A 69,931-nucleotide genomic window follows, 5' to 3' on the forward strand; every position below is an offset into this window, starting at 1 on the left:
TCTCCATTTCTGGGAGACATTGGTTGTTTCAATATCCATTCCCCCTTCTTTTAGGAAAAGTACTTTAATTTCCTTTTCATGGAACCACCCCACCTTCCTCTTCTCCATGTGATTCTATCCCCAGCATCAGAAGTAAATAAGTGACCTCAGGCCTGGCCAATCAGGGCACTGAATCCTGGTCAAATCAGAGTGAGTTCTGGGTCATTTGTAAACTACAAGGAAAGAGCTTGCTTTGTTTTCTGTTAAAGACCTAAAGCTAAGCAGTTCTCTTACCACCATTAGGGAAAGGCCTGACAGATGGAGCCAACATCCAGGGGTGGAGCTGGAAGAGAGTGAAGAGAACCAGATAGCATCTTGGGAGGCTCTGAATTCACTTCAGAATTTAACTTATCTAGGCTGGGCGTGGTGGCTGTAATCCTAGCTCTCTGGGAGGCCGAGAAGGGCGGATTGCTCGAGGTCAGGAGTTCGAAACCAGGCTGAGCAAGAGCAAGACCCCGTCTCTACTATAAATAGAAACAAATTAATTGGCCAACTAATATATATAGGACAAATTAGCTGGGCATGGCAGCGCATGCCTGTAGTAGTCCCAGCTACTTGGGAGGCTGAGGCAGTAGGATCGCTTGAGCCCAGGAGATTGAGGTTGCTGTGAGCTTTGCTGATGCCACAGCACTCACTCTAGCACTCTAGCCTGGACAACAAAGTGAGACTCTGTCTCAAAAAAAAAAAAAAAAAAAGAATTTAACTTATCTGGTACTTAGCCAATAAATCCCTTTCTTGCATGACCAATTTGAGTTGAGATTTTATTTATTTTGCAATTAAAAGTGTAATGACTAATATACTCTTAGGTAAGATCAGAGTAAGAGTTTCCAACGTCTGTATCCTTCACTATGAAATTTGGTAAGGGTATCCAAGTTCTATTTTTTTTTTTAAAGCATTCTTCTGCAATGGAAAGTATCAAGTCATACTTTTCCATTTCTCCAAAATGTTTTAAATGTATATCTGTTGGGCACAAACTTATCTCTGAACGCCCCCTGCCACAGTCACTCTATGTCCACCTTGATAAGATCTGGGTTACTAGAATATAAAGGAATTCTTTACAAGTCAAAAAGACAAATAACTCAATTTAAAACTAGGCAAAGGACTTCAGTAGACATTTCTCCAAAGAAGATATACAAATTACCAACAAAACATGAAAGGATCCCTGACATTATTAGTCATCCAAGAAATGCAAATCAAAACCATGAGATACCACCTCATACCCATTAGTATGACTAGAATAAAAAAGACAGGCAGGGCCGGGCACAGTGGCTCATGCTTGTTATCCTAACACTCTGGGAGGCTGAGGCAGGTGGATCATTTGAGCTCAGGAGTTCAAGACCAGCCTGAGCAAGAGCAAGACCCCATCTCTACTAAAAATAGAAAGAAATTAGCTGGACAACTAAAAATATATAGAAAAAATTAGCCAGGCATAGTGGCACATGCCTGTAGTCCCAGCTACTCGGGCAGCTGAGGCAGGAGGACTGCTACAACCCAGGAGTTGAGGTTGCTGTGAGCTAGGCTAACACCGTGGCGCTGTAGCCAGGGCAACAGAGTGAGACTTTGTCTCAAAAAAAAAAAAAGACAGACAATGACAAGTGTTGGCAAAGATGTGAAGCAACACTCATATGTTGCTTGTGGGCATGTAAAATGGCGCAGCTGCTTTGGACAACAGTCTGGTAGTTCCTCAAACTATAGAGTTTGAGAGTTACCATGACCTAGCAATTGCACTCCTAGATATACTTGAGAGAAATGAAAACATATGTCCACATAAAAACTTGTACATGAATGTTCATAGCAGCATTATTCATAGAAGAAACAACCCAAATGTCAATCATTTGATGAATGGATAAACAAAATGTGATCTATCCATACAAGGGAGTATGTTATTCAGCCATAAAAAGAAATGAAGTACTGATACATGCTACAATATAGGTAAAACTTGAAAACATAACACTAAGTGAAAGAAGCCAGACGCAAAAGGCCATATTGTATGACTTCATTAATATGAAATGTCCAGAATAGGCAGACCCAAAGAGACAGTACGAAGATGGATAGTTCCCAGGTGCTGAAAGAAAGTAGGAATGGGGGAGTGATTGCTGATGTGTATAGGTTTCTTTTGAGGGTGATGAAAATGTTCTAGAATTAGATAGCAGCGGTGAATGCACAACCTTGTGAATATGCTAAAAACCACTGAATTATACTTTACAGACTGAATTTCATGTTATGTAAAATATCTTATTAAGAACAAATGGCAAAAATGTTAACAATTGGTAAGTCTAGCTAAAAGGTATACAGGAACTTGTCCTCTTCTTGCAATTTTTCAGCAAGTATAAAATTTTTTCAAAACAAAGGTTGTTTTTTTTTTATCTTAAATTCAAATTGACTCCTTTATTTTTTCCAGGTTTTTAAGATTTTCTTTTATATTCCTGAATTTATAAAGCGGCAATTACTATAGCAAGAAGAAACTCCAGTATCCAGCCCAAACTGTTAGGTGGGTTTCTCGATTCATCTTTCAGGTTTTAGATGAAGAGATGCACAGGGCATGGTATGGAGGAAGAGGTGTAGAGCTTCTATACCCTATCTGGGTGCATGACCCTCCAGTAACCTCCCTCCACACGTTCAGCTGTCCAGAGGCTCCTCAGTCCTTTTCAAACTTTAAAAAAATGTTTTCTTTATTTAAAAAAAATATTTTTTTCAGAAATGAGTCTTTTTTTGAGACAGTCTCACTTTGTTGCCCAGTCTAGAGTGAGTGCCATGGCGTCAGCCTAGCTCACAGCAACCTCCAACTCCTGGGCTCAAGCAATTCTCCTGCCTCAGCCTCCCAAGTAGCTGGGACTACAGGCATGCGCCACCATGCCTGGCTAATTTTTTCTATAGATTCTTAGTTGGCCAATTAATTTCTTTCTATTTATAGTAGAGACGGGGGTCTTGCTCTTGCTCAGGTTGGTTTCGAACTCCTGATCTCGAGCAATCCACCCGCCTTGGCCTCCCAGAGTTAGGATTACAGGCGTGAGCTACCTCGCCTGGCCAAGAAATGGGGTCTTCCTATGTTGTCTAGGGTGGTCTTGAATTCCTGGGTTCAAGGGATCCTCCTGCCTCAGCCTCCCAAATAGCTGAGACTTCAGGTGTGAGCCACTCCACCTGGTTCCTCAGTCCTTCTTGATCTACCACAGTGTATATGGAGGGTGGCACCCCCCTCTCTGGAAGTCATAGATCTTCAGGGCTGCCAGGAACTTTAAAGTCACTCAGTTCATTTACATATGAGGAAACTGAGTCATAAAGAGGAGTGTTTTTTTAGGTCACACATCTGAGCAAGTAATTAACCTCCTCACACATGTAATATTGCTATTCCATCCTTTTCTCTGGAGTTGTTTACTTTTTTTAACCTTTTATCCACTTAGAATTCTCACCTAGACATGTTCCAATTTCTCAACATCTTTCTAAAGTAAGTAGGTCCAAGGCTGGGGGAAAAAATTCACTGTAGAGATATTTGTTAAATACTAAGCATGTGTTAAAGAAGGAACCTGTGATAGCTAATTTTATGTGTCAACTTGACCACAGAGTGCCCAGACATTTGGCCAAATATTATTCTGGATATTTCTGTGAGGGTGTTTCTGGATGAGATTAACATTTAAATTGGTGGACTGAGTTAAGCAGGCTCTAAAGTACATGGGCCTCACAACCAGTTATAGGCTTGAGTAGAACAAAAAGGCTGAGTAAGAGGGAACTCGTCCTGCAAGGCTGTCTTTGCGCTGTGACTTCAGCTTTCTTCCTGCCTTTGGACTTGATCTGAAACCTCAGCTCTTCTTGGCTCTCAAGCCTGCCAGCCTTCAGACTTAGAAGTGCACCGTTGGCTCTCCTGGGTCTCCAGCTTGCCGACTCTCCCTGCAGATCTTGGGACTTGTCAGCCTCTATAATTTCATGAACCAATTCCTTATAAGTTTCTTTCTGTATATATATATATATATATATATATATATATATATATATATATATATATTCACATCCTAATGGTTCTGTTTCTCTGGAGAACCCTGAATAATACTGCATTATTTCAAGATCAGCAGAAAATTTAAGAGTTCCAAAGAATTACCTCAAAAATGTACCCGAATAATGGCCAGGCATCAGCCCCATTGCCTTCTTGCCTTCTGTCGTCTGCTGCAGCCTGCTCACTCCCCACCCGTCGGGCTGACATTGGGATGGAGATGTGTGGGTGGCACTGGGCTTGGGTGGGTGGTTACCCAGAACAGCCAGGATGTGTCCAAGCTGTGTCTTCAGGAGTGCCAAACACTACTCAAGCAAAGCGTTGAGCTCAGAGTGGAAAAGAAAAACAGGAAAGTCAGAAGCGAGGTAGGCACTGGAAGGGAGCAGGAAGAAAGGGGCAAGGGTAGGGGAGAAGCAAAAGAAACAATTCCTGAGGCAGGGCCAGTGGAATCCAGGCTGTTTGCCCACTGTTTCAGAGTGGGCGAGCCTGACTTCAAGGCCCAGCTCTGTTCAAAGATAGGACACACAAAACAGGTGTAGAGCTGGTCAGTGGGCTCATGTCTTATCATCACAGTAAGAGAGGGCTGAGGGAAAGGCAACGGGAGGCTCACGCCAGCAAGGACCTCTGATTGGAACAGGCCTTGCCCAGGTGCTCACACCTCCTAACTACTGTCAGTGGTGCCAGTGCCATCTCTGAATCCAAGATGCCACATGAACCGTCCTCATCCTGGGCCATGGGACGAAGCTCCAGGCCCTTAGCCGCAGTTCAGGAAAGGGGTATGACCTAGTTATCTAGTTAAAGAGTTTAATGTGAGCCTGGGACTGCCAGTGGCCATCTTCACCACTTTGAGGGGGACTGCCTGAGCAAACAGAGTAAAGAGACATAGAGAAACCATGTATTCATGTCATTGTTTGAGCCCCTGACCTGGCCAAGTCTTCTGGACTATCCTGAACTTTTCAGTTATGGGAACTAATAACTTCCATTTATTAATAATTAAGATAGTTTGAGTTCTGTGTCTTGAAGCCATTAACGTAAGTGTTCTGGCAGTAACTTTGGTCCCAGGCCCTTGTGAGCTGGGTCTGTCCACAATGGCTTGGCAGTCTCCTCCAGTGGGGATCATCACTGCTCAGAATACCAACTCAGCGTTCCCCAAGGTTGCCATTCCCCTTTCCTGCTTTCACGCCATGGATGACATGGTTCTCTGGTGAAGGCTTACCCATTCTTAAGTCCCAGATTAAGTCTTTCCTTCAGGAAGTCTTGACTAACTGTCTGGTTTCAGCCTTGTCAGATTTCCTCTTTCCTGGCAGCTGGATTGGAAGGCCCTCGAAGGCAAAGATCAGATGGGTTAGTATCTCTGTATCCTCCACAAAGCACATTGTGTTCAGTGTATTTGGTGAATAAATGTTACATAAAAAAAGCATGACCCCCTTGCCTAATGAATTTATAAGGTAAACAAGAAAGACATAGGGCTGCCAATATTATGGAAATTGAGTGTGTTAGCCGGGCAAAGTGGCTCACGCCTATAATCCTAGCACTCTGGGAGGCCGAGGTGGGCGGATTGCTCGAGGTCAGGAGTTTAAAACCAGCCTAAGCAAGAGAGAGACCCCATCTCTACTATAAATAGAAAGAAATTAATTGGGCAACTGATATATATAGAAAAAATTAGCCGGGCATGATGGTGAATGCCTGTAGTCCAGCTACTCGGGAGGCTGAGGCAGGAGGATTGCTTGAGCCCAGGAGTTTGAGGTTGCTGTGAGCTAGGCTGACACCACAGCACTCACTTCTAGCCTGGGCAACAAAGTGAGACTCTGTCTCAAAAAAAAGAAATTGAGTGTGTTGTGTGTGTGTATGCAAATTTCTCACACCCCTCTGTTTGAAGACAAGGAGGCAAACAAGTGAGAAAGAATGAATAAGGGATATCCTCCCCTTATTAAAACAAAACCCATCCACCATTCCAAGGTTATTCCAGAGGGAAAGCCTCCACCAATAGTGGTGGTACTAGATATCTACGTAAGAGACCCCCAGGGGGAAGGCGAAACCAAGGGCTACATGGTCCGCCTCATCACAAAGGGAAGGTCCTTTACAGGGCTAGTTGCCATTTTCTATAGAGACAGAAGTAAGGACTGGAACCTTCCAAACAGGCTGCCTGCAGGCTCTGCACCCTTCAGACCCCATTCTCAGAGACCCAGACAAGATAGAACCACAGTATTCTTTGAAGGTTCTTCATGACCTGACTCCTTAGACACATGGTTAGATGAGGGGCTTCTACTGCTCCTATAACATCTTATGAAGTCCCTCACCACCCATGTGTCGTGTCCCTCTCAGCTGACTGGGTTGGCCAGTCCAACATAAATCCTTCAGCTCTGAGACCAGTAAAATTTTTCCTGAGGAAACTGTCCCCTTCCCCAGCAACAAAGCCAAGCATTTTCCCCAAAGCTTATAGTGAGGAACTGATCTCTTAATTCTCAAACCTGTGTCCCTAATAGTGTCTTCATTTCACGTGGACTCATTCAAAAAGACATTTTCTCTCCTCCATGTACCTCCCAACCCACAAAGCGCTACTCCCTCAAAAACTGCAGAGCAAGAGCAAAGATTGTAGGCTATTTTAAAACAGGGACCATAAAGTTTGTTTCTTTGTGTCTCTCCACAGAGCCTGTGTCCCATTAATATAGTGGTTGAGAGCGTGGACATCTGTGGATGAGATGCCAGAAGATTCTCTAGTTATCTAGTGAAAACTGCCCTCTCCCAGATACACTACCTCTTCCTGTGCCCCAAAGCCCTCTCCTTGTGGCCCTTCACATCCCACAGCTGCTCGTGCATGAGCCTACTTGGCCTGCACGTTGACTCTACCTTCCAACAGCCAGGGGACAGGCGGGCAGAAACCGTGGCTCCTGTCTTCCCTACCCCAGCAGCTGGCGGAGACATTGGACCCTGGGGGCCAACTGTGACTACTCTCTTCCCCTTTTGCCAGGTCCCAGGTCCTTAACACCATGTCCCACCTGTCCCCCACTTCCACACCCTCAGACACTTTCCCTTAACACCAGGCAGACCCTCCTTCTCACCCACACCAGTCATTAAAATAAAGCTGTGTCCCTCCCCTCCCTTCTCAAAATCCTTCCAGGGCTCTCTATGGCTTTCAGTGCCTTAGATGGGCTCCTCTCACCTTTCTAACCTCTGCTGTCACTACACCCTGGCCACCAACGTGCTTTTTGTTCTTACCATTTCCTCAGCAGGAATGCCTCCTTTCAATACCCTCCCATGGCAAGCCTGGCTCAAGCTGCCTCTTCTAGGAAGACTTTGTAATCATTCAGGTCAGAATCAGCCTCCCCCCGGGCACAGCACTTTTCCCGGCTGGCCACTCACTTCACCCTGCCTTTCTGTGCACAAGTCCATCTCCTGAATGAGAGGACTTGGAGACAGAGCCCCCACCCCCACCCCATCACTCTCGTGGTTCCTAACAGTGCTTTTAGCACAACCCAAAAGGCCTTTCATAAATGTCTAAATGACATGAAAATGGAAAGACGTGCCTTCCTCCCAGTGAAAAAAAAAGAACCCCTAAATGGGCTGCTACCCAAAAGGAGCCCTAAACTCTTTTACCATGATACACACTTGGGGCCTGGTGTGTGGGCTGAATGCAGAGAATGTGGCACTGCCCCTGCAGAGCCTTCCTACAGGCCACACGCCCGAACTGTCTCTGCTCCTATGCCTCTCCCAGTGTCATTCCCTATGGTTTCAAAGAAAGTAGTTTCTTCTGCAAGCCCCAATCCAAAGACATCTCTCTTCTGCAGCCAACCAGGGGATGCAGCAAGAAGAGCTCAGGGTTTGAAGATGAGGACTTGAACAGGAGTCACCTATTGTTTCTAGCTATGGGACCTAGAAATTTCCTGCGTGGAAGTTGTCAGGATGAGGAGGCTCTGGAGGTGATAATGCCATGCATGGAGCAGGCACGTGCCAAGTCCCTTCTAACTGTCTCTTAATTACAGCTTCATCAATGTCTCCTGCTTTTCCAAGAGGAAGAGAACAAACCAAATCAGGAAAATTGCAACAGACAAATGACAGGCAGCCATTGGCATTTACATTCTTATTTGTGGTTTCTGGGTTTTTCATTTTGTTTTGCTTTTTAATTTTTTTCCTAGAAAAAAAAACACAACCAGGGGAATTTATATGACAAACTATCAGTGGCAGGATGGCAGGGGAAAAGAGAAAGACCAGAGGCATGGGAAGCTAATAAAAAGTGGGTTCCGAATCACATGGAACAGTCCACAGGGTCATGTCCAGGTCCGAATGAGATGACCAGTCACTTTGGCATGTGTGTTCAGTGCCCGGTCTTCTGGTCTGCCCACTCGGACACTCATGGTCAGAGAGCTAGCCACACCTCAGAAATCTGCCGATGACAAACTCAGGACTTTACAGAAAGACAGACTTAATTCAGCTCCTTGGCTTTGTGCTCAGGTATCATACAGCAGGCAGCCTTTCTTGCCTAAGAGTCTGGAAGGGTGGAAGAGTCACCTTGGGACCCACTTTGGCATCAAAGTAGTGAATTCCAAGCAGCTGCCCCAACTCATGTGCAGACGTGGTCTTCACCATTCATGCTGGCATCTATCCAGACATCCCCAGCCAATCTGGTTAAAGGACAGGGACATGACAGTCCCTTTCTAGCCACAGCTCAACAGTAGTGTCCATTCTCCAGTCTTGCTGGAACTGTCTATCGCTTTAAGGGTGGGAGGAGATTGGAATCCGTCTCCTTTTCAGCTCAGCACTGGATGCCGATTCCAAAGAAGCTAGTAATTTAATGAGGACAGAGCGGCCATCTGGATCTGCATTGAAGATCTTTCAACTTTTGCCCACTTTATGCCCCATATCTCAGGGCAGAAAATTCTGCAAGACCCAGAACAAAAAGGGTAGCCAGAGTGATGGCTGGGCAAGAAAGAGCCAATAGCACACTGTAAGATCAGAGTACATTCAAGAAGGGGAGGGGGCATGCAGTAAGCTGTAGCCCCAATTCACAGTCTAGGGGACATGCGGAGCCTGAAGGATACAGCCAGGCCTGCTACTGTGGTCTGGCACCTCACATGATGGGGCCCCACTGGTTGTGGTTCCTTTTTTTTTTTTTTTTTTTTTTTTTTTTTTCCACTTCTATGGTTCTGGATGGTTGTGGTTCCTATGCAATGAGTTCCTGCCCTGTTGTGGCCCCTGTTCCTGAACTGAGGCCAGGTTTCATCTCAGTGCCGCAGTCCTGAGGAGCACCACGCTGGCCGGCCAGCCAGGCCACAGTCCTCAGCGCCTCTGGGTTCCACAGGAAGGCCCCAGTGAGCCACCGTCATTGGGAGGGAAGAGCAAGGGAAGAGAGGCTGCATTGTGCGGGAGAGACTCGGGGAGGAACTACCATAGGCTTGGAAGGAGCTTTGGCCCAAAATATTGCGGTGCCAAAAGGAATAGAATGTGTTTCTGAAAAACAACAACAGATTTGTCCTTATTTTAAAAAGAGAAATTGTTGCTGCTGCTTGGTTTTTTCTTTTTAAGACAACTCACATTTAAAAGGTGAAGGGGCTGGGGAGATCTAGTCCCCCTCTGATCCTTGACAGGCACCAGGAGGCCTCAGTCTCACACCAGCTTCTGCTCTAGTGGCCTGGGATCCAGCCACACGAAGCAAGGGCAGGGCGGGGAGAGCAACTGCTCTGCTTTTCCCACACCGGTTTCTCCCCACAAACCAGAACACATGTGAAGAGAAGTCCAAAGACTAAAGTGCAGAGAACTCCACGGAGTGGGCAGCCTGGTTTTAGAGCACTCCGAGAAGGCATGAGGGCCAGGAGTTGGGGAGCGGCCAGCCCAGAGCTACAGCTGTGGAACAATCGTTGATCCCTGTGAAGTGAGCCTGCAGGGCATAGTCTCCTTCCCCTTGGACCCCATTGACACTTCTATCTGGGACTGTCTGCTATCAGCAGCCCTCTAAGGAAAAGTCCCAATCCCAAAGATATGGTCCGTGAGGGGAGAAAACTTGTATGACATCCCTGGTTGGTAATGACTAGTGAACGGGAAGGGAACAGAAGGTGGCAGGAGGGGAAACAGTGCATTATATAAAATCAATGAACCTCAGGTTTCGAGAGCAGGGATACATGGACAACCCTAAAGGCAGAGTCTCTCCTGGGAAGTTTTGGTGATGATGGTCAGGATCCTACCAGTGAGGTCTGCTGGGGAAAGGGGCTCCTCTGGGTGTGAGAGGAGCAGCAGAGTCGGGGAGGGCTGCCGAGGAAGAAAGCCCATGGTGGGCACTAGGGCGTGTAAGCCGGGGGCGGCTGGAATTGGTTGATGACCTCATACTCTGCTGGGTAGGGCTCATTCTCCTCCATCTCGGAGAGTAGCTCCAGCGCCTGCTCCTCTTCCTCTGTCGGGTAGTGGCGCAGAAGGTTGGCTGCTGTGGCCAGGATTGAGGCCCCACCGGCTCCTGCCACCAGATAGAAGCTAACAGCAAAGGTGACATAGACCTGGGAGCCATGGTACTTCTTATGTTGCTGTTGCTGGGCCAGGATGAGTTCAGAAGCCCAGTAAGAGAAGCCGATGACGGTAGCACACTGTAGGACTAGGGGACAGAGGACAGCACAGAAGGTGGATTAGCAGGTACCCTGCAGTGAGGATGCTTTAGAAACCAATTACAGCCTGTCTACCCCAAACCCCAGACCCTGCAAGGAGGAGCTCCCTTGGCCAGGGATTCTTGGCCTGGGATCCCATCTAGATCATAGTCTCTCTGTCTTAAGTACTTGCAATTGGGATACTAAAACCACTGGATGTTTTGGGTACTTAAAAGGAATAGATAAGGCCGGGCGTGGTGGCTCACACCTGTAATCCTAGCACTCTGGGAGGCCGAGGCAGGCGGGTTGCTCGAGGTCAAGAGTTCGAAACCAGCCTGAGCAAGAGCGAGACCCCGTCTCTACTATAAATAGAAAGAAATTAATTGGCCAACTAACATATATATAGAAAAACTTAGCCGGGCATGGTGGTGCATGCCTGTAGTCCCAGCTACTTGGGAGGCTGAGGCAGTAGGATTGCCTGAGCCCAGGAGTTTGAGGTTGCTGTGAGCTAGGCTGACGCCACGGCACTCACTCTAGCCTGCGCAACAAAATGAAACTGTCTCAAAAAAAAAAAAAAAGAAATAGATAAGGTCATGCAGTTTGGGAGCTGGAGTTTGCACCACCACAAATCAAACTGACACACCAGCCTGGTCATGAGGGAGGCATGCAGCCACATACAAGCAGGGAAGGCTGGTCTGCAGGGAGGCAGGAAGGTGGCGTGGAGAGAATCCCACCATGAACTACAGGAGACACGGGGAGACAGCCTGGTTTCTTCCTTGCTCATTCCAGGCACTGAGCTTGGCTGGCCTTCAAATGCTACTTTTAGAGAGCCTTGAGATTTCTTGTGGAATTCTAAGAACATTCCTTCTCTACAGCTGAGCTGAGTGCACTTGTGATCTTGCCAAGGGTACATGCAAGTGACTAAAGCAAGGTGCTAACACACCCTAATGCTCTGTGAAAGGCTAGAGCTTTTTACATGAGCACCTGGAACATTGTCTGCTCATAGAAATCCGAGTCCCCACCTGCAACTCCAGACGGTGTGCACCGCCCAGTGGCAGTTCCTCCCCCACTACGAGCAGGCCCTGGGCTTACCAGTTAGGATATGCGCAAAGGCGTAGCGACGGGTGATCTTCAGGGCTGGATGCTTGGGCCCAAAGACATCCAGAAGGAACGCAGAGAGACTACACAGGATGCCAAGGAAGCAGAAGGCAGCGATGACCCGCAGGAGCAGCACTGTCTGGGGATTCATGCAGAAATCTGTGGAGGGAGAACCAAACTTTCAGGGTCCCAAGTAACACCCTGGTGCATGAAGTCCCCACCCAGGAAGGAGCTCAATCCCCCTCCACCACAGTCCGGGGAGCCAGGTGAGTACCAGAGGATCCCGTCTTAGCTCCTGCTCCTAGCTGGTCTGCAAAGGAGCTGGAACAACCTCCACATTAGGAGACAAGAACCCTGGATCACTGCTCCCCTGTACCTCAAGTCCTTCTCTTTCAAACAAGACTAGTCTAAGTGCAGGATTCCACTTTGTTGTACTTGCCATGCTCTTCCATTTTTAAAGATTCTGACAATCTGTCATGTTAACCCATTCTGCTAACAGATGCTTTGGGCTGGCAGGAAAAGCCTGACTTCTAAGCTGAGACAGCCAGAAAGGCTAAGGCCAGAGATCAATTAATGCTGATTCCCCATTTACTCACTCATTCATTCTCTTTTGTTCCAAAAAGTAGTTCAATTTGAAGACATTAAGCTAAGTAAAATAAGCCAAACATACAAAGACAAATATTGTATGATTACTCTCATATAAGATACCTAGAATAGTCAAATCCATAGAGACAGAAAGTAAAGTGGTGGTTGCCAAGGGCTGGGAAAACAATTTTTCCAGGGATGGGGGCACAGAGCTTAGGTGGGGATATGCAGCCTGGTTCCTAACAGGTTGTGGCCTGGAGTTTGGGACCGCAGATTTAATGTGTACAGAGATTCAGTCTGGGATGATGAGAAAGTTCTAGAAATGGACAGCGGTGGTGCTTGTACAACAATGTGAACAAACTTAATGTCATTGAACAGTACATTTAAAAATGGTTAAAATGCTCATTTTTATTTTATCACAATAATTAAATAAAATAAAGAGGAAAAAAGAAGTTGAGGCAATTCAGAGAAGTACATAACTACAAGAATGTATTAAATAAATTAGGAAAGATAGAGCACTGTGCCGTCACATTTATTTTTGCTCCCTCCCTGAACCCTACCAGAAAGAAAGAAAATAATTTTTTTTTTTTTTGAGACAGAGTCTCGCTTGTTGCCCAGGCTAGAGTGAGTGCCGTGGCATCAGCCTAGCTCACAGCAACCTCAAACTCCTGGGCTCAAGCAATCCTGCTGCCTCAGCCTACCGAGTAGCTGGGACTACAGGCATGCGCCACCATGCCCGGCTAATTTTATATATATATTAGTTGGCCAATTAATTTCTTTCTATTTATAGTAGAGACGGCGTCTTGCTCTTGCTCAGGCTGGTTTCGAACTCTTGACCTCGAGCAATCCGCCCGCCTCAGCCTCCCAGAGTGCTAGGATTACAGGTGTGAGCCACCGCACCCGGCTAGAAAATAATTTTTTTAAAAGGCATAAACCCACACAAGAGAAAGGGAGGTGCGAAACAGAATTCTGAAAACTGGGAGGTAAAGGGACTTAGTGCTACCTAGGACGACTGAGCAGACTCAACAGAGCTGAGGGTAAACCAGCAGTGGGAAAAGCTAAGCAGCAACTAGATGTACACCACAAAATCCCCAAAAGGTTAAGAAATTAACAGCACCAAAGGGTGCACATGCTACCAAAATAAGAGAGTAAATCAAAGAAAAGGAAGATGCTAAAACAGGAGACAACATTCAAGGAGTCCCTAGGGTCACGGTAAAGGGAGATTCCTGGATGACAACCATGCACCAGACACACAGAGAAACTTGTATTTCCTTCCAGTACTTTAATATAGTATTTTAAAACAATTTCAATTAGACAACACTGTCAATCTCCTTTGATAGTATGCAAACTGCCATAGCTTCCAGAAGTATACAATAAAGGCTGATCCAAAAAGAAACCAGGCTATGATTAAGTATTCCAAGTCTTAATAAAAGTAGGAAATGGGCCTTCCTCTTCCTCCCCTTTTCTTGCCATTGGCAAGTTCTTCTTTCATTTAGGCCATGAGTTACAAAGTGATTTAGGAAAATCTGGAAAGGGCTCAGGCTATAGACTCCTTTCCTAAAGTTGATCCCAGGCTGTGTAAGGTGGTGATCAACCTCTAGCACACATCCAAACCACTAGGATGCTAAATGAAAGCATGTTCTTAGGCCCCCAGAGAGTCTGAGTGCTAATCCTAACCACTAGACCACTAGGGAGAATACTTTAATTTTTTTATTAGGTTGTTAACTATGAAATGTCCGATTTCCTTAAGTACTAAGTTTGATATATCTGACATTTTACTTTGACACTTCTCGTTTTATTTTTATTGTGAAGGTACATCCTCAGTCTTGCAAATGCACATTTTGGCTTGTGATTATCTTTCAAATTTTTGGGGGGAGGAAATTTTTGTGAAACCATAGATAAGTCAAAAATTCGTGTTATTTTCTAATGAGTTCCATCATGGAACCAATGCAATGCAGACAGCTCAAAACATCAACAAAGTGTTTGGGAAAGATGTAGCTAATGAACACAAAATACATTGATGCTTTGAGAAGTTCTGTTCCGGTGATTTTAATCTTGAAATGAGTCACATGGGCGACCTGAGACCAAGGTGGATAATGATGAGCTGAAAGCTGTAGTGGAAGCAAATCCATTTCAACCTACACATGAATAAGCAGCACGGTTTGATGTTACTATTCCAACAATATTGGACTATTTGAAACAAATGGGCAAGGTAAAGAAGCTGGATAGATGCGTTCTGCGTGAATTAAACGAGCATCAGCAGAGAAATCATCTTGAAGCTTGCCTTTGCTGTCACCACATAAAGGTGAACCATTTCTACGTTGTATTGTTAGGTGTGATGAAAAATGGATTCTTTTTGACAATCACAGCATTCAGCACACTGGTTGGATAAAGAGGAAGTGCCAAAACACAGTCCAAAACCAAATATTCATCACAAAAAGCCAATGGTGTCTGGTGGTCCAGTGCTGGTATTATCTACTACAGCTTCACGAAACCTGGCCAATTAATTACAGTGGATGTCTACTGCAACCAACTGGATAAAATGATGAGGATGCTTGTGATTAAGCAGCCAAGACTGGTCAACAGAGACAGACCAATCCACTTGCAAGACCACATGTCGCAAAAACAATGCTGATCAAACTACAAGAAGCTGGACTTGGAAATTCTCTGTCCTCCTCCATATTCACCAGACCTTGCAACAACTGACTACCACTTCTTGGAGGCTTTGGACCATTTCTTGCAAGGAAAAATATTCAATTCTCAACAAGCTGTGGAAAATGCCTTTGGCAATTTCATTGCCACTCATTCTCCAGGCTTCTTTGCTGCTGGCATAAACAAGCTACTGTTAAGATGGCAAAACTGTGTCCATAGTTAGGCACATACTTTGATTAATTGTACTGCTTCTTGTTTGAGATATAGTAAACTACGCTTTTGATTCGAAATTGGACATTTCATATTTAATGACCTAATTGTTTTAGTGTTTTGGGTTTTTTTGGTAGAGATGAGGTCTGGCTATGTTGCGCAGGCTGGTATCGAACTCCTGGCCTCAACTGATCCTCCCGTCTTAGCCTCTCAAAACTCTGGGATTATAGGCGAGCTACCTAGCCTGGTGAGTCTGAGTTCTAGGTCTGGAGCAGAGCCTAGGAATCTGAATTTTTAACAAGCAGCCCAGGTAACCCCCATGCAGGTGGTCCAAGCCCTACACTTCAAGAAACACTGGTCCCAGACCTCAGAGAAAGGTGGACCAAGGAAGGAAAGTCCAAGAACCTGGGGAAGGGACCCAATCTCAATAAAGCTTATTCAAGCCAGCAAATGCTGGCATCATGGGGTCAGAGGGTGGCCCTGGGCCTTTGTGGCTGAGCATGCATACCCTGTGTCAGGCTCAGAATGCACCAAGCAGATGTTGGCTGGGCCCAGATGGAGGCTCATATGCCCCCATCTGGGCTTTGAGTCACCCACCAAGCCACCCTCAGAGCTATCTGTCATGATCTCTTGTCTGCTGACCATCTGTTTTGGGCCCAAGCATCCAGCCTGAGTTACTGCCTACTGCCAGGAAGGTTGCCTGTGTGTGAGCTCTGCCAGCAACCGAGACCAGCCTTCATTTAATCCAGCCCACATAGCTGTAGCCAGCACACAGGGCCTCACTGAAAGAAAAGCTCTAGGAGACAGAGGCTCCTGGCTTTATTTTGAATATTATTTTATTTTATTTTTTTGAGACAGAGTCTCGCTTTGTTGCCAAGGCTAGAGTGAGTGCCGTGGTATCAGCCAAGCTCACAGCAACTTCAAACTCCTGGGCTCAAGCAATCCTGCTGCCTCAGCCTCCCGAGTAGTTGGGACTACAGGCATGTGCCACCATGCCTGGCTAATTTTTTTTCTATATATATTAGTTAGCCAATGAATTTCTTTCTATTTATACTAGAGCCTGGGTCTTGCTCAGGCTGGTTTCGAACTCCTGACCTTGAGCAATCCACCCACCTCGGCCTCCCAGAGTGCTAGGATTACAGGCGTGAGCCACCACGCCTGACCTTAAATATTGTTAAAAGCTCTCTGAGATGGTTCTTCTTGGGGTCCACATGGCATGTGGCAGTGATGGGTCAGGACGAAAGTGTTTTTCTAGTCCTTCCAAGAATAACCTGGCAGAGGTCACATGCCGCTCTGCAGCAAGCTGTGTCAGATTCCACTTGCATTACTTAATGCAGCCAGGCACTCAGAGTGAAACCAGTAATACGTGGGGGCTTCAAAGAGACTATTCTCTTTCTCTGGATGGCAAACATAAGAATGTTCATTGTATTATCCTTAAAAATGTAAATCCATTATATACACTACTCTATGTTTTATGTTTCATAATACATTTAATAAGGAAGACATGCACATGATAAAAGGTTTCAGAAAGGATATCCCTTCCTTTCCAGATGTCCATCTGCCTCTCCTCAGAGGCAAACATTGTTGGAGGTGACTTGCATACTCCTCCAGGAATGGCCTGCACACACAGATAGGTCAAATGTTATCTCAGTTAATCCTCACTGCCACTGTGGGGGATTCATCACACAGCTCGGATGAGGAATCAGAGCCTCCGGGAGGTAAAGTGACTTCCTTCAGGCCACACACTGCAGAGCTAGATTCCAAATCCGGGTCAGGCTCCCCTGCACTGTGCTGCCTGGAATCACTAAGTGCCAGAGTTAGCCACTTCATGTTTCCCTGGAGACAGTCAATCAAATCCTAAAGCCTTGTATGTGAATGAAGGGTCAAAAGCCAATATGAATGCTGTCAGAGCCATCCTCTGAGCCAGCAGCTGCTGAGCTCCCTAGAAGAATTGCTCGAAGCAAAAAAATCTCACAAAAAAGCAAAAAAGGAAAGTCCAAGAACCTGGGAAGAGGTCTTGCTATTTCATTAAATGATGAAAAGTGCTCATATAAAGAATTATTGGGGCCGGGCGAGGTGGCTCACGCCTGTAATCCTAGCACTCTGGGAGGCCGAGGCGGGCGGATTGCTCAAGGTCAGGAGTTCAAAACCAGCCTGAGCGAGACCCCGTCTCTACCATAAAAATAGAAAGAAATTAATTGGCCAACTAATATATATAATATAAAAATCAGCTGGGCATGGTGGCTCGTGCCTGTAGTCCCAGCTACTCGGGAGGCTGAGGCAGGAGGATTGCTTGAGCCCAGGAGTTTGAGGTTGCTGTGAGCTAGGCTGACGCCACGGCACTCACTCTAGCCTAGGCAAGAAAGTGAGACTCTGTCTCAAAAAAAAAAAAAAAAAAAAAAAAAAAAGAATTATTGGGCAAAACCTGCTTGGTAGGGTATCTAAGCTTCTACAGCACTATAGCCATCAGAGACTAGCTCTTGGAAGTGGTTGGGACACCAGAAAGGCTCTGGACCTGGTGCCAAATCCTATGTCTACTACAGACTACGTGTTACCTTGAGCCAGTCACTTGACTGCCCTAGACCTCTGCCTCTCATCGATCAAATGAAAGCAGTAATGTCCACCCCTCCCACCACACGTAGGCTGGGAGCTGACACCATGCCTGTGAAAGAGCAGCCACCTGTACTGTTACTGTCCCACTAACCAGGGCCACAGTGGCATCACCCTGGCATGTCTATCTCTCTTATGAGACTTCCTTGACCACACTCATCAGCCAATGGGGGCCAAAGGAGCCTACTAAAGCCAGACTAAGGGTCTGCCCCGACAGAGTGATGATGTGGTACAGAGAATTAGCTTTTGGCCCAAAACTCAAACAGGTTTTCTTTCATCGAAACTGCCTTTCTCCACTCCAAAGCTGTGAGCAAACCCTCAGGACGGGTGGGAAAGTCAAATGTGAATTCCCTTTGGCTGATGCTAATGGATATCCTGGGAGCTGGTCCTGTATCGCAGGTGCTCTTTCATCAGAGGGTCTCAGAACACACAGGAAGAACAGGCGTAGTTGTCCCAGACACACTCAGAACCTAGCTCAGGGACTCTCCTGGGGGTCAATATCTCAACATCTTTCTCTCCTCCTTTCCTAGACATTATATGACAGGGAAGGTCACTGGCTCTTTCTTTTTTTTTGAGACAGAGTCTTACTCTGTTGCCTTGACTAGAGTGCCGTGACATCAGTCTAGCTCACAGCAACCTCAAAGTCCTGGGCTGGAACGATCCTCCTGCCTCAGCCTCCCTACTAACTGGGACTACAGGCATGCACCACCATGCTCAGCTAATTTTTTCTATATATTTTCAGTTGGCCAATTAATTTCTATTTTTAGTAGAGACGGGGTCTTGCTCTTGCTCAGGCTGGTTTCGAACTCCTGACCTTGAGCGATCCACCAGCCTCAGCCTCCCAGAGTGCTAGAATTATAGGCATGAGCCACCGCGGCGCCCAGCCCAGACCTGTTTATTTTGGTAAACACTGCTTGACCATGCTCTCTAGTCATCAGGGAAGAAGGCAGCTGCTATGTAATAGGATCCCAAGGAACTGACTTTGCTCAAGGTCACTGGTGAGTCACTGGGCTGGATTTGTGTTAAAGGCCCCAGCTCTTCCTGTCTACCTGCCCATTGCTCTAACCTTTCCTGACCCAAACAGGCTGCAGGAAGGAAGGCTAAAGTGGCTTTTGACCAGCTCCCTGATTCTGTCTCGTCTCCCTCCCTCCTCACTGGAGTTAGAAGCACTTTCCCTAATCCCTCTCTGCATGCATCCATCCACCTGCTCTGCCTCTGCCACTGTGACTCTTCTAACTTCCAGATAGGCCTCTGACAGGGCCCTCTAGTAACTGGCTGGGTCATCTCACAGATACTAATGGTCCTAATAGAGTTGCCTCTGAGGAGGACAGGCCCCGCAGGATTTGGCAATGCCAGCTGCATCAGTCACTACCCCTCAGGTGCATGGGCCCTCCCTGGAAGGCCCGTGATCTTCCAGTGGCTGTTGTCAATTGTGATTCACTTCACTTCTAATCCAAACTTCCTCTTTCTCAAAAGACACTTCTTGGGGCTGTTGCCAGCACTGCCCTTTGCTGGTCACAGTTGGGAGGCAGCAGGGGTCTGGGGCTCCCTCCTCAGAGCCACTAGAGGTCTGAGTATATCTCTGGACACAGGCCCAGGTTGAACAGCTGTGTGAGAAGCAGGCACCCCCTGGTGAGGCTGAGGGGAGAAACCAGGAGGAGACTTTTGGAGCCAGCTGGCATTGGCTAAAGCAGGCGTCCTCAAACTACAGCCCGCGGGCCACATGTGAGTGTTTTTGTCTGTTTTTTTACTTGAAAATAAGATATGTGCAGTGTGCATAGGAATTTGTTTATAGTTTTTTTTAAACTATAGTCCGGCCCTCCAATGGTCTGAGGGACAGTGAACTGGCCCCCTGTTTAAAAAGTTTGAGGACCCCTGGGCTCACGCCTCTGAAGTTCTGTGAATGACAGTGGGAGGGTGAGTAGCTTTGCCTCAGGTTCATCAACTTGAGCCCCAACACTGAGATGACAAGGTTATGGTAAAAAGCACAGCTTAGGCTGATCTTGTGATAAAACTCAACTAAAATAGGGAAGTGATAAGCCTTGAGCAACTCAGATGGGAAAAAAAGGAAACTTGGTGTGCACTGAGGCGTTGTGGCAAGAGTATGGACTTTGGAGTCAATGCCACTTGGATTAGCTGTGTGTTCCTGAGCAAATTACCTAACCTCACTGACTGGAGACCTTTGTGGAGTGGGGCTGATGACAGTACCCACCAAATAAAGATGCTGTCTAGAAGAAACTAAAAGCAGGCATGGAGTGTGCCATACTAACATGTGGCACTCAGGCAGGGGTGAGAAATGGTAAGGGCTCTGAGCCTGGGGCCTGCCCACTCCTCTCACCTGCAGAGAACTGGCAAGGGCTGTTCTCCCTCTGAAAGTATACATATGCACCACATCTGTGCACGATGGCTCTGCTCCCTCCTGAGATGGGGAATAAATACCCTAGGCTTCCAGGGCCTCTGTGAGGCCCTGAGGATCAGCACAGTCACACAAGATACCGTATGTCTGAGGGCCCACTGAGTACTAAAAAAGCAACAGGTACAGGGAGAAGGGACAGGAGACAAAGTCAGTGACCTTCTGATTCGTCACCTTCTTCTGTGGTGCCCTCAACTCTCCCATTGATGGGCACAAAGTATTCCTAGCTTGCAACGGCCAAGGAGATGGCCACAGGTGAGCAGGTAGAAATCATAGATGGGTTAAAATCTCTAAACATGTGAGCCAATATACCAATAAAGGTTAAGGAAACATGCTTTGCCAAAGACCAAATTTGGTCTGAATAATTTCTTAGAAAGGGTACATACATATGTGAACAAAGGAAAACTTGCACCAAAAATTTATTTTTATTTTTAACATGCTTTTGACAAGGATGCACACCAAGTGGAATGATTGTGAGATCATTCCTTATGATAGCTGAAGTAGAACAAAGGATAAAAATCATAAATGAGACAGCACCATTGTATACTGGCATCAAGAAATGTGAGGTAGTCTCAGCTATGCCACCCCCAACTGAGTAGCCTTGAGGAGATCATTTCACTTTTCTGGGCCACAGCTTCCTAGACCTCTGAAATAAGAATGTGGGATCACATAATGGAAGGAGAGATTGCCTTTTCCTGCATTACGTGAATTTTATGAGCCCCTTCCCCACTGCCAGGGATGATCTGCAAAGGGAAGCATTGGGAACTCACTCCCAATGGGTTTGTGGGTGACAGTGAATTCTTGAAACACTAAAACACCACGGGATCAACCTCAAAAGCCTGCATGAAGCAGAGGGAACGTGGCACCTATGCTTCAAAGAAGGCAAGTCTAAGGCAATGTGCTGAGGGGAAAACCATCCTGACTCACTCGAACTTCATGCCCATTGCGCCATCAGTTACGTGCTTAAGAAAAGGCTACATATCACAAGGCCTCCATCACGTGTGTAACTTTGGTTTTAATGAGCCCTTCCAGCAAAGGACATCATCACTGTGCAAGCTAGAAACAAACCAGAAGCCTCCAACCTGTTCCCTACAAAACCATTCTAAAGCCTCTAAAATGCAAGAGAGATGCAATTCAGTAAGGGAACACTCAGAGAAAGAAAGACCTTAGGCCACAAGGATGAGGTTTTTCAGCCTTGACCTGCAGAAGCAGTATATGATCCCATACACAGAGGGGAACTTGGCCCTTTTCACCAAATCCAGTGTGCAAATATCTAACAGGAAGTATTCTGATATGTGGGCAGTAAACATCTGGAATGTGTCACAGCCAGCGAATAGAAAGGGAGGAAATATGAAGACCTTCAGGATGGTTCAAAAGACCTTGGGGGTGATGAACAGTGTTGTTACTAAGGACTGTTTGGGGCCCACTGACTGACCTTTTTTAGGGTAAAAACCAGGTGGTGCAATCCTGCCCTCACACCACAGAGCATTTACCCCACTTCTGGAGACAGAACTGGTGGGGATGAACTATGGGACTCCTTGGAACCCTCCTATAGGCTTTAGCTGTCTACCTGGGTTGGGAAGCATGACAATGAACAAAGCAACCTTACCTCAGTCAGGCACACTTATAATGGTCCAACTGTTTTACTGAGAGTGGCAATGGAACTGATTTCTGATTACCTAAAATGTCATAGACCCCCTTTTTCTCTAATAAAAATACAATTACGGCCGGGCGTGGTGGCTCACGCCTGTAATCCTAGCACTTTGGGAGGCCGAGGCGGGTGGATTGCTTGAGGTCAGGCGTTGGAAACCAGCCTGAGCGAGACCCCGTCTCTACCAAAAATAGAAATAAATTAATTGACCAACTAAAAATATATATACAAAAAATTAGCCGGGCATGGTGGCGCATGCCTGTAGTCCCAGCTACTCGGGAGGCTGAGGCAGTAGGATCGCTGAGCCCCGGAGATTGAGGTTGCTGTGAGCCAGGCTGACGCCACGGCACTCACTCTAGCCTGGGCAACAAAGTGAGACTATGTCTCAAAAAAAAAAAAAAAAAAAAAAGAAGATAAAAAAAAATAATAAAAATACAATTACCATAGAACACTAAACTATCTTTTAAAACTTAGTCATATTAAAAGTTCCTATTCCTCCACTAACCAGTTTACAGCAAAGAAACTTTCTCGTATCCCACAGCTTCCTTAGAAGGGGACAACTAATTGTGACACCTAGCACCTTTATCTTTTCTCAATATACAGCGCCCTTCCTCCGGCAGAATCTTAAAATAGCAGCAGTCTGGATTAGCAGGGCTGTGAGGAGTAGGTGCTTAGCTGAATAACATCAGAATTAATGAGCGGGCCGGACCCCAAACAGAGCCACCTGGTGGGCATGAACACCAGGCAGGATGTTTCCTTCAACCAAGTGCTTGCCCCTAGCTATCTTAGCTTCAGCCCACACCACATTTTGGCCCCCACCGAGACCCAGAGGGGCGGCGCGCAGTGCTCTCACCTTTCAGCAGGTCCGGGTGCACGTACCCCAGCACGTCTGAGACCCCCAGCTCTTGGCGGGAACAGGTGCCTCCGTGGATGTGCAACCAGGCAGGCTCGGCGAGGGCAGTGCACAGCGCCGTGATGGACAGGGCGCCAGGCAGGGCCGAGGCCAGGCTACGCTCTGGCTGCTTGGGCAGAGTGCTGCCTCCCGGGCTTCTCCGTCGGCGCCCGCCGGGCAGCCCTGCGCCTCCAGGGGCGTACATGTCCCGGGCCGCCCGCCGTCGCTCCGCGGTCGCTGCTGGTCGCCGCCGACCTCTGCGGGGCGCGCAGAACCTGCCTGTCCCGGGGAAAAGAGCGATGCTCTGGGCTCGCGGCAGGTGAGGCCAGCGCGGGGCTGTCAGGGCCAACACCGGAGAACAGGGTGGTGGGACGTAGGGCTGAGAGGAAACGGGAGGGCTGCGGCGATGGGGGGCGGGGATGGGGGACTTTGGAATGGGGCTGCAGGACGAGAACACGGAAAGGGCCGCGGGCCAGATGGGGTTTGGACAAATCCGGGTGGGGGCGGAGGTACTGGAGATCGGCTGCTGGTGGCGAAGATACCCGCTTCGGGGTCTCGGCCAGAGGGTGCTGAGGGGCGGAGGACCCGGCTGGGCCGCGGGGATTGGGGACGGGTGATAAGGGACCGGCGCTTTGGGGTGCGACCTGTGCGGAGAAAGGGCACCGCCCACACCGCCCGCCGTTCCTCACCGGTCAGCAGTCCTCAGGGCTGGGATGGCGCCGCTCTGCCCTGTCACGGGCTTCCCAGCTGCCGGGGGCCGAGCGATTCCAGGCCCCAATCCCGCAACGCCCGGACCGACCCGGACCCTATGCACTTCCGGCTTCCTCCTGCTCTGCCTCCGCCTCCGCCTCCGCCTCCCGGGTCCCCGCCTCCTCCCCGTCGCGTCATAGCCTGGGTGGTGCCGCCGGCTCTGCGCAAGGCCTCACGGGACTAATAGTTCAAGGCGGTGCCGCTATACTTTCTGCCGGGGGGGGGTGAGGGGAGCGACTACAACTCCCAGGGGGCTACGCGGCTGTAGCCGCGGGCACTTTAGTTCCCAGGACAACCCGGGCCCTCGGGCGGAAGCCGGAGCCTCTGACGGCCGCTTGAGTCCGGGGTGGGCGTCGCGGAGACGTACGCTGTGAGACCCGCAGTTGGCGCGCCTGACCCTGCCCATCTCCTCCTCACCCTGCGCTGGGCCGCCATGAAGGACTCGCTGGTGCTTCTGAGCCGTGTCCCGGCGCACCCAGACTCTCGCTGCTGGTTCCTGGCCTGGAACCCCGCGGGGACCCTGCTGGCTTCCTGCGGTGGCGACCGGACAATCCGCATCTGGGGCACCGAGGGTAAGGCCCGGCCTGGCTGCGCGAGCCCCGGCGCGCGTAGTGTGTGAGTGCGCAGCCTGCCCGGGAGGTCGACCCTGCACGGGTTTACCGGCCGAGGGAGGAGAGGCGACCTTCGAGTCACGTTAGACAATCTGAGAAAGAATTTTCAGGCGAAGAAGATGGCAAGTACTGGAAGGGAAGCAAAAACATCGATAGGCTGAAACTGTTGAAGGAATTGTGATGGTTGCTGAGGCAGGAAAATGGAGAGAGAAATGTGGTAGGAAAGTAGGCTACAAAGTAACTTGCAACTGGACAGTGAGGTTCAAATTTTATCCCGAGGACATTTTAGGAGTCATTGGCAGTTTAGAAGGGTGCCTCCAGAAGTAGAGTTAGTTACATCTTTGTTGTTTAAAAACATGTTAAATACACCAGTTCAGCTTTAGCGCCCAGCTTGGCTCCGATATTACCACCCACCCCCAGCTCAACCCCACTCTCACCCCTATCCCCATCCCCATTATTGAACAGCTCGTTGGTCCTTTGCACCTTCTTGCACACCCAGCTCCAGAGCCTGTCCTGTCCTCTGCTTTTAGGTGATAGCTGGATCTGCAAGTCTGTCCTTTCTGAAGGCCATCAGCGCACCGTACGGAAGGTGGCCTGGTCTCCCTGTGGTAATTACCTGGCTTCTGCCAGCTTTGATGCTACCACTTGTATTTGGAAGAAGAACCAGGATGACTTTGAGGTAACCAGGCTGGATGGGACCAGGATTGTTGCCTATTTGCTCCTCTGGGCTGGCTCCGGAACCTGAGCCATCCTGGGCCAGTTGGGCTATACCCATGAGGACCCCAGGGGTCTTAGCTGCCTTTAATTCTCATCCCTCTTCCCTTTTCACAGTGTGTAACCACTCTTGAGGGCCATGAAAATGAGGTCAAGTCAGTGGCTTGGGCCCCATCTGGCAACCTCTTGGCCACCTGCAGCCGAGATAAGAGTGTGTGGGTCTGGGAAGGTGAGTCCAGGTGGAATTGGGAATCTCCTGACAGATATCCCCTTCTGTGTAGTTAACAGGGTTGACTCTTGGGTTCCTTTCTTTTGCTCTTCTACAGTTGATGAAGAGGATGAGTATGAATGTGTCAGTGTCCTCAACTCCCATACACAGGATGTCAAGCATGTGGTTTGGCACCCAAGCCAGGAGGTAAGAGTCAGGCAAGATCTCTTAGTGGGAAGGAATTTTGATGTGGAGGCTTGTGCCCAGGCCTCTTCTGCTTTTCAGCCTTGACCTGACTCATAGGGATCTCTGTGACCAAAAAAAAAAAATTAGTCTCTATAAAAACAGATCCCTATCCTGGTAGGGGGAGGTATTAGCACTTCCTGGGCCATACAGGCAAGTGCTGGGTCTCCTTTTCCCTTCCCTCAGCTATTAGCCTCTGCCAGCTATGATGACACAGTGAAGCTGTACCGAGAGGAAGAGGATGATTGGGTATGCTGTGCTACTCTTGAGGGCCATGAATCCACTGTGTGGAGCTTGGCCTTTGACCCCAGTGGCCAGCGCCTGGCGTCTTGCAGTGATGACCGGACTGTGCGCATCTGGCGCCAGTATCTACCAGGCAATGAACAAGGTGAGGGTCCAGTAGTGGAGCTCCAGAGGTTCAGTCTGCTAAGGGACATTCATGAATCATAGTAAATTGGGGTAAAAAGATGTGCCACAAGAGAGCACCAGATTGAGTCCTGGAAGAACCAGGAAAGCTTTGTGGACAGAGCCATTTCATCCAAATTTAAAAGAACACGTAGGAATTTAACATGAGCTTTTTACACAAGAATTCCAGGTGAAAACCCAACAGTGAGTAAAGGCATTGGTGGTGAGAATGTCTAGACTTACTTGAGGATTGGTGATTCATTTAGATGGGACGTAGTATATAAAGGGTTTGAGAAGGAATAAAGTAGTTGGGTTGGCTGATGGGTGGCCTTCAAAGGTAGAATAACTAACTAGCTATAGTCTGCAGCAGAACAGGAACATTTTCTTCTCCGAATTCTGCTTTAGAAAGGCCAGTCTGGCCAGTGTGTAAGTGACATCAACAAGGATGGGGACAGAGGAATGGAGACATGGACTCATAATTAATTGAAGGTGGGGGTGAGGGAGGGCTCACTCTGCAATGGTTCAGTTACTCCCCTAAGATGCCTGGGACATGGAAACATCTTAAGCTTAAGAGAAGTCTGTCCTGCAGGGGTGGCATGCAGCAGCTCTGACCCAAGCTGGAAATGCATCTGCACTTTGTCAGGCTTCCACTCCAGGACCATTTATGATGTTGCTTGGTAAGTCGTCCACCCCTATCCTGCCTCCCACCCCATAGCAGGGATTTTAGAGAAGTCATGGCCTATGCTGCACTCTGCCACGTTGAAGGAGTGCACTGGAATTAGGAGCAGCCACCCCATTTCTTCAGATTGGGCCTGACTCTACTGTGCTGGCTTAGAGCTGCCTGGCCTGGGATGCACAGGATCAGGGAACAGACTTAAACCCAAGTTTGCACCTGGGTTAAGATCCCAGGCTGTAAGGGCATCATACTATTCAGAAATGACTGAATTTTTGGATTCGTGGCTGGGGTATGTATGGTTTGCTGTCACTGACTCTGCCCTTATGCAGGCCAGAAAAGCTGCACCATTTATATAGGAGAGTATTTCAAAGGGCAGTTCCAGCCCTTAGAATTGATCCCTAGGAAATAATCTGAAACTAGGAAATGATCTCAAACAATGAAAACACTGATGTGTGCCCAAGCTTGCTTTATATTAGCAAACATGTGGAAACAACCTATTTACTCAATAAAAGTGAACTTAAATAAATGAGGTAAAACTCAATAGCCTATTAGGTCACTGTTGGAAGAAAATACTTCATGACATGGGAAATCCTTCATGACATGGGAAACTGCTTATGCTAAGAGAGAAAAGTGCAGTTCAGAACTGTATATCATTTTTTAGGGTAAGTGTATGGGGGGGACTAGATAGATGCACCCAAAGCCTTACGTGGGTGATGTTTGTGGCTCTGTATTTGTCAGGGAAACTCAGTAAGAGACTTTTAGCTGAGGCATGAAGTTTGGGAAGAGAGCAGGCTGGGAAATGTAGAACAAATCTTTCCTACCTAATTAGCCAGGTTGGGTAGGGAGGAGATACCTACATTACCCACTGATGTGCATCTTCCTCCCAGGTGTCAGCTGACAGGGGCCCTGGCTACAGCTTGTGGGGATGACGCCATCCGAGTGTTTGAGGAGGATCCTGGCTCAGATCCACAGCAGCCCACTTTCTCCCTGACAGCCCACTTGCGTCAGGCTCATTCCCAGGATGTCAATTGTGTGGCCTGGAACCCCAAGGAGCAGGGGCTCCTGGCCTCCTGCAGTGATGATGGGGAAGTGGCCTTCTGGAAGTATCAGCGGCCTGAAGGCCTCTGAGCTATCTTGACTTTGGACAGAGTAATGGTTCCTCAGAAAATGTTGTAAGACTTCCCCAGGCCTTGAGAGTACCTGGAGGAGCATCCTTGACCTTCTGTTTGACTGGCTTCTATTCTGACTTGGGTAGAGATGTGGACCACAGAACTTTCCCCTCCTTAGACCCAAGGGCCTTAGTAAAGGGCTATAGAACATCAGTATATTGTTACTGTGCCACAGATTTTGCTTTAGGTCACAGTGTTAAATTTGGGAGGAGGGATGAATATACTATTTGTAATCACTATATATAAAATGGGGCATATGTGTCTCAGATCTTTCTGAAGTTGTAAGCTTTATAAAAATAATCCACCTGAGTCTCAAGTCCTATTTTATAAGGCATTCACAATTTAAAGTATTTCCATGGTGAATTTTTATCTGAAATAGGTCCTACCTTCCCAATTTCTGGGTAAGTTCCTGCATTTAAAATACCCAATCAATATTGAAGGAAATTTTTTTCTTAATGTCGGTTTGTTGAGAGTGAGACACCTCTACTTTCTCTTAGAAACCCTCACGTACCTCCTTGTGCCATTATGCTGTGATGGCAGCTGGGAATACAAAAAAAAAAATGGGCAAATCCTAAAGGGAGTTAGTACTGGATGCAGGCTGTACATTCTTAACAGGGATGCAAACTGGTTCTTCATTGGGGGAGGGGAAAATATCTTAGAGCAAATAGCTTGTGGCCCTCTAATAGCCCACAGCACATAAAGATAGCATATCTGTGGTATTACATTTTTTTTGGTGGGAGTGTTTAGGATGAAGACATCTACTAAGGCTCTTTAGGGGAGTGATAATGAAGAAAAGTTGAGAAACCCTGCCATAGGCAATCAGTTCTTCAGTCTCAGGTTGTCTCTGACCATCACTTCCAATTGGGTTTTTTTTGAGACAAGAGTCTCACTTTGTTGCCCAGGCTAGAGTGAGTGCCGTGACCTCAGCCTAGCTCATAGCAACCTCAAATTCCTGGGTTCAAGCAATCCTCCTCTCTGAGCCTCCCGAGTAGCTGGGACTACAGGCATGTGCCACCATGCCCGGCTAATTTTTTCTATATATTTTTAGTTGACCAATTAATTTCTTTCTATTTATAGTAGAGACGGGGTCTCTCTCTTGCTCAGGCTGGTTTCGAACTCCTGACCTTGAGCAATCCACCTGCCTCGGCCTCCCAGAGTGCTAGGATTACAGGCATGAGCCACCGAGCCCGGCCCCAATTGGGTTTTGATGCGAGGATGGTCCTCGAAGCCATATAGCCTTAAGTTTTTTTTTTTTTTTTACACTATAAAAGTCATGTATCTAAAGACTTCAGATTTCAGAACAACTGGGACAGTACCTAGAGCAGTGGTCTTCAAAATGTGGTGTGCAGATCCCTGGGAGTCCCTAGACTCTTTTGAAGGGGGGAAGGTCTGTAAGTTCACCTGTTGGCACTGTAGCATGAATAAAGCTGGTGGCAACAAACTACTAATCATAGTCTCACTGCCTTGTACTCGAGTAAAAATATTGCCAACTTCACTTAGAAATGCTCTTGATCGAACTAGTAAAGATGATTAATTGTATTAAATGTTGACCCTAGAGAATACTTCTAATCTTCTGAGAAAATGGGAAGCATACATAAAGCACTTCTGCTGCACACTGAAGTATGGCGGCCTTGAGGAAAAGCAGTTGTGCAACTGAGCTGCAAGCTGAATTAGCTGTTCTTCATGGCATACCATTTTTACTTGAAGGAACTAGCAAATTATGGTATTTGGACTTGGCTATTTGGCTGACATTTTGGTAATGAAATGCATAGACATTAGAAGAATTTTCCAAATGATCAATGCATGTTACAAAATCATTCATGGGTAAGATTCACTCAAAGTGTAAGACCAGTGGGTTTTAAATGTAACAGAGTACAATAATGCACTGATAAGGTTTCAGATTCCACATTGCCTTTAAGAGACTGCCACTTGTGGAGTCTTGGTATAGCATCAAAGAACAGCCACAATTACCTGAAGAGGCTTCAACACAAATGACATTAAATATTGGATGTAGAAACATGTATAAGAATCCAGCTGTCTTTTATGAAGCCAGACATTAAAGAGATTTATAAAATTATAAAATGCTACCCTTCTCTCTGGATTTATTTTGTTTTAGGAGTTATTTTAAAATAGTTTTAATTTTTAATATAGTAAATACCAATGGATATAACCTAGATAATAAAAGCTCTTTGGGCTAGTCTCCAGAACTGAGAAGTTCCTGTGATTAAAAAAACAAGAACATACACACATACATCAACCTCTTTTGGGTTCTTAATTTTCTATAGTGTAAAGGGGTCCTGAGAGCAAATCATTTGGAAACTGCTGACCTAGGAAAACTGCCCTTCAGAATCATCTTTTGGTTTTGTGCACATCCCTAAAGAACAACAGAAAGCAAGAATTCAAATAAAAATCTGAAGATCGTGATTACAAAATCAGTTTACCAAGACTGGGTCACATCCCTGTGGAACATTTTAACGCCCCTGCTGGTTGGTGCTGCCTCCTTCTGGGGACACTGCAGAATTGTAGAAAACGGATCCTGAGAAACCTCTAATTTGTGATCTATCCACCAAGGTTCAGTGTTGGCTGCTGTGGTAGTGCTGGTGTGTGGCTAACATTGAGGAGGGGATTCAGGGTCATGCGCCTGACTAAGGAGAAGCTGCCCACCAGCGTTCCCTCCTCCAGACTGACTGAAATGGCTACAGGTAACAGCACAACTAAAGAGCAGGCTTGTCTTCCAGAAGTAATTGTTATAAGCAAGTTCCAGCTAAAACCTCAAATCTTTGTGGCCAAGCCCTTAGACTCAAGCAACAACTTTTCATTTGGAATCATTGCAAAGACAAATGGTTTCAACAAGTTATTTTATTAGAATGTCTGACTCAAAAGGAAGTACCAGGAACATGCCTTAAAAATGCCATATTATGGTTTATGTTTGACATGGCACCTGCAGACAATGGATCCAGAGTTTGCCACAGCAAGGGGGCAAAAGGGAAAAGTAAGTGGAGGTGGGCTGGGACAGCACCGGCCCTGACTGGCCAGCCAGGCTGATGAGACTGGTCTCCACAACCAAGATCCTTATAACTGTACATGTTTCTAATTCTGGCTCAACTCTACCCAAGAGTAAATGCCTCAGGACTCAATCTGAGTCACTGTCCGTCTCAGCTTCTTTCACATCCACACTGAATTTGTACTCCTGGTCACATCCCATGTAAGCGTCACTCATGAAGTACAGAGTATAGTTGTGGGCACCAGTGGCTGGGGCCACAAAGTCCAGTTTCACCTATGGAAAACAGAAATCATGAGCATGGACATGAGTAGAGTTCTCACCCTGCCCCACCTCCAGAACAAATGCTAGGGCCAGTGGACACACTCACCTTGGCCTTCTGCTGCAGGGTGAGCCTCTTGATGGAGATGAGGCTATTGGACTTTGCATCTCCAATCACCACCCACCAGCCCTCTTCACGTTTCTGCAGTGACCAAAAACCAATCATTTCAGCACAAAAAATTTGAGAATGGTTACAAAGAACAGAATAAAAAAAATATGAAGGCCTTCCAAAGTCCTTTCCAAAATATAATCTAATGTAACTAAGATTCTGAAACTGTCAAAAGATGTCTCAAATGGACTTAACAGTGGGGGGCAAGCTTACTGTTGTTTAACCACTTCAGTACGAGCGTCGACTATAGTTGATAGCCACAGATGAATGCGCACAGCCGAGTGTTGACTATAGTCAATAGCCGCCCAAGCTTTGACTTTAGCCAATAGCCGTGATACGACTTTTCTAATTTTTCATTTACTAAAATAAAATTGTAAACATTTAAAAATAACATAATAGGCCGGGCGCAGTGGCTCACACCTGTAATCCTAGCACTCTGGGAGGCCGAGGCAGGATTGCTCAAGGTCAGGAGTTCGAAACAAGCCTGAGCAAGAGCAAGACCCCATCTCTACTATAAATAGAAAGAAATTAATTGGACAACTAAAAATATATACAAAAAATTAGCCAGGCATGGTGGCACATGCCTGTAGTCCCAGCTACTTGGGAGGCTGAGGCAGGAGGATCGCTTGAGCCCAGGAGTTTGAGGTTGCTGTGAGCTAGGCTGACACCACGGCACTCACTCTAGTCTGGGCAACAAAGCGAGACTCTGTCTCAAAATAAATAAATAAATAACATAATAAAAACATATACATATATGTTACCTATTCTGATTTACATTACAAGTAAAGTTGCCTGTAAAGTAAAACAAGCTTTCAGTGCTTTAAAGCTTTCTTCATCACACAAGAGCAAAACAGATTCGTCGTCAATGCACAGCACAAACTATCGTGCGGACTATGAGTGCGGGCTGTGGGCAAGGTTTCGCAGCCGGTGAGCACCATACTGAAGTGGTTAAGTCCTGACTCATTCCTTGTATCTTCTCCCACTTAGTGCTTGCCACTGAAGCCAAGGTGGTACTACTCATAGAGATCTAGTCTTTGGAGCCTGGCAGCTTTGAGTTCCTCAGTACCCCTTTCAGTACAAAGCACATATACCAGCTGAGAAAAATCTTAACATGGAGCTGAACCTGCAGCAGAAGAAGATCCAAAGCAGGCCCTGTGGAAGTCCTCTTCTGAAGCCTAGCCTCTTCTATTAAGCCCTCTTTGTTGGCCCCTCCACTGTCATAAAGCCCCAACATCCCAGTTTAAAGCACTCTTTCTTCGTAGCCTGCTGAAAAGCTAGTTAACAGTATCAAATGACAGTTTAATTGAAAGTTTATAGCAGAAACCAGATAGTCTCCCATATAAAGAAAATAAGATTTTCTTTCTGTGGGTAAAGAACTGAACAACTAGAAGCACAGTAAGTGGCAACAGAAAGAAGAAACATCAACTAGAAAAGCCCAGTGTCCTGACAATGGCTCCTTGTACTCAGGATCTAGCTAGTGAATAAGGTGAATTGACACCTGGTAAAGGCAGCTCCCAGAACATACCTGTGGGAAAAGAGGTGCAATAACAGGGCCTGTGACTTCCTCTTCTCGCTCCAGCTGCACCAGCACCACAACTGGGCCACCACTGCAGGGGGAAAAGCAGAGCAGCACATCAGTACAGTAGCATGTTCACAGCATGTCATCAAGGTACCCCCAGCAGGGACCCTCTCTGGCTTACCTGCGGATGCTATCCTTATCCACCACTTCGTAAGACAGTTCAATATTAGGGTAGCGGTTACAGAAGCGGGCCACATCTGCGATCTGACTGTCAGTCAGCTGAAGCAATGCATTCCGTTCCTCATCCTCCATCTCCATGATATCGAAAACACTCTCTACCCCCTGCAATGGGTATTCAGAAGTCAGGGAAGAGGAGAGAACACAGATTAGCAGCAAATGACACTGGCTCCAAATCTCCTACACTGTCAAATCATCTAAAGACATACCTCCAAAAAACATGGCCCATAGCTGGCAGCCTCTCTGGCATCTCAATATGGAACAGCTTCAGAGGAACCAGAACTAAAAGTTTCCCCAACTGAGCACTCACCTCCCACAACCCATCTCTGGTCTGGGGCACTCATCTCTCAGGCTCAGTCACCTAATACCCCAGGCCAACCCAGCTCACCTTGTCTGTGCAACGTTTGATATGCTCTGAGGTGAAGTGTGGCAGCTGTTTCAGGTATGAATCCTTGGACCACATGGCTTGGGTGACCATCTGGGCCAGTTCCATGGCTGCCAGAGCAGGGCTAAGCCACCCATTGCTGGAGAGGACATCCACACAGGCCTGGATGAGCCGGATTGCCTGAAAAGGAAAAGAGTACAAGAGCAGGCAGAGTTGGAACCAAGACTTCCTAGGCCACCAGTGGTCCCTCCACCCCATCCCACATCTACATCCACACTCTACCTTACTAAGGATTTCCTCTGTATCTGACTGCAGCTCAGCACTCAGCTGCATGCGGGACAGGTGAGCCTGCAGAAGCAGGTTGGTCTTGACGTGCGGATCATTGAACTTAGGGTTATTCAGCTTGTGGGGGACCTTCTGAGCCAACTAGAAAGTGGAAGAAAAATAGCTGGTGATGAACAAGTGTCCCTACCTGAGACCAGCTCAGGCCAAAAACACCAGTGGCCCGGGCTCACAACCCTTCAATACCTAGAGGAGTGGGTGTGGTGGAGGAATGGAGATGTGTGTGAGGGTGGTATAGAGGATGGAGGGTGGGGGGTGTATACGAGATGTTGGGCACACAGGCCAAGTTTCAACTCTAAGGATGTTCTCCTGAAGCCGATGTCCTCACCTGCCGCAAGAGGTTGTCTTCATGGTGCCGGATGGGAATATTCTCATACTCTGCGGCATTGGAGATGATCTCGATAAGCCCTCGCACCTTGGTCTTGGCATTCAGGGACATGCTGAAGAGCTCTGACAGAAAAAGAGAAAACTTGAGAGGAACCAAAAGCAGGCAGAAAAGGAGCAGGAGCTACCCTGCTCTCTCCTGCAATGCCATCCCTCTGACAAACACATGGGCACTTGCCACCCTGTCATCTCTCATCCCAGTAGGTTCCAGACCCCTGCGTAAAAGAAGGCTCCCCACAGACAGAGACACAAGCTGCTGCCAGCCCCTCACCAATGGTGGTGTAGTTGATGTAATAGTAGGCCGCGATCATGCCCAGGTTCAGAGGCGCCACGTCCATCTCATCCTCAATGCTGATACACTTAGACTGCTCCAGGTCACTCAGGGTCTGCTCCACCAGCTCTGACAAGTGGTCAGACAAGTGACGATGGGAAATACCTGTGGAGGTGAGAGGTTAAGTGGGGAGTCAGGGAGATGCCCAGCAAAGGCTGTGAAAACCATCGAAGGATAATGTGTGCTCCAGAGTCCACTGACCCTGCAGGTTGTAATAATTGGGGTTCTGTGTCATACGGCGGTACAGAAAGGTCCAGGTGAGGTAGTCCACAGCATCCTGCTTATTCTCAATGGTCTTGGTGACAATCTCAGCATTGAAGTGGTCATGCATACAGTGGTCCAGGTGAGACTCTACTGGCAATGGCTCATATAAGAACTTTTTGAAGAAATCCTGTGGATTAGGGGAGGGGCAGTAGTAAGACACCATCGTCACAAAAGAGGGCCAAGGGCAAATCAATGGTAATGGCCCCTGTGTAACAGACACAACTAATCCCCAAATGAAAAAATCCACACATTTAGAAAGTGGCATCTCTGGTTACAACACACAGTGGGAACAGGGATATGCCAAGTCACCAAGGCAGAGCAGTCAGCAGTGCATGAGGAACGTGGAACCAACCAGAGGACAAAGACAAAAACCTCAACACATGGAGTTAGCCCAGCAGTAGCAAAATTCCACGCAGCTGACAGGCTTAGGACAAAAGCCATGTGAAAACAAAAAGCAGAAGGTGACAGACTAAAAAAGCTACTAAAGACATCTATCAAAAGAAAGAATAAAGAATTTGTTCCGAGGCTCAGGATCTCAAGATGTCGCACAAATCCAGGACTTGCCTTTTTGGAGCCCTGACACATGATAACACAGCGCCCCTCATCGTCCTGCAGGGGGCGGTTGGCATGGCCCACCATCTGAAGCACATCATAGATGGGATAATCCACATAGCTGGTGACAGAAGAGAGGAAAGGAGGAAAAGGTACATCAACACAGAAACCATACTAAGGAGGCCTAACTCCTTGTAATATCAAAGTAAGAGTAAAATGCAAATATGGGGAGATATGGTCAAATTACAGCAAAACTGTGTTTGTGGGCCGGGCACGGTGGCTCACTCCTGTAATCCTAGCATTCTGGGAGGCCGAGGCGGGTGGATTGCTCAAGGTCAGGAGTTCAAAACCAGCCTGAGCAAGAGCGAGACCCCGCCTCTACCAAAAATAGAAAGAAACTAATTGACCAACTAAAAATAATATAGAAAAAATTAGCCAGGCATGGTAGCGCATGCCTATAGTCCCAGCTGCTCAGGAGGCAGAGGGAGTAGGATCGCTTGAGCCCAGGAGATTGCGGTTGCTGTGAGCTAGGCTGATGCCACGGCACTCTAACCTGAGTGACAAAGTGAGACTCTTGTCTCAAAAAAAAAAAAACAAAAAAAAAACAACTGTGTTTATGACCTTTTGTGCTTAGGAACTAGTTTCACTCATATCATCTCACTTCACATCATTTAGTTTTCAAGTGTAAGGGTCACAAATTTATTGCTCAAGGTCCATGAACCAAAGCTAAAAACCCATCTAATGCCAAAAGCCAACCAAATAATTCCCTATTAAAGGATCAAATGTGTAAGTCAAGCTTTCCAAACTTAATAGCGGTATATTTCATGACTTATCAAGTCACCTTACTTTAATTCATATCTAGAAGCAGTTTCAAATGCTAAAAATGAACCCATAAATAAAACTCATTTCAAAATAATCTGTATGTTGGGAAAAAACTGAGTTAAATTATTCAGGTTTTTCTGAGAAAGACTGTTCTAACTTCTTGTCACTACCATAGGTGTGTGACCTTGAGCAAGTTACTTTTCCTAATCTATAAAACAAACATTAACAACATAACAACATGTTATGGTTGTGTTATGGTTAACATGTTATGGTTAACAACATAATCTCAAATATTTCTCCTGGATCTAACATCTTACTTCTCCAACCTACTACAATACAGAAAGACAATGACTAAAAAGCAAATGTGACCGTAAGTTCTAAGACTACAAATTCTCTCAAATACCTGGCTCTGGTGGAATCTCGGCTGTACGTTTATTTCCCTAACACCTCTTCTTCATAACAGCTTAATTTTTATATTTGCAGATTTACGTTCATTTGAAGGGGGGTGGTTCGCATTAACATGGAGCACCAACTATACTCACGCGTGGATCTTGCCATTGTAGTACTGGGTGTCCATGATGATCACTAGGTGAGCAGCCACGTTCATGCCCCAGCAAAGACTCCGAGAAGCCACCACCACCTGGATAGCACCTGAGCAGCAAAGGGGAAAGGAGGACTGAGGGTAGGGCTTCCTGGGCAAAGCAGGTTCACTGCCTCCTGGGCAGGTAGTGGCTTACCTCATACTGCATTTCACAACTCAGAGACAAGGCTGGCTGGGAACAAGGTCTTACGTGACTGAGAGAGCTAACACAACCCTGTGAGAGGTAGCTCCATGCTGCTGGTGCCTTGCTCTGGGGACTATCCTAGAGGAAACAAGTAATCCTAGAACAGAACCCAAAGCCCCGGAAAGCAAGGCTTACACTACTGATGAGGGACTGGGCCTCAGACTGGAACGTGCTAACAGCCGCTCAGCCACAGGCTGGCCCAGCACCTGGCAGCAAAATCAAGATCTCTGAGCATGGCCCAAACCATGCAGATCCAAGGGTCCAAGAGTGATAATTAAATGTTTAGTCAGGAGGATCTGCACTGAGGCTCCAACGAGCAGTCTCCAATGGTAAAACTACTCTGCGTGAAATAGAGTTTCACTATTTCTATTTATCTCTACTAAAAAGAGTTTCACTGTTTTTGTTGCTATAGGTCATCAAGGGACAGTGGTCAGCAGGAGACTAGCCAAGGGAGAACCAGAGCTCTGCCGTGTGCTACATCTCTCAATCCAACAACCTCAGGAAGCCCGGCATCCTTGGAGAACCAGGTCTAGGGACGAAGGTCCTGGACTCTAGAAAACCAGGTTCTGAAGTTACATAACCTTATGTGCCTGCCTGTTTCCTCGTGTGGCAAATAGGGACAGTGTTTTCTTGGGAGGACCAAATGAGATAACAAATAAAATAATCCTAACAGTATTTTGAAAATGTCGAGTATGCTGTAGAGAAATATTACTACACACACCCTGGAAAGTTTAATACGTGCTATTTGGTGTTAGGCCTGGACGTAATCTCTGTGCCATGGGGTTTTCTTACCTGAGCTGAAGAGCTGTTCCACCAGGCGTCGCTCCATGGGGCTGAGCCCTTCATGCAGGTAGCCCACCCCATTTAACAGTGTTTCCTTGAGCGTGCTGTCACTTAGCTTCTCCAGGTACGGGATCAGATCCTTCTCCGTACAGTGCAAGAACCTGTGCAGCACAAGCACTGGTTCAGCTCAGTGGTTCTCATCCCTAGCAGACACCTTGCCACCTGTGCATACCCTAACCTACCCTCATGAACAGAACATCCTCCAGGGTAAGCCAACTTCACTTCACTGAACCCCCACGCCCCCTATCCCCAGAGGCCAAGCACTGCCCCACCTCTGCCGCTGGATGTCAGCCGCACACGTGGTGAGGATGTCAATGGCAGTGAGGCGGGTCTGCTTGCGAGACGGGACAAAGACAATGACAGGCTTCTTGGGAGAGTGCTTGGTGATAGCATGGTATACAGGCTTAGCCATGGAGAGCAGGCGAGTTTGTGTATGGCTAATGTTGAAGCCCTGGAGACCAAGAGAGAAGAAAAGATGTGAAGATTACCAGACCTAGGTAACTCAAGATGTATCTGAGGCCATGGAGGGGGATGGGAAGAGGGGGTTCTACCTGGATGTGCAGCTCCAAGGGAACAGGGCGCACATTAGGGTGGAAGTTGAAAGTGGAGGTGGCACTGCAACCCAGCCAGTGGGCCACATCCTTAGCATTTGAGAGCGAGGAGCTAAGTGCCACAATGCGGATGGGCCGCTCAATCTGGGAGGAGATGTAGCGCATCCGGGAGCATATCACTTCTAACACAGGCTGGGAAAGAGGGGAGGAGGGAGTCACTGCAGGCCCCAGCTCTCCACCCTCTGCCCAGAGGTCCCCTATGTGAACAGCTGAACAACCTCAAAATGATCTCCTAATTCTTCCTTCTTTTTTTTTTTTTTGAGACAGAGTGTCGCTTTGTTGCCCAGGCTAGAGTGAGTGCCGTGGCGTCAGCCTAGCTCACAGCAACCTCAAACTCCTGGGCTCAAGCAATCCTCCTGCCTCAGCCTCCCAAGTAGCTGGGACTACAGGCATGTGCCACCATGCCCGGCTAATTTTTTCTATATATATTAGTTGGCCAATTAATTTCTTTCTATTTATAGTAGAGACAGGGTCTCGCTCTTGCTCAGGCTGGTTTCGAACTCCTGACCTCGAGCAATCCGCCCGCCTCGGCCTCCCAGAGTACTAGGATTACAGGCGTGAGCCACCGCGCCCGGCCTAATTCTTCCTTCTAATTAAAGGCTCTCCCGTCTTTGGTTCCACCTCCTCCATGGCACCCAACTTCTAATAAGCAATGCTAAAAGTACTTCATAAAAATCCCACATCATCCTTTTTGAATAAAGTGGCAGGCAGAATCCTCTAGTCTCGGGCCTCAGATCCAAACATAAGGCCCAATGCCAAGGTCACTTGGTTAGTCCCAGCCCCTCGTCTGTGCTGCAAGGTCAATGCATACCCCATTCTCGCCCCCAATAAGGTGGACCTCATCCACCACAAAAAGGTTGATGTTCTGGACATTCTTGCGCTGCTTCCACCGCCGGGAAAGTATGTCCCATTTCTCAGGGGTGCTGATGATAATGTTGCCTTTGCCCAGCAGCTTCAGGTCCGTGCTGGTCTCCCCCGTCAGGAGCACCACCTTCTTGTTGAGCCTGTCCTGGAACTTCTCATACCAGTCCATGTATACCTGGTGGGCAGCAAGAGGGAGAGCAGAAGAACATCAGGCCATGCCAGGCATCTTTCACTTATTATGATACACCAGAGAAAGACCTGTTGATCCGCAGACCTCAAGCTACTTTCTAATCCCACACCAGGCTGTACATGATGCAGAAGCTTTTCTTTAGTACACAAACTGAGGAAATGACCCTGTAAATTTCAGGGCTTAAAAACCCTTTATCTGGAATCACAGATGAAATGGCTCCTGGGGAAATTCATATGATACAGCATGACATCACACCTGCTCGGCAAGGGCCTCCATGGGGGTAATGTAGACACAGCGCCCCTCTGAGTTCTGCAACAACATCCGCAGGATGGCAAATTCTGCACAGATAGTCTTCCCGCTGCCGGTGGGGGCCCCCACAAACACGTTGTCGTCACTGTTATACACGGTGTTAAATACTGGAAGCCAACAGAGAAGCAGTGTGAGCATCAAGAGGGGAGTAGACAGACTGGGACATGGACCACTTGTCAAAATAGAGGACAACATAAGCAATGAAGTCAGTTGTGGAGTGCAAACAGAGGCAATGGCATCTGAACCTCTAACTGTGAGCCAGCCTGCTGTATCTCCCGTCACTTTCTCCTGCCCACCCAACTAAAGGGAAACAGGCCAAGACCATGGGTTCAGGCCCCCTGGAAATGTGTGGAATGACAACAAAAGCAAAAGAGGCCAAGTATGCTTTGCTTCTCAGGGACTAGGACACAAAACAAAAGGGAAGTGGATCTTTCTCTGCCCTTTCAATGCTCTCCATATGTATTTCCTGGAAATAGTCTAATATACAAGGTAAGAGCCTAAGCCCTGGCATTAAGACTGAATTAAAACCCAAGTTCTAGTATTTATTAGCTGATTCAACTTGGCAGGTCTCTATGCCTCAGTTTCCTCATCTATAAAATGGAATACTAATATAATATCTCAAATAGTAAACTCCTCCTAAGATTGGTGGGAGGAATGAGAGAAAACACTGGTGACGTACTTAGCCAAGAACTTAGTACACAACTCATGCTCTATGAAAACAGTCATCATTAATAGTGATGGGGGGAAGAGGCCTCAATGCCACATGCTCTGGTTGGATACTTCAGCATCAGGAGCCGGCATCTAGCCTCCTGAGCCTGAGAAATGACAACACACCACAGTAAGGCCTTGCTCTGCTGACTCCTCGGTGAGACATGCAGAATGGCAAAGCAAATCTACCAGCAACTGAGGACTTCTGAAAAGGAAAATGCCTGGTGGGCCCCAACTGTCACGCCGATGAGCTCCCAGGCACACCAAGCACCAGAGCACCCCCACTTCCCTGCCTGCTGCAGAACACATCTGTCTGTTTCCAGGTGACTGAAAAGGCCACCAAGGGAACCAACTTCCTGGGAATGGAAACACCCACCTTGGGTCTGGATAGGATTGAAGAAAGGAAATTTATCTTGGTAAAGGCTCTCAAAGGCACTGTTTCTCAGAGCAGACACGGGCAAGGGCTGCAGGTCCAGAAGTTCAGTTGGAGGTGGGTACTTCTCTGGTAGGATCAGGTGCCGGAAGGAGACAGGCAACTGGGTCTCACAAGCTGCAGAAAACAAAAGGGAAGGGTATAAACTTTCCTCTTTAGCTAACAGACACCCAGAGCCCCTCTGTAAACACCAGAAACCCTAGGCAGTACCACTCTCCCCAACAAAGGCAAGCCCAGGACAAAGTGCAAGACATTGTTCTACTGTCCTCAGAGACTCCGGAGAGGAGACACTCACAGAGCCAACGGTCAGACACCACTCGGATGAAGTACTGAGGGGGCAGTGGTTCAAAGACAGGAACGAAGAACGTAATGAGGTGCTCATCTTGGGCGTACTTGGCCTTGAGGAGAAAATACTCATGGTGCAGAATCACCTCACTGTCCACATCCTCCACCAGAATCCAGAATGCCTCAGATGAGCCATGGACCTGCCAACACAAGCACGGGCAAAAGGAGCATGAGCCAGCATGGGGACTCTACCCTCCTACCCAGCTCCTCTGCCCAAAGCCTTGCCTTTTCATCCCACTGGAAATCCGGTGTGATGGTCAGCTCTACTTTCAGGGTGGAGCGCGTGATAGGCTGCAGGTGTACCGACAACTCCAACTTGGGAAACAGGTGGACGTATTTGTGGATGGTCTTCCCCATCTTTGGCATGCGGATGAGCTCCCCTAGGAGGAAATGAGAGAGCATAAGGGCTGCAGCACAGCCAGCCTGCTGGAGCTATAAACTGGGCCTGAAGGGCACTGTGGGAAAGGGGGCGATTCTACTCCAGTGGGAAGGTGCTTCCCTCTACTCTTAGTGAAGCCCAGAGGATTCAAAATCCCAAGACCACCTGTTCTGTGGTGGGACGTGAGAAGTGAACACAGGGTATTAGTGCACTAGGCCTAGGAACTGGAGAGTATGCAAGTGTAGAAAGATGCCTGGGCTGTAAGAACAAGAAGGAGAGGGGCTTCCCACATACCTATCTCATTATGATTCAGGTCATACAGACGCTCAAAGGGAAAGTTTTTCTTTTCGATCTTCTTCACTACTTCCTCAGGGAGTTTGCGGAACTGGCGCAGAGGACACATGGACTGCCACCTATCCAGAAAGGAGACAAAGCTGTTGGTCCCTTCTGTAGGACTGTAACAAACTGCCTTCATCATGGCTTTAGCCACAACCCCAGAAGATAGTCATTAAAGACAAGATGTTTGAAACAGCAGTGAGGCCTGAGTGCCAACAGTGGCTGCCACCCTTCCCCCCACTCCTCAGCCCCACAGCAAAAGGCTGCCCCTCCTCTCAACTTTTACCCAGGTTCGTGCCACACTTCAGGCATCAGGACAGAGATAAGATGCACCCCACGGCTTTCCTATTAGGCCTGAGGATCTCCCCCTACTCATGGTGACCATCCTCCAGTTCACTGGGCCCTTACATGCGTTTGTCGATCATCTTGCAGAGGTTCAGGGTCTTGTCTGTAAGCTGTGCCCAACCTCGGTTCAAGACAATTTCAAAGATCGCACGCATCAGCCGGCCAGCCGACTGAGGAAAGAAGCAGTATTCCCACTGTTAAGTCTCAACTACGCCCAGGTCCCCTGAAGCCACATTGCAGTTTCATTAGCTCAAGCTCTGATGCAATCACCCTTGCTAACTCAAAAGCAAAGTCCCCTCTGTCATCACTCCTTTTTCCCTTCTATAAAATAGATGCTTGTTGAATGTAGAAAAGTTAGAAATGCAAAAACTGCTCAAGGTCACTGCACGACATTTTAACCTAACATTCACTGCATGACTTTTAAAAAGCTTTTGACTTCATTTAGCGTTTAGGGTTCTAGGAAGAATGAGGGTAACCGTGACCTGCCCTTAGTGGTAAAAACATAGAGTAGCTAAGAAATCCCTATTCCACTTCTAGATTTATTTATGAGTCCTGTAGCCACAGTGGGAAGTCACTTCTCTGTCGGGAAGCAGACATTGTGTCTATCCTGTGGATCTCCCTGAGGGCCAGGGGAGGCTCCCAAAGTTCTCTCCTAAGGACTTACTTTGTCCACATGCTCAAGATCCAAACAACAGAGTGGCCGTACTACACACACATCAACCAACTAGCCAACTAGGGCAGAACTAAGCATTCTTCCTCTCTCACTAGCGTCCAACCATGAGCACAAAGCACACAAGGAACTATGAGGCCCCTTCTCACAGCCACGGTACAACCCTCCCTCACCTGTGTAACGTACACCATGTCGGCCATCAGTGCAAAGCCCTCTAGTTTCAGCTGGGAGATGAAGGCTTGGAGAAGCACATTGATCTGGAAAGAAGCAAGGCCCACCAGCAGGAGGCCAATTACTGAACAGTCCAAGAAAGTGAATTATATTTCTGCTCTGGGCATCTATGCCAGGTTAAGATCTACAGCTCTTGATTTACAGATATTAAATAATTGTTACACCATATAAAAAGAACATGTGAGAAGAATACAGAAACTGGGCGAACTAAGCAGAACACATGAACACAAATTCAAGGTTCATCTTTTTAGAAGATTATGAAAATGACATAATCCTTATCCCAAGCAGAAGAGATGGGCTCACCTTTGCACTGGGTTCCTCGATGCTCTCCTTTACTGGGATGGGCACCCTCTCCAGCAACTTCTGCAGCTCAAGCTTCTCCTCCTGCCACAAGGAGGAAACAGATCAAGGAAAAGGCAAGTGGTCAAGGAGAGAAATCATACAGCAACCTGGCAGTGATCACCAACTCCCCATCCCAGCACACTGCGCAGACGCACCTCTCTCACAGTGATGTTCTTAAACTCGGAGGACAAAGAGAAGACTCTGAAAAGCTCAATCTCACTCAGCGTGGGCTTCAGCAGCTGGTTGTAGGTCTGCACTGTATCATTGGTGATATAGTAGTGGCTGGCTATCCGGCCCAGTTCTGTCACCTACAGAGAAGGCAGACTCAATCCAGTGCTGACCATTAATGAGCTCCAACCTCTAACAGTGGACAGTAAGTTTCTGTCTTCTACGTATTGTCCTAATAGGATAACTAGATGAACTCATAGCAGTACAAGTGCCTGTTTCAGGCACATGAAGAAAGATGACATGACAAACTGACCCATAGTGAACTGGTGTCCACGTAGGTTAGACAACTGAATTATCCACCTCAACTCAAGTTACAGAAAAAGTAGTGCCATTTTAAAAGTTCCTAAGTTCAAAGGGTGCAGTACAATCCTACCCATTTTTCTACTGTTCTAAGCAACAAACAATTAGATAAGCAGTACCTAAATTGGGAGCAATCTGAAAAACTTTCTCCTGGGCCTACAACTTTTGCTGAGAACTTTACCTCAAAACTTTTACTCCACTCACCTGGAAGTTGCCCGTCTTCTTGTCATACTTGACCAGATTGTTCTTGTCCAGCATCAAGGCAGCAGTGTGAACCAGATCTAGTCGGCGCTGGTCCAGCAGGGGATCTCCCTTGAGGTCATCGTGAGAGATGCCATAGAGGGTTGGGGATCGGAGCATTCGGATGTACAGGTAGGCATAGCCCAGCCAGTTCACAGCATCCTACAAGAGATAGCTTATGGTTCTTAGCGTGGAGAACTCCTGATGTCCAAATAAAAAGCTCCCATGGATTACTTAGAAATTAATTCCCAACTACAAGGATGTATATTATATGATTTCTAATAATGAAATATTGTCTTACCTTTGCATTCTGAACATTCCCCAGCACGATTTCCGCATTGAGCATGTCTGGAAGCTTTGACACCATCTGGCTCTCAATAGGAAGTTGCTGATTGAGCAGGGACAGGTAATACTGTAGCTCCCCATGAGATGTGATGAGTATGCCTTCACCCTTGGTATCATACTGGGGTCGTCCAGCACGTCCCAGCATCTAGATCAGAAACAGTGAACCAAGAAGGCTATCACAAGAGAGCTTCTGGTTTTGATCCAGGGATTCTACATTTTAGAACCTCTTTGATCTGCCATCTTTCCAACATCTTTGCATTTCAGGCACAGGATACTCATCCCCACTGAGAATAAACTTGAAGGCTCTTTACCTGCAGAATGTCCAGGGCTCCCAGTTCCGTCCAGCGTCCCTTCTCTGGACTGTACACCTGGGTGCCTTTGATGATGACAGTATGTGCAGGAAGATTTACACCCCAAGCCAGAGTTGCTGTGGAAACTAAAACCTATAGAGGCAAGGCAAGGCAAGATAATGAGGAGAGCAGAGGTCAGCACTAGAGGGTTGATATCCCTCACTTCTCTGGGCAACTGGCCTCAGAGCTTCTAATAGGGCTGGTGAGGGGGATAGAACTGGGGGTGGAAGTCCCAGTACTTGTCAATGTGACACTAGAATAAAGAGGAAAGGGTTCCTTGGGCTCCTCATAGATTCAAGAATATTTTAAGGTTCCAGAAACACCTAAGAGTCATAAGTATAGACCTATATTAATCAACTTAAGGTTACTAGAAAATTTAAAATACAGGCTACCTTCAATGAGGGAATGAACAAGGTCTCGACCTTATGAGGCACTGTTTAGAGTTATCTGGTATCACCAAAGTGCTTGCTTTGCTATGCTCCTCAGACACACTTTCCTAGATTCACCCATCTTCCCCCTCATGCAGGGTATGAAGGGGTGACATAGGTTGTATTTACTGTACCCAGCAGAACAATCCTCTGACCTGGGATAGCTGGGCCAGAAACAATAAAGTACCAAGAGCAAACACATAGCAAAACCTTTGACATTTCAGGTCTTCTGAAAGCTGCATCACCTGCTCTTCCAAAAGCTTTGCCCACCCTCACCTGAATATGTTTATCAGCAAAAAGATCCTCCACAAGTGTTCGGTCAACTCTGGTCATGCCTGCGTGATGAATAGCGAAGCCATACGGCAGAAGATCCTTCAGCTCCAAGTTCTAAGGAACAAAGGAGAGAGGATGAGGCAAGCCCTCCTGCAGGAGTCTACCAGGTCTAAGGAAATCTATTCCCAGGAGACCGTCCCTTGCCTATTCCACAGGACCACATATAATCAACCTTAACCCATGTGAAACAATAGCACCATGGTGCAGTCCTAGGAGTTGTTTGGGATCTCAGATGGAGACAGTTGCCAGGTAGGAATATGGAACAAGGCCAGCCCCTCCACACCTTGCACTGCTCAGCTTCTGTCCGCAGGACTTCCGTGGAGGCTGAGCCCTCTCTCAGAAACAAACCCAGAGTGTCCTTCTCTAGGCACATGTCCCGGATGGCCCTGGCTGTCTTCCCAGTCTCCTTCCGGGAGTGGACAAACACAAGCACCTAAGGAGAAGCCACAGTTCATCACAATCATAAGACACAGCTCTAGCAGCCACTGATGCAGCCCTAAGATACCCACAGCAGGAAACAGAGGCTATACCATCATCACCAAAAGTCAATGTCTTGGACAGAAGACCAATGGCAGGAATGTGTGCTGGCTCAGAGAAAGTCTAAACAGGGCTGGAAAGACCAGGACCCTAAGGGAATAAACCAGCCAAGTACAGAGTGCTAGAGCTGAAAAATTCAACTAACTCTGGCACCTTATCTTGAATAGTAAGTTTAAATAGCCATGAATGCAAATTCAGAAATGTCAACTAAGAATTTGTGTGCAGGCACTTTACAGTCAAAGCCACATGAGATGTATCTGTAACAGTTAAGAATATTATTATTTATAAAAGGACTTAAGAAATAAGTCTGAGACTAATATAATATTGTAGGAAATAAAATCCTCCTGGTATTTAGTGACAAGAAAAGATTTGTCTCTTCATTTAAATTCATACAGTTCTTTTTATCAGACAAAAAGAAATACATAACCAATCACTTTTCCTTATTTTTAGTCTTGGTTAACATTGTTAGGCTTCAATATTAAACTTAAAAACTCTATCATACTTTCTACTATAGTAAAATGCCCTCCTAGTTTTTAATTTTCATCTTATTTTTACTGTCTTGCACTTTCAGTGTAAGCCTTCCCAAATCTTTTATGTAAAGACCCATGATAATGAGAACAGACAGACTGATCATCTTGGACTGAGGGATTTCTTTTGGGGGAGGTTTTTAAGTACAAATCCAATTTCTTTAATGGTTATAGGACTATTCCAATTATCAAATTCATCTATGCTGAGGTTTTTGTTTTTGAGACAGCGTCTTGCTCTGTTGTCTGGGCTAGAGTGCAGTGGCGTCATCATAGCTCACTGCAACCTCGATATCCTAAGCTTAAGTGATCTTCCTGCCTCAGCCTCCTGAGTAGCTGGGACTATACAGGTACCCACCACCACACCCAGCTAAGCTCATGTAGGCTGAGTTTTGATGTTAGTTGTCAGAATTAGTCAATTTCTTCTAAGTTTTCAAATTAATAAACATAAAATTGATCACTGTATTCTTCTATTATCCTTTTAAAGTCTACAGATTCTGTAGTAATAGCCCATTTCATTCCTGATATTGGTGATTTGTGTTGTGTCTTCTTTTTATCTTTGTCAGTCTTGCCTAATGAATGGTAAGTCAACAATTCAAAAGAACATGGTTCAAGAATAACAAACCATAGACAGACCTGATTTTTTCCAGCATGTTCCATGATTTTCTCATAGACTATTTCATTCATGATCTGGAAACGCTTGATAGCTTTTTTCTCTGTGATGCCCACATAAGTCTGTTCCAGAGGCACTGGGCGGAAGCTAGAAGTTCAACAGACAAATGAGATTTTCGGCAGAGAACACTGAGGGAATAAATAGTCCTTTTCACTGCCCCAGAGCAATATTCCTTTTTGGATTCACACATCAAAACCCAAAGGCCCTTCATTTTCTTTTTTCTTTTCTTTTTTGAGACAGAGTCTCATTCTATTGCCTTGGGTAGAATGCAGTGGCATCATTGTAGCTCACTGCAACCTCAAACTCCAGGATTCAAGCAATCCTTTTGCCTCAGCCTCCCGAGTAGCTGAGACTACAGGTGCATGCCGAGACATCCAGCTAATTTTTTTATTTTTAGTAGAGACAGGGTCTCACTCTTGCTCAGTCAGGCTGGTCTCCAACTCCTGAGCTCAAGTGATCCTTCCACCTCAGCCTCCCAGAGTGCTAGGATTACAGGTGTGAGCCACCGTGCCCAGTCCTAAAGGCCTTTCTAAAACCCAATCCAATAGTGCTCATTTGAAAGGGAGAAGGACAGCAGGAAGGTGAACTTGGATAAATTTCTCCCTGTGTTTTCTTATACCTGTTGTCAAAGTAGAAGAGGCCCTTGGCAGGGTCAACACGCAGAAAGGTAGCCACATCTTCATAGTTGGGGAGGGTGGCACTGAGACCAATAAGTCGGACATCCTCTTGGGTCATTTCAATGTTTCGGATGGCCCTGGCCACCAAAGCTTCTAAGACAGGCCCTCTATCATCGTGGAGAAGATGGATTTCATCCTAAGGAACAGAAGAGCAACAGTTACATCTAGGACTAGAAAAATATAGCCCCCTTTCCTGAGACTAGTCCCATTTTGTAGGCATATAACCGAATATGCTTAACAAAGACAAGAAAGGGAATTCCAAGGCAGAGAAACCCAAAGGATAAAGACATTATTCACCATGGAATACTCCAGGAAATAACATACTCTAATCATGAGTTGCTTTGCTCCAGTTTGGTAAAATATTTTATGTCAAGAAATTTTAATACCTCAGGTAAATGAGTTTATAACTTTAGTCAAAGATATATTTCTTCGAGAAAAATGATACACGGTCTGATCAGAAGCTTCACCTTTGGGCAGTTAACTCTACAAAGAACAAAAGCTATTATGCATCAAATGATGAATTCAGATAGTCTACAGCAGTGCTTCTCAAATTTCAGCAAGCTAGTTAAAACGCAGATTAGATTCAGTAGGTGTGGTATAGGGCCAGGAATTCTGTATTTCTAACAAGCTCCTATTTATTCCAAGCTGCTGCTGCTCCCCCATGGATCCGACTTTGAATAGCATGGCTCTAAAGCAGGGGTTGGCAAATATTTTTTAAGGGACCAGATAATCAATATTTTAGGCTGTGGGCCACACAGTCCCTATTGTAAATATTCAACTCTGTCACTGCAGCACAAAAACAGCCATAAACAATATAAACAATATATAAACATGCTGGGCATGGTGGCTCATAGCTGTAATCCTAGCACTTTGGGAGGCCAAGGCAGGAGGACTGCTATAGCCCAGGAGTTAATGACCCACCTGGTCAACAACAAGACCTCAGCTCTACCAAAAAAAAAAAAAAAACATTGGCCGGGCATGGTGGCATACACCTGTAGTTCCAGCTACTTGGGAGGCTAAGATAGGAGGATCGCTTTAAGCCCAGGAGTTTGAGATTGTAGTGAACCATGATGATGCCACCACATTCTAGTCCAGGCAAAAAATGAGACCCAATCTCAAAACAACAAAAAAGAAAAAAAGAAAAGAAAAACCAAACCAAACAAATATATTTACATATACATGGCCATGGTCCAATAAACAAAAATCAGTAGCCAGAGATTACCAACCTCTGCTCTAGAATACTGAAAAACAACATATGAGGTCCCCTTTCTTGCTTTCCCAGACATCTTATACTACAATCAGAGTTAGTCATTGCTGTCAATGCTTGTGCATATTTGGAATAAAATATGCTGATTCCTTACTCATTCTCTTAGAAAATGTAGTATTTGTCAAGCTCTTTAATGTTCTGGGAGGACACGGTTAGCTTCTGTCTGTTTATATTTATTGGAAAATGCTTCAGACATTAAAAATGTCTAAAAAAAAATAGCTAAAGAATAACATAGCAAACACATACACCTACTGGAGAATTTTCTATTAAGTGCAGATTCTCATTTAATGGTAACAGCAAAGCTGACGATGGCTGTCATTAGAAAGGCTAGGAGCTACAGAAAAGGCACTGAAGAAACATCTAGTGTTCAAACTCAGCGAACCCTCTTGAGCCACAAGTGGGCGCTCTCTGCTCACCAGAATGATGAGCCGCACTAGCTGAGTGTAGGTGCGCTCGCCACCCTTGCGGGTAATGATATCCCACTTCTCAGGGGTGCAGACGATGATCTGAGTGGCGCTGATCTCTTCCTTGCACAGCTGGTGGTCTCCAGTCAGTTCAGCAACAGTAATGCCATAAGTGGCCAGGCGCTAGGAGGAAGAAAGCTATGTCAGGCAAGAATGCTTGAAAGGGCTGGGATCTCACACTTTCTGTCTCAGCAGTCTGAGTGTAGGGTATTGGAAGTAGGTTATCAACCCATCAAGCAAATATCAGGTAAATTAAATCATATGAACATGTATTCCTAAAACATACCCTAGTTTCAGTCAGGCAAACAAAGCAGACAAAGGAGCTCTAGGAGCTCTGCACACATGGGGAGAAATGGAAACTTATAAACAAGACCTGGAGTAACACCACCAGGTCTATTATCACCCATATCCACATGATGTCTCATAAATACTTCAATAATGCAAAGGATACCAACTGTCAAAAACTGCTATGGTGAGGATAAAAGTAAGATGGTAAACCCTTGTAACAGATGGTTCAAGACATTCTTGCTTCAGAAACTCTCTATACCTGGGTCAAATTCCATCTTTGAAATGGAAAAAATACAGCACAGGAGGCATTTCCAGAGATGCCCTAATACAGAAAGCAGTGAGGTCCTGGCCTGTTCCCAAAACTTTGGCAGTTGCACCCAGTATCTTCTGGAGGAAATTACTATCCCTTTACCTTTCCAAAACTGCCCACCATCTCCTGCACCAAGGACCGCATGGGAGCAATGTAGATAATCTTGAAGTCATCCACATTGATGGTGCCGTCCATGTTTATGTGTTTCCCTATCTCACGAAGCATACACATCAGAGCCACGTTGGTCTTCCCGGCACCCTAAGAGAGAGGTCAGGGACAAGAAGGCCTGTTTACCTGGTTATGTTAACTGCCCTAACTTCCACGGTCTTATCTCCCAAATAGAGAACAAGCTTGTCTCGGGTATTTCATCCTACCATTTAACATCTCTTCCATAAATGGATAATGAACTGGGGGTAGGGATGGAGGTGAAGAACAATCTTGCCACAAAACTCCAGACCACATTCCACAGTCAGGGAAGTGCAAGACAGGGCAGTGCTTACGGTAGGAGCACACAGTAGGAAAAAAGAGCTTACAGTAGGAAAAAAGCGAGCAGGGCAGTGCTTACAGTAGGAGCACACAGCAGCAGGTTCTCATCTGTCTCCAAGGCAGCACGGTAGAGTTTACTCTGGATGCGATTCAGTGTTTTGAAGCCCTCAAATCCAGCCTGGGCATACTTTGGCAGCTTTTCCACCGGAAGCAGTTGCTAGAAGAAAGAAATACCATACATCATATTGGCAGCATCCTTGAGCAGACTATCTGCTTTTGTGAGGTCGCCAGGACTTTGTTCCTTGGCAATCTCCTTGCATAACTCTCCATTCAAGGCCAGTCCAGAGAGATCAATACTGCTCCCTGGGCTTAAAATCAGAATGGGAAAACTGTAAAACAGCTTCCATTTTTGTAATAATCTATGAGACAGGGCTAATTTTGATCAATGGTTGAAATCCAAACTGGAAGAGAAGTGAACTGAACAGAGAGTTGAGAAAAGCAATTCACTCACTTCTTCTGAGCCAAACGGCTTGGGCTTCAGAGCAGGAACATGCACCTCTTCATAGCCCTTACGCTGGCGACGGAAGGACCCATCAGGAAGCTGACAGCGTTTATTAGCCATGAAGTGGCTCCCTTGGGTAAACACCAGATCCTCCAAGTCCAGAACCTGCCGTGGAGCCAGTGCCTGGGAATGTGAAAAACAAAAACACAAAGGAGGCCGGGCGCTGTGGCTCACGCCTGTAATCCTAGCTCTTGGGAGGCCGAGGCGGGCGGATTGCTCAAGGTCAGGAGTTCAAAACCAGCCTGAGCAAGAGCGAGACCCCGTCTCTACTATAAAGAGAAAGAAATTAATTGGCCAACTGATATATATATATTAGCCGGGCATGGTGGCGCATGCCTGTAGTCCCAGCTACCTGGGAGGCTGAGGCAGAAGGATCACTCGAGCCCAGGAGTTTGAGGTTGCTGTGAGCTAGGACGCCACGGCACTCACTCTAGCCTGGGCAACAAAGCGAGACTCTGTCTCAAAAAAAAAAAAAAAAAAAAAAAACACAAAGGAGGCCGGGCGCTGTGGCTCACGCCTGTAATCCTAGCACTCTGGGAGGCTGAGGCGGGCGGATTGCTCGAGGTCAGGAGTTTGAAACCAGCCTGAGCAAGAGCGAGACCCCGTCTCTACTATAAATAGAAAGAAATTAATTGGCCAACTAATATATATAGAAAATTAGCCGGGCATGGTGGCGCATGCCTGTAGTCCCAGCTACTCGGGAGGCTGAGGCAGCAGAATTGCTTGAGCCCAGGAGTTTGAGGTTGCTGTGAGCTAGGCTGACGCCACGGCACTCACTCTAGCCTGGGCAACAAGCGAGACTCTGTCTCAAAAAACAAAAACAAAACAAAAAAAAAACACAAAGGAAGTGAGCAAGCTGAGCAAATGAGCTCTCCATCCATCACAGCCTGGGAAATAAAGGGCCCTGATACCTACCTCTCCACCCTGGTCCAAATCCATGGTTTCCAGATCTGTGTCCATTCGGGACTGACGTACTCGCTCTCTCCGGGACCTTTCCTCCTATAGTAGGGAAAGATAAAGAGCAAAGCAATGCATCACAATCATAGGTTCTTGTCCTTTTCTGTCCCTGTTTACCTGCACTTGACTTGTAGGTACTGATTAATAATCCCCAAACAGAAAGACGACACTTTACATGCAGACACCTGCCACGGGGACCACCAGAATGATCAAAGCAAATAAACACCTTTAACCCTTTGCACTCGTAGCAAAAATTATAGACATTAAAATTACCCTTTAAATGTATCAATAATTTGAAATATAAAAAAATCCAAATAAATAAGTTTGTACGAAAGGAAACTCTAGTTTTTTATTCTACTGTCGCACTTTGTAAAATCTGGGGCATTTAAAAAATTAAATCTCGAGTAGAATAAAGGAATCAAGAAAAAAAGCGAGTGCAAAGGGTTAGAGAGAGAAGGTACAGTACAGGAATGTCAGAAGTTGATGCTCTACAATCAAGTATCAAGGGGTAGAAATGTGGGTTCTGTTGCTGTATTTGAGTAAACCCCAGGTAAAGGTCCCCATGACGCTGGTGAAGACAATGAAGCAGGCCAGTGGTCTCTCTCAATCACACCAATGTGAATATGTTGGTTCTAATTTTTAACCACTGATAAACTCCAAAGAATTCAGGGAAATACTTTAATTCAACTTCTTTTTTTAAAAGGAACTTTAATAGGCTGCAATCTTCTAGCCACTGTCCCTTTCAGTCAAGAATCATTCAGAAAACCAACCCAGCCCTTACTCGGATCAGATCCTCTTTCTCGGTCTCATGGAGCTGGTAGAGAAACTTGGATAGCTCTGGATCAGATTCCATCTTTCCCATGATCCTTTCCTTTTCAGCTACACTCTGTGCACTGGCCAGCAAGGTACAGTATAAAACTGCGAACAACAAAAGAAAGGGAAGGTGAGAAGGAGGGAATAAAATAAAAATCAACATTCAATCTTTCAGTAAAAGAATGAAAATTAATGAAGTGTTAAATCTATGAAAACAGCATAATCTCTATCATACACACGAACACACGCTGTAAAAAGAGCCCACTATATACTCACTCATCATCCTGTGCTGCCGCAACACTTTAATAAAATCGAAAGTGTTGAAACCAAGGAGCAGAACCAGCTGGTTCTCACATTCCCGATCATCACTGGCCGTCTGCAGAAAGAAGATAACACCACCACTAAGGACAAAGCCACCTGCTGCTTCATACAATGTCCCCATGTGCTAAGATACGCTGAACACAGAACTACTGTTATCTTGGCTTACCTTCAAAATCTCTAACACTTCATCTGCCTTCTTCTGTGACACAATGGCATCATCATAGAAACGGCTGAGCTGCCGTTGTAGCCAAAATGCATCAATATCCCGAGGGTGCAAATCCTTCTTCTTGGAACTCATCAGTTCGCCTGAGGCTACAAGCTACAAAAGCAAGCAAGCACTTAGCCAACCAGGTCTGTTTGCTCTAATGGCTTTCTCAACACCTTACAACCATGTTCTACTTGCCACTCACAGCCCATCTTCTTGTGAGGACATTGGGGGGGGAGGGGGATACTCTGCTATATTGAGTTCAGAAGTGCACCAGAATAAGAGTTCATCAACACATTTGGGAAGGAGAACAATCAACTGAAGTCTTAAGAAAATCTAGACACTGAATGTTTATTATGGCTCAGCTATCAAAAGGTGGCTCAATAAATAATACATAACAGAGGCGTGGGGAAGAAGTATACCCAGAAGTAACCTGGCCTTGCAGCAAGGGGAAAGACAAACTCTACTTACATTAGCTGAGAGGGTGCAGCGCACAACAGCCTCGTCCCCTTCCATATCATCATCAGATGCCTCTTCCCGAACTTCCCCATACACATCTTCATCACCTTCCTGTGGAAATAACCCCAAGTTCAACCATGATCTGGAGCTGATCCTGCATCACCACAGAACCTCTCAAGTCACTCTAAATTAGCTCCATGGTTAGAGCAATGGCTTTGGGGTGAAACCAAGAGCCTACTGGAACCAGACTCAGCCATATTCCAGAGTACATTTATTGAAACGATCACTTGGCACGTATTCATGAGATGCTTCTATCCCCTTTTTTGCTTATTACCTTAGGTTGGCACAATGGCAACCAACTGGATCACAGTCTTTATGTGATATACATACACAATCAATATTTGAAAACAAGAGCTACTAGCTAACAGGAGAGAAGAGCTATAAGGAAGCAGAGAGCAATTCAGAAATGTAGAGGCCACACCACTGTACTTACACACTATACATTGCGTGCACTTGGCACGGTACCACAATACTTAAATAATAAGCATTGTTAGATGAACAAACTGCTGTGAGCAAAACACTGTTAGTTGGCCGGGCGCGGTGGCTCACGCCTGTAATCCTAGCTCTCTGGGAGGCCGAGGCGGGCGGATTGCTCAAGGTCAGGAGTTCAAAACCAGCCTGAGCAAGAGCGAGACCCCGTCTCTACTATAAATAGAAAGAAACTAATTGGCCAACTGATATATATATAAAAAATTAGCCGGGCATGGTGGCGCATGCCTGTAGTCCCAGCTACTCGGGAGGCTGAGGCAGCAGGATTGCCTGAGCCCAGGAGTTTGAGGTTGCTGTGAGCTAGGCTGACGCCACGGCACTCACACTAGCCTGGGCAACAAAGCGAGACTCTGTCTCAAAAAAAAAAAAAACACTGTTAGTTTACTGCTACTTAAAAATCATAAAATTCAATTAACTAAACTTTAGGAAGAGGCTTAGCAATCATCTAACCTAATCATCTTATTTTTTAGAAGGAAAAACTGAGGCAAGATGATCTGCCCAAGATACAGGACCAAAATTCAGAAGTCTTGGTTCCCACTTTAGTGTTCTTTCTTCTGACTCTCCTATACTGCCCCTTCTTCCTGTCCTGGTATATATTCCAGGGCCTCATTTTCTCTTTCAGGAACCAAATCCACACTGAGGCCTCTAAGCTAGTTTTGCAATTTTTTAGTGCCCCACTCATTCCTATTTATTTATATTCAAGAAATTCTGTTTAGACGGTAAAACATTAACCCCAGTGTACAAACTACGTCCACACCCTTGGGTAAATGTACAAACTTTTGAGATAGACAGTGGGACACAATACTGAAAAATGGAAAATTCCACTAAGGTTAAACTGTAGTAAAACATCGCAGGATACATTCTCAATGAAAGTATTCACTGTACTTTATCTCTTGCCTTTCTTTTTGCTGATCCACTTGGTTTAAATTATTAATTTATATTTATTAGTTTAAATTTGCTACACAAAACTTAAAGAATGGACAAGATCCATTTGCTTTTTCACTCACCTCCTCATCAGACTCAAACTGCACATTAACACCATATGTCTCATCAATGTTGTCATCTGGAAGGGATTAGAAAAAGAAGGTAGTGAGTGGCTAGTGAACAAGGCACTCTGGAGCCAATGTCCTCCCAGCTGCCTGGCTTGCCTCTCCTCAGAATAGATCTAGGCTCTAAAAACACATACATTCAGATGATCGACCTAAAGAGCCACCTGTGCTGCCACTGCCAAGGCCTTCTCAACCTGCCAACCTTGGCTTCAGCCCTGCTCCGCTTGCTCAACCACCTGAACCTCCAGGCTGTGCCACACTTTCTCCCCTACTCTACACTTAATAAAAGGTTTTCAAAGAAAGAAATGACTGCCAGAATCTAGGCATTCCAGTGTCCATCAATAACTCTCAAAAATCACAAAACAGGTTATAGGAACTGACATTTAGATTTTTTAAATGATCATGCTGGAAGACTCACATTTAGGGGTCAAGAAGAACCAGTTAATATGATCAAGAAATAAAGAGCTCAGTTACCCATATTTTGGATTTCCTTGTCTCCACCATAGTCTGTGATCTTCTTGCCCAAGTTCACTAGCACATGGTATCTGGTATCATCTGTTTGACCCAGCAGCAGGTCAATTTCCTTTCGCCTTTCCTTGTCCCGGAGTTTTTCATTCTTTAGGACAGCCAGGACTTCATCAGCTGCCCCACAAAGGATATCGCGTGGCTGATGGCAAGAAACAAACAACACTTAAAACCATAACACACAGGACACCACCAATCAGCTTTATGTGATGGCAGGATGTAAAGAGCCACACACCTTCAAAACCTGCATCATCAAAGGCTCTGATCTTTTTCATCAATGTTGTTGTTGGCATTGTTTCATCAATGCCAACAAGAGTCATACAACTGAAGGAGACTCATTTGTTTTTAAAAAGATTAGCTAGGTGGCCTTATGAAGCAGGACACAGTTTCCACAATGGTTTGCTACACGTCTCCACATGGTAGAGGCACTTGGCAATCCACTAGCCAGCCACACTTTTATAATTTTTTGTCCTCACTTCCTCTAGCACCTGTCTCACCAGAGCTTCTCAGAGGTCCTTAATCTAATCATGCATGTATAAGGATTAGGAGCATAAATTCCAGAGGTAAACTATCTCAGCTCTGCCAAATACTACCTCCACGCCTTGGGAAAACTACTTAACTATTATTTAACTATTCTATGGCTCACATCTCTCTTCTGTAAAACAGAAAATGAATATTAATAGCACCTTTTCATATAGTTAATGTGAGAGAAAAAAAAAGACATATAAAGTACTACTCCACATAAACTAAGTACTCAGCAAGTATTAGCCACTTCTGGTTGGCCCACATAGGGATCCAGAGACAAGGTTCTTCTGGTCTCCCAGCTGTGACCCTCTCCCCTTCCAAACACCTGGCCTCACCCTCGGGGTGGCTCACTCTGAGAATATAAAAATAAAACAAACTCAGCTTTTTCTATATACTCACAACAATCAACACAAAAGATTCCTGCAACCTCCGGTCACCAAGAAGCATATGGGGATTTCTCCCCACCAGCAACCAATCCTGCAGTAGACACCAGCTGGGTTCCTCCAATTAAATTCAATTCTCACACTATCTACCTGGAGACAGCATCAGATCCCACAGGTTGAGGGCTCCATCCCATAATTCTGCCTACCCCCAACTTTAAGATGACAATCACAAGCCCCAGTTTATCTTACCTGTGCTTCTGACTGACCAGTTCTAAATTGGGATTCCCACAACTCCCTCCTAGGGTTCGATTAATTTGCTAGAGCAGATCACAGAACTCAAAGAAACACATTACTATTAGGGATATTACAAAGAATAAGAGATACAAAAGGCAAAGCACATAGACGCTCCATGCCCTCTTCAGCCTCACCACCCTCCACATGTTCAGTTATGTAAAAGCTCACTGAACCCAGTCCTTTGTTTTTTATGGAATTTTCATTATGTAGGCATGATCAATTAAATCACTGGCCACTGATCAACCTAACCTTCAGCATATCTCCCCAACTTGCAACTCCCCAACTCGGTTGAAAGTCCCAACTTTGCAATCCGGCTGCCTAGGTCTTTCTGGTGACCAGTCCCCATTCTGAAGCTACCTAGGGGCTGCCAGCCATTAGTCAACCATCAGAATACAAAAGACACATCACTTTGAAGATTCCAAGGATTTCAGGAGTTGTATGCCAAGAAACAGGATAAAGACCAAATATATATTTCACAATATCACTCACCTGATCCCCAAGGGCAGCCTGGATGAAGCTGAGCAGCACCTCATAGGTCTCCCGGGTCTCCTTAGTTTTGGGCTTATAGATGATGCCCACCATCTCATCAATGCCCTCGGACAGTAGAGTATAACCCTTCATCTTGTTGATGTCGTGCCGGTCTTCATCACGCTTTCTTCGCCTAACAGGCACATAGTGTGATGTTGAACCTTCCTCTCCAAAGCAAGACTAAATCAAACTCTCCCTCCTCTCCTCAGCTTTATGGAACATAACCTAATATTTGAAAACAGGAACCTGAACCTCAGCAAATGACTTCCATTTGGTCTTTATCATTTGTAGGAATATTTCTTTAAGGAATACAGTGACAGAAGAGGAATTCCTTGTCATCTTCTCACTAGATGCATTAAACATTATGAGACATGCTCCTTATTTGTTTAAAAAATATAACACTTTATACATTGTATGACAATATTATATAATGGGATTTTGACTAGATTTTCACCTCTCGGATGCATTTTCTTTTCCTAGCCAGAGAAACAAGCTCCAATGGAACTGACTCTCAAAAAAATTATAACAAAACCAGAAAAGAAGTTATACTCTGCAGAGTGGAAAACCAATGTTGTATTAACTCATTTCAAATATAACTACTTTAATCAAAGCTAGGCCTAGAAATTTTGGAGATTTCATCATAGGAGAAGGGGGAGGACACCAAGATATTCAAGGTCAAAAGATAAAGGTGAGATAAAAGTGAATAATTAAGTTTCAAGATATATCCCCAAGAATTAAAAAAAAAAAAAATGAAGGAAGAAAAAAATACCAAACAACAAAAAATCTGTTTTTCATATTGTAGATGCAGATGTAGTTAGTTTACAAGAACAAAATTAAGTAACTAGGCAACAGTAAATGAAAAAAGTAGGGGTGAGAAGTTAGTAAGAGGGGGGAAAAAAGAGAATTACTGAGACATGGATGTGAATAACCAGGGTCTTGAAAATAACCTAGAAAAAATTAAGACCTATCTATGGACCAGAAACACATGTCAGGAAAAGGAACCAATAAGTTATTTTCCACATTAGGTGCACTTGTTAAGGCCAAAGAATCTTTTGTTTGTTTTTGTTTTGGCAGTGCTTTTATTACTAGGGCTAAGTCAATTCTGGAGGCTCTTACTGCTTTTTCAAATTTCAGAATTTTTTGACTCAAGTTTTCTGGAAGTGAAGGTTTCTTCTAGGCTCCATAGGAGCCCAAGGCCAAAGAATCTTTAACCTCTCATATTCTGTTTTTACTGTCACAAATTTTTTTAATGCCACTGATGTCTGATCTTGCACCACACATTTCAGTCAAAATGCTGCTCAAATGCTAAGGGAGAGATGGACTTTGGAACTGAAAAAAAAGTAGTATCCCCCTTGGTACTACTCACTTGGCTCGTCTTTCCTCCTGCATCTGTGGTTTGGTCCGTTGGGCCTTATCACCCATGCGGGTGCCCTCCAGCTTCCCAACAAGGGACAATACCTCTCCCGTGGGTTCATCCCGGCGGGTGCGGTCAATGAGAGATCGGTCAGCTTGGAGCACAAGATTCGAGTTCTGAAAAGATCATGACATAATGAAGCTCTGACATGAACAGGGTCAACTCCTATATGTTGCATACAGTGGCACCAACTGATGGAAGAATCATAGCAACTAAGTGCTAATAATTACTACTTGGATTAAAAAGATATTTTCCTTAAGAAGAAATAGCATCGTATAAGACCATGCATAAACACAGAGCTAATTAAGTTCTACCGCCCATCTAATCAGTTAAACAATCCTACCTCCTAACAGTGCCTATAATAACTCACATCCGGGAAAAGTGTTGGACTGCTTAGGAGTGACATGTGGAAGGGGGAGGAGGGTTTATGGTCCAAAGAACTGGAAAAACCCCTCGAAGAGAGCCCTTAGCCCGTCCTGCCCGCCCCAGACCCTAACGGGGTTATTCTCATCATCTTGTAATCCCACCTGCGCCCCGACCCGATCTCCCTTACGCTTTCGTGCCTCTACAATAGGCCCTCAGACTGAAACTCCCTTCCTCAGCCACCCCTCCCCCCTGCACTCCCTCGCCCGGCGTCCTCCCCGGAGCCCATACACACCGCCTTGTACTCGTACTGCAGGCTACGGGCGGTCACGTCCGCCATGGCGGCGGTCTCACCGGGACTTCAATGCTCTACTCCTTCTCACTTCAAGGTGCGAACTGCCTCAGATCTCCGTTCCCGCCGGGCCGGAAAGACGCAGAAGAGACGCACTGAAAAGCAAAAAGAAGTCAGGTCCCTTCCGCTTCCGGGTCGCTCGCCGGAAGTGCGGGAGAGCGCACGCCGCATCGCTTGGCTTTCTCGGCGGAGTGGGCGGGGCTGGCGTTTCTGGGTCCCCGGATCCGTGGACCCCGGAACTCTGGTTCCGGCAGCCAGCTGGCCCTTCGGACCCAAGGCCAGTACTTTCCCTCAACCTCAGGCTCTGGTCTTTGGTCCGAGGACCTCTCACATCATAATGAAACCTACGCCTGCTCAGCCCCAGTCCTGTCACAAGCTCTATTCTACTTTCTTTTTCCTCTAACTTTGGCAACAGTCCAATAAAGTAGCCATGAGAGGAGGGGCTCATCCGTCTCCGGATGAGATAACTCAAGCACCAAGTGAGCAAGTTAAACGTGTGTGTGTTAATGACTGGTGTCTTCCTTTGAGTTTCTCTTCTGTATAGAACAATTGAAAGAAAGCTCCTGTTCTTAAACCCATGCTCCGAAGACCCTCATTCTCACTCAGCTGAGTGAAAAAGGCCAAGGCCCGCATTTGCTCCCAGCTGTCTGTCACATTCCATGGTAGGACCCTGTGAACATTGGTGAAGGCATCTCCGTCCTGGCAGGGTCAAATCCTTGAAGGCAGTGACTTAAATTTCTTCCCCAGCTACAAAGTCCAGGGCTGGTGGGGACTCCCTCCCTACCCTACCCCATCAGTCATTTCTCACCAGTGGAATGGCAACTTTCCTCACTTAAAGCATGTTTGCTTTTGAGAAGATGAATGAATAGAAAGATGGGTATTAAACCAAAGGAATTCATTCTCAGTAGTAGTCTCCTGGGCCAAATTTGACCTGTATTTGGTATTGTATTTGGCTCACTGTTGGCTCCTTATTTAAAAATTGGGGTAATTCACACAAATTCTGAATTTCCTCCATCAGTTGGAGAAATCAGAAAATTGACCACATAAGACCCACATTTCTAGATGGCATACTTGCCCAGTGCTAATCATCAGCTGCCAAGCTTAGAGGGTACACATGTTCCTTCCACTGTTCCTGTGTTCCTATACCTGTCCACCTTATTCCTTATTGTTACCTACCTGGCCCCTGTAGGCGTGGAGTTTGCTGCCTTGAGGGGTGTGTGTGTGTGTGTGTGTGTGTGCATTTTAAATATCTAACTAGACCTTCCAAGGGACAGTCAAGTCCTTGTAGCTCCACCCTTCAGTGGCTATAAGACTTTCAAGTAGCTTCCTGGTGTCTCTGGGTGAGCATCATTTCCTCATCCTTAAAACTGAGGCAATATAACCTTACTGTGATTAAATGAGATAGTGTGTTTAAAAGCACCTAGCAAAGTGCCTGATTCAAGGTGGGGGTTCACTTAAGTTTATTTAAATCTGAATCCTGAAGACTGACTTTTATTCCATGATCATGCTGTGGCTTCCCCACCTGTCACAAAAGGTATTTCAGGGGATTCCACTCTGTGTTTTGACAGGAGTAGTATTCATGTTCATTGATAAGGCCAGGCTGTGGACAAATCTGTGAAGCAAGAAAAGAAGGAAAATTTCTCCATCTTCCCTTTTCCCCTCTAAGCAGGCTCTACCAAATGTAAATCCTCCATTTAGTCATTTAGGTGCATTTGTAAGTTTCTATAGGAATTTAGAATTAAAAGGGGCTTTAGAGATAGAGTAGTTTGGTTTTCTCATTTCCCACATGAGGAGGCTGCAGCCCAGGTAGGATCATCACACTGAATCATATGTATAGAAAGAAAATATTTGTGATTTAGAAAATAAAATGACAATGTTTTCTTACTCTAGGTAGGGGGCAGCATTTACTTGAGAGATGGGGTTCTTTTGTTGGGGAAAAGGCTCAGGGAAACTTCCTGGGCCATCTTGTTGAAAATGGGAGGAAGGGGTCATAGCAAAGGCAAGTCAAGGAGAGAACTTAGTGCCCCACATAAGAAAGAAAAGAGCGCCAGGCACGGTGGCTCCTGCCTGTAATCCTAGTACTTTGCGAGGCCTAGGCAGAAGAAATGCTTCAGGCCAGGAGTTCAAGAGAAGCCTGAGCAACATAGCAAGACCCCATCTCTACAAAAAATAGAAAACTTAGCCAGGTGTGCTGGCTTGTGCCTGTGGTCCCAGCTACTTGGGAGGCTATATGAAAGGCAGGTTGCTCTAGCCCAGGAGCTTGAGGTTGTAGTGAGCTATGATGCTGCCACTACACTCTAGCGTGGATAGCTAGCGCTAGGATGTAGAGAGGAGAAAAGAAGGTGCCAGGAAGCAAGAGAGGCCCAAGAATATTACAATCAGCCAGAATATAAAGGAGCCATAGCAAAGTAAAATTTCCTATCACAAAGATCAGGTTGCTGCACTTTTAGGCAGTGATCTTATTTTTTAAGTTGCTGTCCATACAATCTTTGCAGGATTTTTCATCCATTTACTAAAATTCTGAATAAGAGTTTGTCATACACTGGTGTGTTTGTGGTACTTTAGGGAATGAGGAAATGAAATGGTGTCCAGGGAAAGTTGAAATGAAGTGGGAGGGCTAGGTTATAGAGGATAAGACCCAGAGCTAGGAGACAAAATTCAATGAAAGCAAAGAATTTGTATAAGATGTAACCAGGAAGAGAATCTGTCCCTGAGAATTCTGAGGCTTCTGGCAGTGGGGAGATACTATTGTCCCCATAACATGTAGGATGAAGCATGAGCCGATTTATTGTAAGATTAAAAGAGAAATGAACATATAGACCAATATTTTAGAATTCAGAGCCTGAAAATAAACCCATACATTTATGAGCAATTGACTTTTGACGAGGGGTACCAAGATAATCCAATGAGGAAAGAAGAAGCTTTTCCCCAAATGGTGCTGGGACAATTGGAACTCCACGTGCAAAAGGATGAATTTGGTCCCCTACCACATACCATACACAAAAGCTAACTCAAAATGGATCACAAACCTAGATATTAGGATTAAAACTATTAAAGTCTTGCAAGAAGACATAGAGATAAAATTTCATGACCTTAGATTAGGCAATGCTTTCTTAGATGTGACACAAAAAGTATGAACAAAAAGAAAGAATAGATAAATTGGACTTCATCGAGATTAAAAACATTTGTACTTTAAAGTACATCATCAGGAAAGTGAAAGACAAGCCATAGAATGAAAGACAATATTTGAAAATCATATATATATGATAAAGAACTAGTATCTAGAATATATAAAGAACTCTTACAACTAAATAATAATAAGACAAATAACCTAATCATAAAATTAGGAAAGGATTTCAACAGACATTTCTTCAAAGAAAATATGCATGTGGCCAGTAAGTACATGAAAAGATGCTCAACATCATTATTCATGAGGGAAATGCAAATCAAAACTATGAGATATGAATTAGATGGCTAGAATTAAAAAGATGGACATTAACAAGTGCTGGCAGAAATGTGGAGAAACAGAAATCCTCATATACCACTGGTAGGAATGTAAAATGGTGCAGCCACTTTGGAAAACAGTTTGACACTTCCTTAAAAAGTTAAACATAAGGTTACCATATGACCCAGCAATTCTACTCCTAGGAATCTATTCAGGAGAATTGAAAACATATGTCTACACAACAATTTGTACACAAATTTCCACAGCAGCACTATTGATAATAACCAAAAAATGGAAACAACCCAATTGTTTGTCAACTGATAAATGGATAAACAAAATGTGGTATAGCCATACAATGCAATATTATTCAACCTTAAAAAGCAATGAAGTAGGGCTGGGCGTGGTGGCTCACACCTGTAATCCTAGCACTCTGGGAGGCTGAGGCGGGAGGATCGCTCAAGGCCAGGAGTTCAAAACCAGCCTGAGCAAGAGTGAGATGCTGTCTCTACTAAAAAAATAGAAAGAAATTAATTGGCCAACTAAAAACATGTATAGAAAAAAATTAGCCGGGCATGGTGGCACGTGCCTGTAGTCCCAGCTGTTCGGGAGGCTGAGGCAGGAGGATCACTTGAGCCCAGGAGTTTGAGGTTGCTGTGAGCTAGGCTGATGCCACGGCACTCTAGCCTGGGCAACAAAGCGAGACTCTGTCTCAAAAAAAAAAAGCAATGAAGTATTGATGCATGCTACAACATAGATGAATCTCAAAAACATATTAAATGAAAGATGCCAGTCGCAAAAGACCAAATCTTGTATGATTCCATGTATATGAAATGCCCAAGGTAGGCACATCTGTAGAGACAGATAGGAGATTATGGTTGCCTAGGGTGGGAGGCAGGGGAGGAGAGAGAGGGAGTGACTACTAATGGAAAGTTTTCTTATTGGAGTGATGGAAATGTTCTAAAATTAGATGACGGTGACTGGAATATATATTTAAAAACATTGAACTATACATTTTAAATGAAAGAATTTCATGGTTTATAAATTATACTTTAATAAAGTGGTTTTAAACAAATCTTTTTTTTCTTCTACACAGCATTTATTCTATTTTATGCATATGGTTTGGAAATGTAAAAGATAACTAACAGTTTTAATCTATAACTGTTTTTAGACTTTTGAAATCCATAAAATAGCTAATGTTATATGCTCTAAAAATCCTAATATTTAAAATCATAACCCTCTGCATGCCACAATAACATGTACCTAAGGCCAACTTAAAAAGAGAAACAATGCACTCATTAAATGACAGCAACAATGTAATGATACATACATAAAATGGACTTTACAATGAAGTTTCATGAAGCAACACCCACTTGTCATAAGGCATTATGAAAGAAGATTAACCTTACTTACACATTAATTTTATTAGAAGTAAATGTGATCAGCTGCCAACATTTTGAATGGCTGTGAATCTAACTTCAGTTCTCCAAAAAGTCACATACATTTTCAATCTGGAGGGCTAACATGCCTTCCTTGTGCAATTAGTAGACTACACTGACAGATGCTTAGAATGTCTACAATTATGATGTGCTCTAATGTTAAATAATCGAAATTCTTTGCAAACAGACTTGCACACTCAAGAATTAACTATTTTTTCTTTACACAAAAAGCTTACCAAGAACAGGATAGTGGCTCAGAAACCACTTTTCTAAATATATTTCCATACAAAACAATTTCAAGATAATTATTAGTTTCTTGTACAGTACTCTATTTAAACAAGAATTAATAAAATACTAAGTATGTGAAAACTGCAACACCACAAAGATTGAGCCATTTTAACTAGTGTAATTAAACATTAGAACAATCTTGGAACAGGCAAGCAAAATATTCAGAAGGCTGAATCATGGCTGCACACTTTAACTGATCTCAGCTAGGATTTGCACACTGTGAGACAGCACAAATACCCTATGCAGACAGTTCAGTAGCAGAATGGCACTTGGTTTGCTCTTAATAGAAATAACATAAATGTAATTGACAATTTATAGATAGACAATGGCCTTATTTGCATGCTGAAAATCTGGTTGTGTCCCTCTAGTCCACACACCATTAACTGTGCAATCTGTCGACGAGTAAACAGTGCAGGATTCATCTCAGAGATTTGTGCCCCTTGGTCTAACCGAAATCAATTCTTGGTGGATACTGCAATACCATAGGGTATGACTGATACAAAGGGCCATCCTGAGAGCAGACTTGCGAAGCTGAGCAGTTCAGACACCGAAAGTTTTTGCCTCTTAGTCGCCATCTTGTCATGTAGATGAATTCCATAGTATGATTCTTCCCCATAATTTCACCATTGCACAGCACATCCAACTCATAAGAACTTGGAAGTTTTAGTTTTAAACTTAGAAATTTTTTAATAGTTCCCACAGTTACACGTGTAGAACATCGAATAAATTTCTTCATTAAGCCCTTTACTACATTGTCCCCTGATTGCCCATTATTTCGTAAACAATCTAGACAGATAGCAATTTGTGGGTCACTTCTGTGATAGTCTTTATCATCTTGATTTTCATCACCTTCTTCATCTACTTTAGGTTTGTCAACTTTTGAAGTATCATCTTGTCCATTTTCTTGAGGCTTATTTTTCTTCCAAAATTCAGATTCATGCTCAAGTTCTTGTTCTCGTAGTCCAGGGACCAGCTTAAATATAATTTCTTCTAGTGTATTATCCAACCTTAACATTTCTAGTGGATTTGTCTCATGAACCTGGTTGCCACACCTTGGACAATCATTACTATCTTCAAAGTGCTGGACAATACAAGTCTTACAGAAGGTATGGAGGCATTCCGTCACTGTCCTTGGCTTGATCAGATAACCTTTACAGATACAGCAGGTAATGTAAGGATTGAAATCTTTCACCAAGTGTTTCCTTTGGGTAGCATTCATGGTTAGCTAAGACTGGCTTTAGTAGTTCAGGCAAAGAAGGGTACACTAAGTAGATGCAAGTCTGATCCCAGGAGCTGGTGTGGTGTTCCTAAGAGGATGTCCTGAGGCATGAGAACTAACATCCAGATTTATCATGAGATCGCTGATCATCACTCCTTTTGGTGGTTCTGCTTTCGACGCTCCTCGCCCACCAGCGCGCCGGCCTCAGAGCAAAGGAAAGTGAAAGAGAAACAGCGCCCGCCCTGGCCTGGCCGGTCCCCGCGCCCAGTCCGCCCTCCCGCTGCAGGCGGGAGCGCGCCGGCTCCGCGGGGCCACTCGGCTCGGCTGATAGGGCGCCTTAAACAAATCTTAATAGAAGATTATCTTGAGGAAGCTGAAGGATTGGGAGCACCCCGGCAGGCACAGACCCCTAGAATGACATCAGTTACCAAGGTAGGCTCAGAGCAAGGGCCTTTAGCTTCATTCTGGCCCATGTGTGCTCCCCTGCATTGCCTCTCTCCAAAGATCATCAGAATTCACAATGTAACCACATCAGATCAATCTGGTTCAACTTTTATGTAACAAAGTTGTGAGTTGTTTTTCAGTTGCCATAGACCCCAAGGTTGAAGGCCACATAACCTGAGCAAGCCCCAATGACTCAAGTGTGCAACCATGGGCAGAACCCAAGTGAGTGGGACCAAGGAGTGAGAACTGAATTTAGCAGACACCACATGGCAGGATAGAGGATCAAATCAGATTGAGTTCTCGTGTCACCCCAGGGGCATGGTCCAGTCAGAACATGTCTCCTGACATCACCAAATCACAAGATTCCACAGATCACACGTCATTACCCTCACTACTATGTTCATTGGGTAGCAAGCCCATTGTTTGCTCCATAACAACTACTCCCCAGCCCCAAGCCTGAACAGATTACCCAGACTTCTGCCTGGGCCCTGAATTTCTGTACCTTAAAACCTGGCACTTCATTTAGTTACTTCTCAAATATTTATATGTGCACTACTCCGTGAGTACTTTTTGGGACATTGAACACAATTAGGATCCTTGAGCAGTTATAGTTTTGCAGAAGTAAAACATAAACAACTGCAATTTAAAAGCAGAATGAGGCCAGGCATAGTGGCTCACGCCTGTAATTCTAGCACTCTGGGAGGTCGAGGCAGGCAGATCGTTTGAGCTCAGGAGTTTGAGACCAGCCTGAGCAAGAGCGAGACCCTGTCTCTACTAAAAAAATAGAAAGAAATTAGCTGGACAACTAAACATATATATAATAAAAAAAAAAAATTAGCTGGCATGGTGGTGCATGCCTGTAGTCCCCCCTACTCAGGAGGCTGAGGCAGAAAGGATTGCTTGAGCCCAGGAGTTTGAGGTTGCTGTGAGCTAGGCTGACGCCACAGCACTCTAGCCAGGGCAACAGAATGAGACTCTGTCTCATAAAAAGAAAAAAAAAAAAAAAACAGAATGCAAGCTGGGAGCAGTGGCAAATGCCCATAATCCCAGCTACTCAGGAAGCTGAGGCAAGAAGATTGTTTGAGCCCAGGAATTCAAAGCTATAGTGCCAGATGACTGCATCTATGAATAGCCACAGCACTCCAGTCTAGGCAACAGAGACTGTCTCTAGAAAGAAAAAAGCAGAATGCAGTCAGTGCCGCAAGGGGGCACTGTGGAAGATCCAAGAAATGACTTCCGACTTAGACTAAGTGAGGCTTTGCAGCTGTGATGTAAAAAGCTGGCTAGGATTTCAGTAGAGGCAGGCAGGAGGTGGGGGATTTCAAAGGGATACACAAAAAGCAAAAGCATGAAGGTGAAAAGACAGAGGGGTATCTTAGGAACTGTTAAAAGCTCAATTCAGCGGAGTGCAGGGCAAATGCAAGAAATGGAACAATGTGGCCAGCACGGTGGCTCACACCTGTAATTCTAGCAATCTGGGCGCCAAGGTGAGAAGATTGCTTGAGGTCAGGAGTTTGAGACAAGCCTCAGCAAGAGCAAGACCCCATCTCTACTAAAAATAGGAAGAAAATTAGCTGGGCAAATAAAAATAGAAATAAAAAATTAGCCAGGCGAGCACTGATATAGTCCCAGCTACTGGGGAGGCTGAGGCAGGAGGATCGCTTGAGCCCAGGAGTTTGAGGTTGCTGTGAGCTAAACTGACACCACAGCACTCGCTCTAGCCCTCAGCAACAAAGCAAGACTGTGTCTAAAAAAAAAAAAAAAAAAGAAAGAAAGAAAAAGAAGAAATGGAACAATGTAATGAGAGAGAAAGTGCATAATCTCTTCATTTAAAAAAGAATGCCATTGTAAAGAGCTTTTGCTTTGTTCAGCAGACAATAGGAAGCTAGAGTAGGTTTCTTGTTTGGGAGAGGTTATTTGTTTTTACAGCTTCATAGCAGGTATTTGATTACAGGGACCTTTTCAACTAAGCAAAAACTTAAAAGTATTAATATCATGTGACAAGCATTTGCAAAATTCCACTTTAACCTACATTATCTCCCTGAATCCCCATCAAACCCTATGAAATATATTGATGTCCCCCACTTCACCAATGAAGAACTCAAAGCCCCAAGAAGGTATTTGACTTACATGGCTTCATATGCCTCAAAGCCAGGCCTTCTCATTCCAGACCTTATGCACAGGGGACTCCTCACAGAGCTGAGCTTCAGAAAGGTGATTCTCACAGTGCTAGGTAAGATGGATGGTGGGGAGTTGGGTGGCCAGAGATAGGGAGTAGAGCTGAGAGGCTGTTGCAGAGGAAGTAAGAGGTTAGGTGTGCAGAGGTAGCATGGGCAGGGGATATGGAATGCTAGAAAAGTGAATGAAATGCAGAGGGACTTGGTGATTGTTTTTGGTGAGTTCAGGAAGACCTCAGGTTGCCTGAACTCTTTGGGCTGGGAAGGAGGAGCATTGGGTCACCCAAAAGCCTGTTATGAGCTCAGAACTTGCATATTGGATGGTGAAATGCCTCCTGACCCAGGATAAAATATACAAATTCTAAGGTGAGACTGAGGCTAAATCAAATGACTCCAGTAAGCATAATTTGGTGTTCTAAATAGAGAAAAGATTCAATAAATGGTAGCTCCTTCTCTAGTTGCCTAGGCCATTGATTCACTCTGTAATGCACACTTTTGAACTACTTTATTCATTCATTCCTTTTTCCATTGAACAAATTTTATTGTCTCCTATGTGCCAGACACTATAAGAGGTTCTAGGGCTGTACCAGCAAACAAGACATTTTATATGCGAGTATGTGTAAGATTTAACTGAGCAGTGACAAAATTGATTTTCTAATTGATTCATCTGGTGTATGTTTCTAAACAGGCTTGTTCTCTTCCAGATCTTTACCTTAGGAGGCAATGGTGTTGTTTCGACCAAGAGGCAGTTTGACGTAGTGATTAAAATCAGAGACTCTTATGCCAGCCTGCCTGAATTCAAATCCCAGCTTTACCCCTTACTAGCTGTGTAATCTTAGGTCAATTCTTAGCTACTCTCTGCCTAATGGGAATAGTTTTATCTACTCCACAGGGTGGCCTGGCACCTAGAACTATGCCAGGAAACAGTAGGCATTGTCTGGCAGTGCTGCATTTCTTTTTTCTTTTTTTTTTTTTTGAGGCAGAGTCTTGCTCTGTTGCCTGGGCGTCAGTGCTGTGGCGTCAGCCTAGCTCACA

The 69,931-nt window shown here is 45.6% G+C and overlaps 3 protein-coding genes and 1 pseudogene across 4 annotated transcripts; 1 reads left to right on the top strand and 3 right to left on the bottom strand.

The window, feature by feature from the left end:
* Positions 1-10,176: 10,176 nt before the first annotated feature.
* TMEM127 (transmembrane protein 127) lies at positions 10,177-23,558 on the bottom strand. The gene is made up of 4 exons (XM_012786904.3): positions 23,394-23,558; positions 22,666-22,983; positions 11,686-11,850; positions 10,177-10,604 (listed from the first exon to the last, which is right to left on the bottom strand). The coding sequence occupies exons 2-4, from the start codon at positions 22,907-22,909 to the stop codon at positions 10,297-10,299; spliced, it is 717 nt and encodes a 238-aa protein (XP_012642358.1). The 5' UTR covers positions 22,910-22,983; positions 23,394-23,558; the 3' UTR covers positions 10,177-10,296.
* Positions 23,559-23,671: 113 nt separating this feature from the next.
* Positions 23,672-37,216, top strand: CIAO1 (cytosolic iron-sulfur assembly component 1). Of its 2 annotated transcripts, XM_012786899.2 has the most exons (7): positions 23,677-24,026; positions 24,596-24,744; positions 24,897-25,008; positions 25,106-25,194; positions 25,417-25,618; positions 26,225-26,312; positions 27,199-28,924. In XM_012786899.2, the coding sequence occupies exons 1-7, from the start codon at positions 23,888-23,890 to the stop codon at positions 27,437-27,439; spliced, it is 1,020 nt and encodes a 339-aa protein (XP_012642353.1). In that variant the 5' UTR covers positions 23,677-23,887; the 3' UTR covers positions 27,440-28,924. The 2 variants fall into 2 exon arrangements, with proteins under 2 accessions (XP_012642357.1, XP_012642353.1); XM_012786903.2 differs by lacking the exons at positions 26,225-26,312; positions 27,199-28,924 and adding an exon at positions 36,945-37,216 and having other exon boundaries at positions 23,672-24,026.
* On the bottom strand, positions 30,322-59,999 carry SNRNP200 (small nuclear ribonucleoprotein U5 subunit 200). Its single transcript, XM_012786893.3, has 45 exons — positions 59,831-59,999; positions 59,125-59,288; positions 57,720-57,891; positions 55,978-56,170; positions 55,462-55,517; positions 53,918-54,016; positions 53,408-53,560; positions 53,197-53,296; positions 52,889-53,025; positions 52,066-52,149; positions 51,100-51,273; positions 50,668-50,805; positions 50,205-50,360; positions 49,457-49,627; positions 47,716-47,909; positions 47,060-47,183; positions 45,646-45,795; positions 45,306-45,416; positions 44,563-44,694; positions 44,208-44,396; positions 43,871-44,068; positions 43,294-43,446; positions 43,100-43,180; positions 42,739-42,822; positions 41,959-42,065; positions 41,509-41,627; positions 41,061-41,215; positions 40,786-40,975; positions 40,434-40,607; positions 39,296-39,456; positions 38,798-39,025; positions 37,927-38,118; positions 37,648-37,826; positions 37,325-37,476; positions 36,290-36,398; positions 34,938-35,046; positions 34,311-34,500; positions 34,050-34,214; positions 33,723-33,844; positions 33,335-33,478; positions 33,056-33,232; positions 32,612-32,772; positions 32,437-32,518; positions 30,852-30,944; positions 30,322-30,757 (listed from the first exon to the last, which is right to left on the bottom strand). Exons 1-45 carry the CDS (start codon positions 59,873-59,875, stop codon positions 30,614-30,616), a joined length of 6,411 nt encoding a protein of 2,136 aa, XP_012642347.1. The 5' UTR covers positions 59,876-59,999; the 3' UTR covers positions 30,322-30,613.
* Positions 60,000-64,420: 4,421 nt separating this feature from the next.
* Positions 64,421-66,444, bottom strand: LOC105883637 (polycomb group RING finger protein 5 pseudogene; annotated as a pseudogene).
* Between the last annotated feature and the right edge of the window lie 3,487 nt (positions 66,445-69,931).

The sequence above is a fragment of the Microcebus murinus genome, chromosome 3 (genome assembly GCF_040939455.1).
Source record: "Microcebus murinus isolate Inina chromosome 3, M.murinus_Inina_mat1.0, whole genome shotgun sequence".
Taxonomy (NCBI): Eukaryota; Metazoa; Chordata; class Mammalia; order Primates; family Cheirogaleidae; genus Microcebus; species Microcebus murinus.

Excerpts from the sequence above, each read along its gene's own strand:
- TMEM127 (XM_012786904.3), bottom strand. The coding sequence starts at position 22,909 with ATGTACGCCCCTGGAGGCGCAGGGCTGCCCGGCGGGCGCCGACGGAGA. Across the intron at positions 11,851-22,665 it reads GCACCCGGACCTGCTGAAAG|ATTTCTGCATGAATCCCCAG; the intron begins GTGAGAGCACTG and ends CTCCCTCCACAG. Across the intron at positions 10,605-11,685 it reads CTTTGCGCATATCCTAACTG|TCCTACAGTGTGCTACCGTC; the intron begins GTAAGCCCAGGG and ends TCTGTCCCCTAG.
- CIAO1 (XM_012786899.2), top strand. The coding sequence starts at position 23,888 with ATGAAGGACTCGCTGGTGCTTCTGAGCCGTGTCCCGGCGCACCCAGAC. Across the intron at positions 24,745-24,896 it reads AGAACCAGGATGACTTTGAG|TGTGTAACCACTCTTGAGGG; the intron begins GTAACCAGGCTG and ends CCCTTTTCACAG. Across the intron at positions 25,009-25,105 it reads GAGTGTGTGGGTCTGGGAAG|TTGATGAAGAGGATGAGTAT; the intron begins GTGAGTCCAGGT and ends GCTCTTCTACAG.
- SNRNP200 (XM_012786893.3), bottom strand. The coding sequence starts at position 59,875 with ATGGCGGACGTGACCGCCCGTAGCCTGCAGTACGAGTACAAGGCG. Across the intron at positions 56,171-57,719 it reads AGGCTGCCCTTGGGGATCAG|CCACGCGATATCCTTTGTGG; the intron begins GTGAGTGATATT and ends TCTTGCCATCAG. Across the intron at positions 49,628-50,204 it reads TGGTGGGCAGTTTTGGAAAG|CGCCTGGCCACTTATGGCAT; the intron begins GTAAAGGGATAG and ends TCTTCCTCCTAG.